General features: G+C 43.8%; 1 protein-coding gene and 1 pseudogene across 1 annotated transcript; one reads left to right on the top strand and one right to left on the bottom strand.

Annotated features, from left to right (window-relative positions):
* The first annotated feature begins 38,460 nt into the window (after positions 1-38,460).
* On the top strand, positions 38,461-38,578 carry LOC124790685 (annotated as a pseudogene).
* Positions 38,579-43,288: 4,710 nt separating this feature from the next.
* Positions 43,289-44,274, bottom strand: LOC124790062 (the record flags this gene model as incomplete). Its single annotated transcript, XM_047257626.1, has 2 exons — positions 43,527-44,274; positions 43,289-43,428 (listed from the first exon to the last, which is right to left on the bottom strand). Coding segments are annotated over exons 1-2 (888 nt in total), but the record flags the coding sequence as incomplete, so codon positions are not given.
* Positions 44,275-72,089: the final 27,815 nt, after the last annotated feature.

Here is a 72,089-nt window from a genome sequence, read left to right as displayed (position 1 = left end):
ACTAAAACCGGTGAGCAAGCAGCAAATGGAAAATTTGTGCTGTAGCTCTCAAGAATGCTTTGAAAGATGTTATCGCGTATTCCAGAAAAACCCTCCCCAGGGCAACAGAAACAATTCCTGGATAGCGCAGCGTCTAACTGTTGAGCAGTGTTTCTCACAGGTGGTACGATACTCTGGTGGTCTGTGAGCCGTCTGACTATTGTATGGGAATTATTGTTGACCAATACACGGTAGCTCTCCCCCCTCATCCACACAGCGGAGAGCACACAAGGACTCCCCAAGACACTTGCCTGCACAATCCCACCCCGTATTTACCCCTCGAGAGCAGAGTTAAGGTATGAATAATATGATAGTAACTACTGTAGTAAGTTTGATAGTATAAGGACATAAAATAACAAAGAAGTTCTTAAATTCTCATCACATTCATCTTCCGTTCATTCAGACTGATAAATCAAATGAAATAGAAAATTAAACGAAAGTTAATCTGTTTGCTAAAATCGCGTGTAAAAATGAAATAAAAAAGGGCTCTCAAGAATGGACTGCTGCCTCTCATCACCTCCCACATAGAAACAAAACTGGTGTCAGAAAAGGTTGCACTGAGAAATATAGCGTGACCTTTTCCAGTCCATTTTCAAAATTAAAAAAATATAAAAAGTTGAACGAACCGAAGAAGGATAGAATTTATCTGTTACTGGTATGCTTAAAAATCAATATTCGGTACTTGGAAACAACTGAAATACATTGAATAATATTTAAATTTGACTATCACAATTTAGAGAAACCTCTTCAGTTGTGCTAATTATTTATTCAAACCACGACGGGTTTCAGGCTTTAAAATCCATCTTCAGGTGAATGAAATTATTATATTTGGTAACATGTAACGTACGGTCGGGCCAGTCAATGCAAGACCTTCAATCACTGCATGTTGGCGGGAACTGTCAGCCACCAGGGCAGCCGCATAGTAGGTTCTGGCCCAGCCGAATGTTATGTGTTGCCCAATATAATAATTTTATGCACCTGAAGATGGAATCGTGGTTTGAATAAATAACTAATACAACCGAAACGGATCTCTCTAAATTAATTATCATACATCTGAGTTGCGGATGTCCTAAGAACCAAAACTTGTACCAAATATTAGACATGTCTGCAAATATTAAACTTAAAAGTGAAAGAAAATAATTAAAGTTACAACATGACAATCTGTATGTTGATAGTTCATGGCCGAAAACCAGTGTAACATAATTTGGATTTTCAAATGAACTTTTAGAAATATTAAAGGAAAATATTGAAGTGTTTGCAAACAAATGTTAATGAAATGAACAAAATCCACACATGATAACTCAAATTAACTTGACAAGAAATAGCCACTGTAAAATCATTTGTTTCTAGGTGAAGTTGATATAACAGTAAGAGACTTCTGAGACCATAGTACTGCATAAGATTCTTGGCCAACATATTTAACTTGCCTGTGTGGCCATGCGGTTCTAGGCGCTTCAGTCCGGAACCGCGCGACCGCTACGGTCGCAGGTTCGAATCCTGCCTCGGGCATGTGTGTGTGATCTCCTTAGGTTGGTTAGGTTTACGTAATTCTAAGTTCTAGGGGACTGATGACTTCAGATGTTAAGTCCCATAGTGCTCAGAGCCATTTGAACCATTGAACGTGCCCGGTGACAATTTAAGCGTCTCCCCAAAACAACAAATGTAGCTGTACACGGATAATGAAAGCAATAGTGAGTGAAGATAAATTATCATCAACTGACCCAAATAATTAAGGTAAGGACTGTTCATCATACTGCATTAAAATATCTGTACTAAACTTGGTATAAGAAATAACACAACTCATAAAAAGAACACATCAAAATACAACAGACAACGTAGAAAATTGCGTGAAGAAAATATCAGCGGATTCTTGTATGTGATCTTACTGAAAACCTTACAGCTTCCACATCAAAAGTATAAATGTTTCAATATCAATATGACTGAAATATCTGCTGGAAAGTGGCAGAAAAAGTTAGATAACATTGCTTCACAGTGAGGTCGTTGCCATAATTTTGTGGTTTTCTACACAAAACTGTGCACGTAAGTGCACGTGGGTTCTACACATGTTGTTTTACAATGAACTCACTACACACGATAGTCGTCTTGACAACGGTCTTTCCTGTGGTGGGTGTGGCGTAATTGAAAACCTGCATTGTTCGTGGGTGTGCTTGGCGGTAGAGGTGCCATCTCCAACACTATGACTGCTTTCTCAGTCATGGCAGGGCGTATTGTTGAGGCAAAATAGTGGGTGTTTATGAGTGTCAGTACTAACGGCTGTACACAGAAAATCTCGCTTATTTGTTAGACATTTGCATAAGGCATCTATCGATGAGTGTGCTTGGATGACATCACCTGAGACGTTTGGTTTCATACTTCGAGTACATATCAAGGGGTGATACATCGAGGATGCGTCAATGTCAACAAAATTCACCAACAGCCGTGTGACTTCAGATATTATTTTATTTTATTGTGTAGGCTACCAGTTTCAGCATTTCATTTTGCTATCTTCAGGTCCATGCATAATGAAAGAGTAAACGTGTAGTATATAAGGGTGTACAAAGCAAGCTTTCAGAAAGTGATGGGTAATCATAATTCCGCTTAAAGTTTAAAAATGAAAGTAGTGGCGCTAAACCATATACACTCCTGGAAATTGAAATAAGAACACCGTGAATTCATTGTCCCAGGAAGGGGAAACTTTATTGACACATTCCTGGGGTCAGATACATCACATGATCACACTGACAGAACCACAGGCACATAGACACAGGCAACAGAGCATGCACAATGTCGGCACTAGTACAGTGTATATCCACCTTTCGCAGCAATGCAGGCTGCTATTCTCCCATGGAGACGATCGTAGAGATGCTGGATGTAGTCCTGTGGAACGTCTTGCCATGCCATTTCCACCTGGCGCCTCAGTTGGACCAGCGTTCGTGCTGGACGTGCAGACCGCGTGAGACGACGCTTCATCCAGTCCCAAACATGCTCAATGGGGGACTGATCCGGAGATCTTTCTGGCCAGGGTAGTTGACTTACACCTTCTAGAGCACGTTGGGTGGCACGGGATACATGCGGACGTGCATTGTCCTGTTGGAACTGCAAGTTCCCTTGCCGGTCTAGGAATGGTAGAACGATGGGTTCGATGTCGGTTTGGATGTACCGTGCACTATTCAGTGTCCCCTCGACGATCACCAGTGGTGTACGGCCAGTGTAGGAGATCGCTCCCCACACCATGATGCCGGGTGTTGGCCCTGTGTGCCTCGGTCGTATGCAGTCCTGATTGTGGCGCTCACCTGCACGGCGCCAAACACGCATACGACCATCATTGGCACCAAGGCAGAAGCGACTCTCATCGCTGAAGACGACACGTCTCCATTCGTCCCTCCATTCACGCCTGTCGCGACACCACTGGAGGCGGGCTGCACGATGTTGGGGCGTGAGCGGAAGACGGCCTAACGGTGTGCGGGACCGTAGCCCAGCTTCATGGAGACGGTTGCGAATGGTCCTCGCCGATACCCCAGGAGCAACAGTGTCCCTAATTTGCTGGGAAGTGGTGGTGCGGTCCCCTACGGCACTGCGTAGGATCCTACAGTCTTGGAGTGCATCCGTGCGTCGCTGCGGTCCGGTCCCAGGTCGACGGGCACGTGCACCTTCCGCCGACCACTGGCGACAACATCGATGTACTGTGGAGACCTCACGCCCCACGTGTTGAGCAATTCGGCGGTACGTCCACCCGGCCTCCTGCATGCCCACTATACGCCCTCGCTCAAAGTCCGTCAACTGCACATACTGTTCACGTCCACGCTGTCGCGGCATGCTACCAGTGTTAAAGACTGCGATGGAGCTCCGTATGCCACGGCAAACTGGCTGACACTGACGGCGGCGGTGCACAAATGCTGCGCAGCTAGCGCCATTCGACGGCCAACACCGCGGTTCCTGGTGTGTCAGCTGGGCCGTGCGTGTGATCATTGCTTGTACAGCCCTCTCGCAGTGTCCGGAGCAAGTATGGTGGGTCTGACACACCGGTGTCAATGTGTTCTTTTTTCCATTTCCAGGAGTGTATCTGTGTACAATGCTCACAACAGAGTAAAACATGTGTATACATCTGTTAGTAATGAAACTCTTCAGCACCACAGACTTACAAGAGAACATGCAAATACATTAAAAAGTTCAGAGCTAGACAGTATGCAATCAAGGGCTCTGTTGAATCAAAGCTTGCCTATACATAAAAATATAAAATTCTTATAGGTAAGGAGCCCCTAGTATATATGAGGAAGAATCTTCATTTAAAGTAAAATGTCACGCAGTAATCTGTGAAGTGCAATAGTATGCAGTTTTACAGCCTAGGCACTATCACAGATGGTGATATAATTTGTTGTCACAGCATCAAAAAACAACTCGACGCAAAACTTAAGGGCAGTCGACACATTACGAGAAAAATAGTATGTATAGAGAACACTAAGAATATCCATCTATACCTTGTGGGCCTAGGTTATACAGCAAATCGAAATAAAAAGATATGATTTGGTTTCCTTTATATCACTTAACAGGTCGGCATGACCACAGTGAAACAAATCAACAAGAATCTCATATCCTACTTAACCACGGGAACTCCGGCAAGTTCTCAGCCGACAATGTCATACTACTTCACTAGGAGTGTAAGTTACTTCCCTACCGACCTATCTATAGATGACGAACCATCTAAATAATGAGTTTTATCAAGTTGTGTCGCGATAGGGAACGTGGGTATGGAAGAAGACAAAAAGTAAATGAGTGTGTGAAGACCACCATATCATCAAAGTTCAAGCCGACAAAGAGAGTAGTATCATCTATCTCCATTATCACCAAAACTCGTCTCTATCAAGAACATTATAGCATTCCCCCTAACCTGTATGAAGAAGTAAGGACAACGCTGACATGCTGATAAACGAACCGGGTCCTAATCATACTCATAATATGCAGTCAAGAAGTACCAAATTTGCGAACTGGGGAATGTGTCAATTTAGGATTTGAGATCCTCGTTGGTTTCACTGTGGTAATGCCGACCTGTTAAGTGTTATAAAGAAAACCAAATCATATCTTTTTATTTCGATTTGCTCTATAACCTAGGCCCACAAGGTACTTGTGAATATTTTTAGCGTTCTCTTTGCATGCTACTTTTCTCTGAATATGTCGACTGCCGTTGGGTTGTGCGTCAAGTTGTTTTTTGATACTGTGACAACTAATTATATCACCATCTGTGATAGTGCCTAGGCTGTTAAAATGCATACTCTTGTACTTCATAGATTACTGCGTGACATTTTACTTTAAATGAAAATAAGGAACGATAAGTCGCGATTGGGAAACCACAGTGAAAATCAAAACTGCTTTATTTGCAACGGCTAGCTACACCTTCCAGTTACTTCTCTAAACAGTCGCCGCTCAGACTTAGATATCTGTCGTAGCGTTGTACCAACTTTTCCATACCTTCGTTATACACTCCTGGAAATGGAAAAAAGAACACATTGACACCGGTGTGTCAGACCCACCATACTTGCTCCGGACACTGCGAGAGGGCTGTACAAGCAATGATCACACGCACGGCACAGCGGACACACCAGGAACCGCGGTGTTGGCCGTCGAATGGCGCTAGCTGCGCAGCATTTGTGCACCGCCGCCGTCAGTGTCAGCCAGTTTGCCGTGGCATACGGAGCTCCATCGCAGTCTTTAACACTGGTAGCATGCCGCGACAGCGTGGACGTGAACCGTATGTGCAGTTGACGGACTTTGAGCGAGGGCATATAGTGGGCATGCGGGAGGCCGGGTGGACGTACCGCCGAATTGCTCAACACGTGGGGCGTGAGGTCTCCACAGTACATCGATGTTGTCGCCAGTGGTCGGCGGAAGGTGCACGTGCCCGTCGACCTGGGACCGGACCGCAGCGACGCACGGATGCACGCCAAGACCGTAGGATCCTACGCAGTGCCGTAGGGGACCGCACCGCCACTTCCCAGCAAATTAGGGACACTGTTGCTCCTGAGGTATCGGCGAGGACCATTCGCAACCGTCTCCATGAAGCTGGGCTACGGTCCCGCACACAGTTAGGCCGTCTTCTGCTCACGCCCCAACATCGTGCAGCCCGCCTCCAGTGGTGTCGCGACAGGCGTGAATGGAGGGACGAATGGAGACGAGTCGTCTTCAGCGATGAGAGTCGCTTCTGCCTTGGTGCCAATGATGGTCGTATGCGTGTTTGGCGCCGTGGAGGTGAGCGCCACAATCAGGACTGCATACGACCGAGGCACACAGGGCCAACACCCGGTGATCGTCGAGGGGACACTGAATAGTGCACGGTACATCCAAACCGTCATCGAACCCATCGTTCTACCATTCCTAGACCGGCAAGGGAACTTCCTGTTCCAACAGGACAATGCACGTCCGCATGTATCCCGTGCCACCCAACGTGCTCTAGAAGGTGTAAGTCAACTACCCTGGCCAGCAAGATCTCCGGATCTGTCCCCCATTGAGCATGTTTGGGACTGGATGAAGTGTCGTCTCACGCGGTCTGCACGTCCAGCACGAACGCTGGTCCAACTGAGGCGCCAGGTGGAAATGGCATGGCAAGCCGTTCCACAGGACTACATCCAGCATCTCTACGATCGTCTCCATGGGAGAATAGCAGCCTGCATTGCTGCGAAAGGTGGATATACACTGTACTAGTGCCGACATTGTGCATGCTCTGTTGCCTGTGTCTATGTGCCTGTGGTTCTGTCAGTGTGATCATGTGATGTATCTGACCCCAGGAATGTGTCAATAAAGTTTCCCCTTCCTGGGACAATGAATTCACGGTGTTCTTATTTCAATTTCCAGGAGTGTAGAAGACAGCCGACAGTGCTTTTCGACAATTTTCTACTTTGCACTGCAGCTCGTTGTCTGTTTCAAAATATTGTCTTCATAGCCAGCGGTTCATTTGAGCAGAGATGGACCTCAGGGGTAGCCAGTCACGGGCTGTGTTGTGGGTGATCAAACACTAGCATCTTCATTGCCCCTGCACAGTGCGGCCGAGAATTGTCGTGTAGAACGAACTGCATGACAGTTATGTTATGTGGATTTCATAGCTTCGGGCGAAATATTTCAGTAGGCCCTCATAATAGGCTGGAGACGCTAATTTCTAGCCATCTTTACGTTCTCACTGTGAGCTCAGAACTGAAAAGAGCGACATGATGAGATCGAGGAGCGTACTAGACATAGTGCCCAATGCATCTGTGCATAGCTTCATCAGATGTTCACTGTATTTTCCATTTCACGACCGATCGTTCATTACTTTCCGAAAGCTTTGTTTCAATGGAGCCCTTGATTGTATACTGTCTAGTCCTGATCTTGTTAATGTATTTACATGTTCTTTTATAGGTCTGTGGTGCTAAATTGTTTTATGACTAACAAATATGTACACATGTTTTAGTCTATTGTGCTGGTTGTACACAAAAATGTGGTTTAATGCCACTACTTTCATTTTTAAGCTTTAAGCGGTATTGCGATTACTCGTCACTTTCTGTAAGATTTCTTTGTACACCATTATATACTACATGCATACTCTTTTATGATGCAGAGGCCTGAAGATGGCATAATGAATTGCTGCAACTGGTAGCCTTCACAATAAAAAAAAATAATAATAATATCTTAACTTACACAGCTGTTAGTGAATTTTGTTGACATTGACAATTACTTAACCAGTCGGTGTCACCTGTACATAATGGAGCAACTGAGGTCGGAAAAGGGTAGTTTCTCTAACGAGGAAGAGGTTCTGCTTGACCAGTGGCACGTTGGTCTTTCTCTGAAACGGAGAAGTAAAAAGGTGTTTCCTCTTGCCAAGCGCGATAGAAGCGCCTTACATCCTGGTTCCCCAATTGCTTCTATGCTGAGGTCAGCGGCTTGAGAAACCTGTGGACGGGAAGGTTGATTACTACCGGCTTGTCCTCGCTAGTCCCCCACACATTCTGCTCCTCCGGATTGTCGCCGCCGGCACGTCCTCCTCTCCCCCCCCCCCCCCCTCCACCCCGCTTTATCCCCCTTTTCCCCTTCCTCAGCCTCCTCTCCCCTCCCACCCCGGCTTACCAGCTTAAAACATACACCACAGCTGCATACGGCAGTATTCTGATGTGTAGTTCCGATAAAGAGACGGTGTGGGTTGCTGACGCAAGGATACGTACAATAGTTAACATCTTTCTTAAGGTAGCAGACCGTTCATATTTAGTTTAACTTGGCTTTTAGATTTTAAGATGACCCGCGGAAACTATTCATTAGTAAAAAACCGCGCAATTACGATTGGAAAATAGATGATATACACTCAGGAACATTGATACTAGCACACCCAGGCGGAAGAAACAAATGCGAAATTTTGCAAGTAAATGCAGTGAGAACCGATCTGAAAATCAACCAAGTTCAGTGCCAAGGTTGGATGCACATGTAGTAGCGCTTCAATCGGGCATGAGACCCTACTCAAATGGCGCGTAGTGGATGAGTCATACACGTAACAATTACATCCCCACTCTAGAGGGACGTTGGTAGGTCCAAAAGTGTCAGGTAGATGGGTTACACATTTCTCACACTTACGCCAGTTTGAGAGCGGCCTAATCATCGGCATGAAAACCGCAGGCTTGCCGAAACGCAGTGTGGCTCGCCAGGTCAGCTGTACGGAGTGTTCCGTCAGATGTTGTTGGGAGCATTGGACACGAGATGGCACCCACGTGCAAAACGACGAAGCTAGGGGAATGAAGGACTGTGCGGCATGCGATCAGGGATCCCATTGTGACGATCAGATGTACGAGTGCTAGTTGTTCCACAAAACGTTCCCAGGCGCCTTGCGGATGCAAATGTGCAACCCAGGCTCCCTTCTCATTTACTACCGTTAACACTGAGGCATCGGCTACTCCGTCTACAGTGGCTTCAAGCCAGGTCGACTTGGACTGCCACAGACTGACTAAAGAAGGTGAATAGTTCTGAACCCCTATTCGTTTTGGGGCTGGATGATAAGCGCATATGGGTGTGGTGGCAGCCTGGTGAACGGTACAGTTCCACCCACGCTGTCGCGCACCATACGTCCAGCACAGCCAGCACAATGACCTGGGGAGCCCTAGCCAGTTCCCTCTAATTGTGGTACGTGGAACCTTAACCGTCAAGCGTTATGCTGATGACACTGTGCATCCCCATGTGGGACCTTTCATACATGGTCTCCAAGGTGCACATTTTCAGCAAGACAATGCTCCTCCGCATACACCTCGAATTACTTAGTTCCTACACGTTCTGATCGTTCCATGGCCGGCCTGCTCCTCGGACTTGTCCCCTATAGAGCGTGTATGGGACCAGTTGAAAGGCTAGATGCCATGTTTCCATGATATGCAGGGCCCTGTTCAATAAAAGCACTCAGTCTTCAGGCGACAAGTAGCCCATCGGGACCATCCGACCGCCGTGTCATCCTCAGATGAGGATGCGGATAGGAGGGGCGTGTGGTCAGCACACCACTCTCCCGGTCGTTACGATGGTTGTCTGTGACCGGAGCCGCTACTATTCGGTCGAGTAGCTCCTCAATTGGCATCACGAGGCTGAGTGCAGCCCGAAAAACGGCAACAGCACATGGCGGCCGGGATGGTCACCCATCCAAGGGTTGGCCACGCCCGACAGCGCGTAACTTTGGTGATCTGACGGGAACCAGTGTATCCACTGCGGCAAGGCCGTTGCCCGCCTGTTCAATATTTGTCGGCCAATATGCCTAAGGGCATCTGACGTCTAACCAATTCGATTGCGGAGCGAGATACGGAATGTACACTACTGGCCATTAAAATTGCTACACCAAGAAGAAATGCAGATGATAAACGGGTATTCATTAGACAAATATATTATACTAGAACTGACATGTGATTATATTTTCAAGCAATTTGGGTCATAGATCCTGAGAAATCAGTACCCAGAACAACCACCTCTGGCCGTAATAACGGCCTTGATATGCCTGGGCATTGAATCAAACAGAGCTTGGATGGCGTGTACAGGTACAGCTGCCTGTGCAGCTTCAACACGATACCACAGTTCATGAAGTGTAGTGACTGGCGTATTGTGACGAGCCAGTTGCTCGGCCACCATTGACCAGGCGTTTACAGTTGGTGAGAGATCTGGAGAATGTGCTGGCCAGGGCAGCAGTCGAACATTTTCTGTATCCAGAAAGGCCCGTACAGGACCTGCAACATGCGGTCGTGCATTATCCCGCTGAAACGTAGGGCCACAGGGATCGAATGAAGGGTAGAGCCACGGGTCGTAACACACCTGAAATGTAACGTCCACTGTTCAAAGTGCCGTCAATGCGAACAAGAGGTGACAGAGACGTGTAACCAATGGTACCCTATACCATCACGCCGGGTGATACGCCAGTATGGCAATGACAAATACACGGATGCGACCATCATGATGCTGTAAACAGAACATGGATTCATCCGAAGTTTTGCCATTCGTGCACCCAGGTTCGTCGTTGAGTACACCATCGCAGGCGTTCCTATCTGTGATGCAGCGTCAAGGGTAACCGCAGCCATGATCTCCGAGCTGGCAGTAAATGATGCTGCAAACGTCGTCGAACTGTTCGTGCAGATGGTTGTTATCTTGCAAACGTCCCCATCTGTTGACTCAGGATCGAGACGTGGCTGCACGATCCGTTACGGCCATGTCGATAAGATGCCTGTCATCTCGACTGCTAGTGATACGAGGCCGCTGGGATCCAGCACGGCGTTCCGTATTACCCTCCTGAACCCACCGATTCCATATACTGCTAACAGTCATTGGATCTCGACCAAGGCGAGCAGCAATGTCGCGGTACGATAAACCGCATTCGCGATAGGCTACAATCCGACCTTTATCAAAGTCGTAAACGTGATGGTACGCATTTCTCCTCCTTACACGAGGCATCACAACAACGTTTCACCAGGCAACGCCGGTCAACTGCTGTTTGTGTATGAGAAATCGGTTGGAAACTTTCCTCATGTCAGCACGTTGTAGGTGTCGCCACCGGCGCCAGCCTTGTGTGAATGCTCTGAAAAGCTAATCATTTGCATATCAGAGCATCTCCTTCCTGTCGGTTAAATTTCGCGTCTGTGGTACGTCATCTTCGTGGTGTAGCAATTTTAATGGCCAAGAGTGTATTGCAACAAAAGGTGGACCAATATGTGAGTGTTGTCGCACTGTATATGTTTTATTTGTTTACTCGTCCTGATTTTGGGGTCATGTGAATCTCACATCTCTATCATTATGTCTAATAAATTTCATTTCGAATCGATGCTCACTTCTTTGTGCGCTGTTTCCAATGTTCTTGAGCATATGAAGACATTTTTCATTGCGCTGCGATCCCTCTCAACACGAAAAAAGATAGTACTGGCACGTAAAGGCTGAATTAGAGTGCTGAATTGTTCAACCCCATGTACGGTTCGCCTTTGCAGGATGAAATCACTTTTCAGGCAAGCCTCTTTATTTAATTTCTTGATGCAATAATTTACCAACAGCCGTACGTATTGTACTCCGTCTTCAGGCCACGAGTGGTCTACCGGGACCATCGGACCGCCGTGTCATCCACAGTGGAGGATGCGGATAGGAGGGGCGTGGGGTCAGCACACCGCTCTCCCGGTCATTATGACGGCATTCTTGACCCAAGGCGCTACTATTCGGTCGAGTAGCTCCTCAATTGGCATCACAAGGCTGAGTGCACCCCGGATGTATTGTAGAAATTTATTTTCTTTTATGAACTTATATGTGCTGCCAGTTTCGGCATTACATTGATGCCATCTTCAGGCCCCACTCGTCATAGTCGTAAAATCGCTATACACGGAAGGAGCCATATAACTGGATCTCTCAGTCTGTGTCGCCTGGACACCAAGAGCTGTTGCAGGACGATTGATTCGCGAATCCAGCTATATGGCTCTGGGGCCTGAAGATGGCATCAATGTAATGCCGAAACTGGTAGCACATAGAAGTTCATAAAATAACTTTGTGCAATACTTACGGCTGTTGGTAAATTATTGCATCAAGAAGTTCAAGCCAGCCGTCGTCCCACGATCCATAATGGATCAACGAAGGTCTTTATTTAATGTCCTCATTAAACTCGCCGTATGTAAAAGTGCGGAAACTTTTTCCTATGACAATTCCGTCGCCAACAGCACCGCGGACATGCCGCCGTCTCCCTCGCTTTGCGGTGCCGCCCCTACGCAGCCCGCAGGGCGAGCCAACTTAGTTCCAGCCAACTGGCCATCAACTCGCCGGCGCCTCCCGGCTAGCCGCAACTTGGCAGCCGCGGGCGCCCTGTCCCGAGCCGCGCTATCGGCGAGTTAGGGCCAAACAGTTAACGACGTGGCGCAGCGACGGCCGGACCACGCCGAAGTTTTTTTCGGGCGAGGCTGGGCGAGGCGGAGCACTGTCTGCTGATAGGCCTGCCTGATAGCCCGCCGTGCAAGCTCAGCTCGGAGCGCGTCCGCCATTTCCATGCAAATGGACGTCCGCCCGCGCCATCGAGGGGGTGGGTCGGGCCGCCAGGGGGAAGAATCGGCCTGTCGTCGGCCGTTTCCAAAGACTGTCCTCCATTTTCAATGCATGTTGATGACTCCGCCCGTGACGTTTTGTCTCGTAGTGCAGAGTAGAGAGCCACACAATACGTCCCCGGCGTGAGACTACGAGCGCGACACAGTTTTGATAAAGCAAATTTAGTTGACAAAGCTGCTCTGGCAGAGTTACGAACATTTTTCTGGAACGTGTTCGGCTTGTTTGTTTGTTTCGATAGCGTCACAGGAATAGATAAACCGCACTGTCCGAAGCTGGGAACAGCGCGCTAGACAGGAATGCGACAGCGGCGGTGGGAACGTGTGACATTTTCATGAATGCTATTACATCACCATTATAACTGTGGCGACTTGTAGATGATTGAGTTGCGTAAACAAAACTGCCTGACAAAAAAGTGAACCACCCAGAAGACGTGGTTGCATATCAATGTACCTTCGTATACCTACATACCATCGGCAGGTATGTGATTGATTACATGAATGATTTGAGAAAATCAGCTAGCTAGTTGTACATATAAAGGCTTGTTAACAATCCTTGACTATACTTTCAACAACAGTAAAAGCGCATTCTTGAGGACTGCATGGACCTACTAAGGAAATGTTATACATCACAGTTAAAAAGAATTATTAAGGCGTAAAAGATGTACAAAACCAGTGGATGAAATATACACTGCTGGCCATTAAAATTGCTACACCACGAAGATGACGTGCTAAAGACGCGAAATTTAACAGACAGGAAGACGATGCTGTGATATGCAAATTATTACCTTTTCAGAGCATTCACACAAGGTTGACGCCGGTGGCGACACCTACAACGTGATGATATGAGGAAAGTTTCCAACCGATTTCTCACACACAAACAGCAGTTGACCGGCGTTGCCTGGTGAAACCTTGTTGTGATGCCTCGTGTAAGAAGGAGAAATGCGTACCATCACGTTTCCGACTTTGATGAATGTCGGATAGTACCATATCGCGATTGCGGTTTATCGTATCGCGACATTGCTGCTCGCGTTGATAGAGATCCAATGACTGTTAGCAGAATATGGAATCGGTGGGTTCAGGAGGGTAATGCGGAACGCCGTGCTGGATCCCAACGGCCTCGTATCACTAGCAGTCGAGATGACAGGCATCTTATCCGCATGGCTGTAACGGATCGTGCAGCCACGTCTCGACCCCTGAGTCAACAGATGGCGACGTTTGCAAGACAATAACCATCTGAACGAACAGTTCGACGACGTTTGCAGCAGCATGGACTATCAGCTCGGAGACCGTGGCTGCGGTTACCCTTGACGCTGCATCCCAGACAGGTGCGCCCGCGATGGTGTACTCAACGACGAATCTGGGTGCACGAATGGCAAAACGCCATTTTTTCGGATGAATCCAGGTTCTGTTTACAGCATCATGATGGTCGCATCAGTGTTTGGCGACATCGCGGTGAACGCACATTGGAAGCGTGTATTCGTCATCACCATATTGGCGTATCACCCGGCGTGATGGTATCGGGTGCCATTGGTTACACGCCGCGGTCACCTCTTGTTCACATTGATGGCACTTTGAGCAGTAGACGTTACATTTCAGACGTGTTACGACCCGTGTCTCTACGCTCCATTCGATCCCTGCGAAACCCTACATTTCAGCAGGATAATGCACGACCTCGTGTTACAGGTCCTGTACGAGCCTTTCTGGATACAGAAAATGTTCGACTGCTGCCCTGGCCAGATCTCTCACCAATTGAAAACGTGTGGTCAATGGTGGCCGAGCAACTGGCTCGTCACAATACGCCAGTCACTACTCTTGATAAACTGTGGTATCATGTTGAAACTGCATGGGCAGCTGTACCTGTACACGCCATCCAAGCTCTGTTTGACTCAGTGCCCAGGCGTATGAAGGCCGTTATTACGGCCAGTGGTGGTTGTTTTGGGTACTGATTTCTCAGGATCTTTGCACCCAAATTGCGTGAAAATGTAATCACATGTCAGTTCTAGTATAATATATTTGTCCAATGTATACCCGTTTATCATCTGCATTTCTTCTTGGTGTAGCAACTTTAATGGCCAGTAGTGTAATAAAGAAAAATTACGTACACGCAAAATGATGTATTGGCGACGGCACATTTTAAAGCAAAGAAGCTCATTTCAGGTAACATGGTATGTGCTATCGTCAGTAATACCAAATAAAATCCTCTAAAAACAGTCCCATTGGAGCTGGGCTAAGTGTAAAAGTCTTCACAATAAAATGTACATGGAATTAAAAGGCAGTGAAACGGTCCATAAGTGGCTGGTACAATGCGGCGATTGACGAAGTTGTCGCAGTAGACGAAATAGGAAAGATCAGCAGGTGGCGTGCGTTAGCTGAAAAATATGCACATAGCCAACAGATAAATCGTAAACTATCAACCATCACGTTATATCGAAACGGGACTGAGAAAAATGGTGGAACATGAGGGGTAAGGAGGAGAAGGAGGAGGAGGAGGAGGAGGGGGAGGGGAATCTTTAAAACTGAATGATAACAATAAAAAAGAGGATAAATAGAAAGAGAGAGAATATTTTACAAGAAAAATATAAATATGACGAGAACGAATGACAAGTGGACGCCACTAGTGAACTGTAACTTCAATTTCCGCTCTGGAATACCAGCTTAAAATCTTCAAGAAATTGTTAACTAGCAAGCTGGAGCTGGTAATTTAACATGTTACCATTCCCACTGAGTGTGTGTTTAAAAATTTCGACTCCTTCACACAAGCCTAATTTCCATCCTTTAACCTCCTTACGCAAAATTGCGGTTTCACCCAGAGCGTTAGGGGAATTAACGTTCTAGTCTTCCACATCTGATCACAAAGACGGGAGGATCGCCGTATTGTGCACCAAACACATGGTAACCGCTTCAAGCCTACGCCTACCATCCGAGAATCTAATTGATTCCCTGCTGCATTCTGCGTCGTCCCGCACCATTAGTCGGAAAGTAGCTGCAGCCTGACTAGGGAACTGATATCCCATGCGTAAGCTGCTGTTAACACCTCAACACAGACAGTCGTGTTCGAGTGATGCCGTGACCTGGAAGCATGGACTGCTGATGAATGGCGTCCCATTCTGCACAACTCCAAATGGCCATCGTGGGCGTGTATGGCGGCAATAGGAAAAATCCCATTCTTTGGAGATGCACAGTGGGGAGCCATCAGTTATGACTTCAGATCACGGCTGATAGCGATGTGGCTGTGTTACAGGCACGCTGCGTCCTAGTGTATTACCTCTCAAGCGACAGTATCATTGTGCTTTCTTCACGATGACAATGCTCGTCCACATATGTGTGTGAGAAGTATATATATGAAATTACTGCGTGATGTTGAGGTTCTCCCATGGCCAGTAAGATCCCCAGATCTGTTCTTAAACCAGCTCGAACGTCAATTTCGTCCCAGTGCTAGTATCTGGGAAAGAAAGTACCAATTACAAAAGATGTGCGCCTGTTAGCCTCAGAAGAGAATATAAAGGCTATGACTTCTAGTATGATAAAAAAAATTATTGCTATTAAATATATCTCAATTCTTTCAATTTAAATCTGTATTTCATACTAGAATGCCGTGTTCCCAGTTTGGCACAGCTTTGCCACAGGACACACGAAAGCGGTCGAAGACGTCCGTCTTCTGGTCGGCTCCTGATCGTTCTCAGAAGGAGGCTAGTTTCTGATTACGCAAAGACTTCTATTATTTGGAAAAGAACAACCCGGATTTCTTTACGTAATCAGTATGAATTTTATAATTACCTAAGGGACTTTTAACAATGAATAGTAAAAAAATTGCTTTTGCAAATGAAATCATTAATAAATGGGGCAGCTATGAGTTGTATAGAAGACAAGGAGCGGCCTTCTGTCTATGACCAGGATGCCGCAGTATTCTCTGCTGTAGTAAAGGCTGTTTGACATTTATAAAAATAATATGGCACGGAGGATAAAAAACTATAAAGGAAAAGAACAGAATAAGAAGTCTGGTAAACACTAAATATATTCAGACAATTCTCACTAGCAAATTAGGACTTATTTATAATCAATACAACTTACATAATTACTTTTCTAACACTATGGTGCGGTCAGATTTCAGCCTGTCCTGTGCTGTCTCCTTGGTTCACGTTTTTTTTGTCACAAATTATACTCACTACTTTCCTCCTTTCGTTGAAGACAATTCTTGCACTGTTCAACACCTCTGATAACAATAACTTGCTGATTTACAGTTTCGAACATGAATTACTTTAATTTTATTAATCAATAATGTTGTCTGCACGCTAGCAAGACCGCTCACTTTTTTAACTTAAAGTCGACCTCATTTACGTTTTCACATAACAAGCAGAAGCACATTAAAATCTGAAGATCTACAAAAGTTTTCTACCGTCATCTTTTATTTAGATCGAAGCGGAACGACAGTTCAGCTTCTGTTAAAATGTTTCTTTGACTGCGCAATCGATGTATTAGCGTCCGCGGTAGATGCGCATCTTTACAGTTATGTAAATTATACAAAACAAATGTCTTTCAAAGGGTACTCAAAGCTTTCGTAGGACGGAAATACCAATAATATTACAGACTGTCTTCCAACCAAATCATTGCATGCATCCAGGACGGAGGGTGTGAAATATCATACTGATAAGCAAGCTCGTACTACCATGCCCTATGTAAATTTCACTCGATATTATAAATTACTTGACCAACACTACATACCCTCTCAACCCATGAAGTTTCGTTTCCTCCTCCCTTTCTACGCGCTTAACTTTTTTTGTCCGGCAGTGTAAATAGGGTGTTTCAGAAGTGAGCAAAGATGCGAGCTGGCGCCAGTGCCATAGAGACTCGCCAGTTGCGCGAGTTCCACCAGAGCCACGGGTGGCACTGAGAATGAAGATATCGACTTCGCCTCGGCCAGTTTCCGGCCGAGTACGATCCGCAATTACCGGACGACAGCGGACAGAAGCCTACTCGGAAGATAGAAGGGCAGCTCTCGTCCAGTTGGTTATAGACCGGGGTCCAGGGAACGTCGTTTAGTGAACTATTAGAAGTCAACACACAGAAAGACAGTTGTTGTAAATTGTATTTGCTATGTGCTGTGAAGATTACATACGATTATTTGCACTTAGCCAATGGGGGCCTTTCTGCGTGTTATATTACAATCAGTGTTGCAGACTTCTTTATTCATCAAGTCACAAAGATAAATAAACCTTTCTAACTCATTTGTGTGAGTTCGTTACTAATTTGTTGGAGTGTTGTAGAACTTTCGTTCTCCTATCCTGTTACCTGACCCTGGAAGATAGCTGTGTAATAGTGGCAGGGAGAAATTGTCTTAGCGGTGTACTGCACCAGAAGCCGTTTCACAATCTCAGATACTTGGACTAGTGTAATAACAGTAGCAATTCGGCCAGCACAGCAGGAGCGACGAGGCCTTTGAAAAACTGGCGACGAGGGTTTACAAAAGGAATGATCATTCGAAAGAAGAGTCAAGTAAACATGGGCTCTGTAACGCATATCTTAAGAGTTACGAGCAATTCTTGATCTTCCGTACTGTGACACAAATCTCTTCTACTGCAAGTTCGGTAAACATCCAGCTTTCGCTACCATTTTTCTCTTTCTTACCGGTGTTGTACATAAAAAATAAAACAAACTGGAAGCCCGTAACGGCGGACAGTGAAACGCAACAGGAATGACAACGGAGTCACACGCCTGTCCTGCTAGAAAAGGGATAATGTTACTCAGCTGTCTGAAATGCAGTACAACCAGTCGCATTAACTGTTTCTAAAGGGCGCCTCAAGTTTTTCTAGTATCAGGTTAATTGAGCTATGAAAAGATATAGTTTGTGAGTGAAAACTTTAATATGCTGTAGTTGGTATGATGCAAAAACACTGCAAAGCCTCCTGATAATCTTAGCTTACACCTTAGATACAAACACACGATCAGCCAGCTTATAGTATCTAACCGAACCACTTACCAAAAACATTACAAAACGTAATTTTCTGTCACACAATGCTCGGTCAAATATTTCATAAATTGACCCATCAAACGTTCAGTACGTGGTCACAACATGCATAACACGCCACGTGGATTTTCGTTCATCCAAATATCACAGTTTACAAACAAAAATAGGAATTCTGCGCATTCGTCTTTCTCACTTGTTCGCGTTTGCTTTGTCGAACTCCGGGTCAAGTTTTACTCATAATTCCGCAAAATTATCACATTTATTCAGAGATCCTTATAGACGCGTCCGACCATGGTGAAGTACTGAATTTACATTTCACGAAGCAATTCTGTAGTCCACAAAATACGTCGAACGTAATGTCGTCTGATTAGGCGATATACTACATCACAGACAGTTCAATAAGAGCATTAAACCGCACATTCCTGCATCTTTTACATTTTACCAAATCATAACTTAGAAGTTTTTATAAGCAGTTTATTAAACGAACAAATTTATAAAACCCAAAAATATCGAAATAACTATCTCTTTAAATAACTGAATTATCGTAAAATATTTCTTGTTTTTTCAGTACCATAACCTGGCAAATTATACTTTACAATTTTCCCCTCAAAGTATGATTCACTCTCCCTGAAATCCAGTTGTCATACTAACTTATACATAGTTAACAGACATGATTATATTCATTTATACTACTACAAGAGTCGTTTCGATAGTAGTGCCTCCTATTTTTATTCATAGAAACTTCAGAAGATACATAAATCACAACAGCAGAGCTAAAGAGACCAATATTTCGACTACAGACTGCCATTTATCCATATAGTCACCACCATTCGTTACGCCCTTTTGCCAACGATGAACTAGAGCCTGCATACCGCACTCGATCTACGAACGATGGCGGTGCGCGCATTTCGGGGCACAGACGGGGATTGCATTGTTGAAGACTCCAAGCGACAGTTGCGGTACGCGCATGCGTTTGCTTTCCGCTTGAAGAAAGCGTATATCCTGCATATTATGTCTCTTGCTTGCTTATGCAGAAATTATCACTTACCACCAAAATCAGCGATGACATTTCGCAAAAAATAGAAACGAAGTTCACTAAACAACTGGCAGCGACCACGTTTAATGCTCTCATTAGCTACGGCATTCATAGCAGAGCGCCCAAACACTACTAAACGGTCATTGGCTCTCAGAGAATACGTGACGTAGGTGCGCAGAACAGGCCTAAACTTGACTGCCACTGTGACTCCAGCTGTAGTGTAGAGTATACGCGCAGCTGTTACGAGTTAGCATTGCGTAAAGTTATAGATTCGTATAGCGCAAAAACGCGTTTAGCGGAAACGTTCATTCTGACGTCATTGTGGAGAACTTGCAGAGCACTACTAGAACCCCAAGTGATGCCCGAAGTCGGCGTTCTGGCAGTGCACTCACCGCCTCAGCGAACTCATTAAAGCTATGTAAATGGTCAAATCTTGCTAATTTATCGTATCTGATCCTGAGTGGCGATAGAATACCTCCAAGAAGCGCATCGATTACAAGGATATACCGCCTGCTGCGCTGAAATTAAATTCCTGAAACCATCAGGCACCCTTACTGTTAAAAAATTCGTGCAATCAATTTATAGGGTAATTTAACTGCTAAATAAATGTTGCATGAGGTAATATTTTTAGTTCAAATACTAACTAGATAAATCAGAAAAGTTCATGAGCAGATTGGGAACTAAAGAGCTTTTGAAATACAGGTCTCTTTAACAAGATGTATACTGAGGAATAAATTACAAAGGCTTCCCACCAACATTACACACGGCAAGTCAAACGAAATGGTCGCCACAAAACAATTTACACAGACACATATAACTACACTCCTGGAAATTGAAATAAGAACACCGTGAATTCATTGTCCCAGGAAGGGGAAACTTTATTGACACATTCCTGGGGTCAGATACATCACATGATCACACTGACAGAACCACAGGCACATAGACACAGGCAACAGAGCATGCACAATGTCGGTACTAGTACAGTGTATATCCACCTTTCGCAGCAATGCAGGCTGCTATTCTCCCATGGAGACGATCGTAGAGATGCTGGATGTAGTCCTGTGGAACGGCTTGCCATGCCATTTCCACCTGGCGCCTCAGTTGGACCAGCGTTCGTGCTGGACGTGCAGACCGCGTGAGACGACGCTTCATCCAGTCCCAAACATGCTCAATGGGGGACAGATCCGGAGATCTTGCTGGCCAGGGTAGTTGACTTACACCTTCTAGAGCACGTTGGGTGGCACGGGATACATGCGGACGTGCATTGTCCTGTTGGAACAGCAAGTTCCCTTGCCGGTCTAGGAATGGTAGAACGATGGGTTCGATGACGGTTTGGATGTACCGTGCACTATTCAGTGTCCCCTCGACGATCACCAGTGGTGTACGGCCAGCGTAGGAGATCGCTCCCCACACCATGATGCCGGGTGTTGGCCCTGTGTGCCTCGGTCGTATGCAGTCCTGATTGTGGCGCTCACCTGCACGGCGCCAAACACGCATACGACCATCATTGGCACCAAGCCAGAAGCGACTCTCATCGCTGAAGACGACACGTCTCCATTCGTCCCTCCATTCACGCCTGTCGCGACACCACTGGAGGCGGGCTGCACGATGTTGGGGCGTGAGCGGAAGACGGCCTAACGGTGTGCGGGACCGTAGCCCAGCTTCATGGAGACGGTTGCGAATGGTCCTCGCCGATACCCCAGGAGCAACAGTGTCCCTAATTTGCTGGGAAGTGGCGGTGCGGTCCCCTACGGCACTGCGTAGGATCCTACGGTCTTGGCGTGCATCCGTGCGTCGCTGCGGTCCGGTCCCAGGTCGACGGGCACGTGCACCCTCCGCCGACCACTGGCGACAACATCGATGTACTGTGGAGACCTCACGCCCCACGTGTTGAGCAATTCGGCGGTACGTCCACCCGGCCTCCCGCATGCCCACTATACGCCCTCGCTCAAAGTCCGTCAACTACACATACGGTTCACGTCCACGCTGTCGCGGCATGCTACCAGTGTTAAAGACTGCGATGGAGCTCCGTATGCCACGGCAAACTGGCTGACACTGACGGCGGCTGTGCACAAATGCTGCGCAGCTAGCGCCATTCGACGGCCAACACCGCGGTTCCTGGTGTGTCCGCTGTGCCGTGCGTGTGATCATTGCTTGTACAGCCCTCTCGCAGTGTCCGGAGCAAGTATGGTGGGTCTGACACACCGGTGTCAATGTGTTCTTTTTTCCATTTCCAGGAGTGTATTTCAAAATGGTTCAAATGGCTCTGAGCACTATGGGACTTAACATCTGAGGTCATCAGTCGCCTAGAACTTAGAACTACTTAAACCTAACTAACCTAAGGACATCACACACATCCATGCCCGAGGCAGGATTCGAACCTGCGACCGTAGCGGTCGCGCGGTTCCAGACTGAAGCGCCTAGAACCGCTCGGTCACAGCTGCCGGCCAGAGAAGCGTGTGCCTAGCAAAAATATAGGGGAGGGAAAGGATCCACCTTGGTATAACAAACATGTTAAGAAGTTGCTGAGAAAGCAGAGAATTTTGCGCAATCATTTTAAAAGTAGTCACTGCCCCACCGACAAACAGAAAATATGCGAAACGAAAGCAGCTGACGGAAGGACAATGAGAGATTCCTTTAACGAATTTGAAAGCAATATTTTATCTGCAGATTCTAAAAATAACCCCAAAAAATTTTGGTAGTACGTAAAATCCATGAACGCTACAAATAATTCAATACCTTCTCTTGCTGACAGTACGGTAATGTAACTGATGATGGTAAACAGCAGGCCGAAATTCGAAACCTAGCTTCCAAAAACTCGTTTACGGTAGAGGCCTGCAGCACCATTCCCCCTTTCAACTATCGAACAAACGCAAGGATGGCTGACATAGTGTTTAGTGTATCCGGGATTGTAAAACAGTTAAGATTCTTAGACGCCAAGAAGTCATCTGGCCCAGACGGTATCTCCGTAAGATTATATGCTGAGTATGCTACAAATATAGCACCATTCTTATCCACCACCTATCAGAAATCATTGGAACAGCGGAAAGTTCCACGGGACTGGAAGAAGGCCCAGGTCATAGCAATCTACAAAAAGGGTAGAAAATTGGATGCACATAATTACCGGCCAATTTCACTGACATCGATTTGTTGTAGAATCATGGAACATATTTTGTGTTCAGACATAATGGCCTTTCTAGATTCTGAGAAGTCGGCTAACTAGTTCAACCACAACAGAAAAGAATCAGATTAGCATGACTTCAACAGCTAAATGAAACTAGGAAATTAAAGCGTTAAAAAAAATCATCTGAATAGTCGCGAGACCTACAACTGATAGCAGCGCCAATTAATCCATTCATGAATGGCTAGCGATTGAAAATCCCCAAGAAAGGGGAAGTTGCCTTGTAGGAAAAACATGAATGACTTCCTGTAATTCAAACAGTGCCTCAGAAACATTGAGTTGTATAGCGAGGTTACGCCTCACTTTCTTCACGCTATAGTGTAACTTGAAATTGGAAACGTGCGTCCCAGTTTGCTGTCTTACAGTGGCCAGTTACCGTAGCCGAAGGCGGTGGCGCTGGAGCCGGCCGCTGTGGCCGAGCGGTTCTGGGTGCTTCAGTCCGAAACCACGCGGCTGCTGCGGTCGCAGGTTCGAATCCTGCCTCGGGCATGGATGTGTGTGATGTCCTTAGGTTAGTTAGGTTCAAGTAGTTCTAAGTTCTAGGGGACTGATGACCTCTGATGTTAAGTCCCATAGTGCTTAGAGCCATTTGAACCATTTTTTGGTGTCGCCGGCCACCGAGTGGTGCTGCCGTTGGTTGCAGAGGGTCGCCTGCACGAAGCTGAAAACATTATCTCGTTGATACCGACGCAGTTAAATAATTTCAAAGTCGGGAAAAGTTAAAGTATAGCTTCGGAATGGCAGAGGGCTGAAGATCAACCAACTCCTTTACTTTACTAACTAACAGCCGTAATTACTCTCCGTTTTACTAGCCACCAACTGCCCACTCTGGCGCGCAAGACGTTCCTCCTCTCTCGCAACTGCATCAGCAAAAATCCCTCTGCAATCAGTCAGCAAAAGGATCTAAGTGTCCTGCCTATTCCAGACCTGCAAGTCAGTTATCTCTCTCCCACCATGTAATTTAACTAGCATCAGCCGATGAAAACCATAGTTTCACTACCCGGCAGGGACGGGGGCAGAGATTGTCATGGCCCGTTCTTCACGAGGGGAAATTCTGCAAATTTTAGGAAGGCTACCAGAAATTACAATTCGGTTTTCAAAGAGTACTCTACGGCATTGTCCCCTTACTTAGCTTGCGTTTATTGCGAATCTCTCGCTCAGTGCAAGGTCCCAAGCGACTGAAAAACTGCGCAGGTGATTCCTGTGTATAAGAAGGGCAAAAGTACGGACCCGCGGAACTACACACCAATATACCTAACAACGATTTGCTGTAGAATCATTGAACATAGTCTCATTTCGAATACAATAAATTGAGATCGAGAAGCATATGTCCACGAATCAGCACGGTTTTACAAAGCATCGCTAGTACGAAACTCAGCTGGCCCTTTTACCAAGTGATTCACTGCAGAGTATGGATGAAGAGCAATAAACTGATTTCCGGATAGCATTCGCCGCGGTGCTTCATTGCAGAGTGTTAAGAAAGATATGAGCATATGGAAAAGGTTCCCGGCGGAGTCAGGGATTTTCTCTGCCTCGTGATGACTGGGTGTTGTGTGCTGTCCTTAGGTTAGTTAGGTTTAAGTAGTTCTAAGTTCTAGGGGACTGATGACCATAGATGTTAAGTCCCATAGTGCTCAGAGCCATTTGAAAAGGTTCCTAAGTAAGTGCTTCATGGAAGTGTGATACGACCTTTATTATTCTCCACATACATAAATGATTTGTCGGACAGGGTGGCCAGCAATCTGGCGTTGTCTACTAAAGATGCTGTGGTGTGCGGTAGGGTGTCTAAGTTGCGTTACAAAAGGAGGATACAGGATGTCTTAGACAAAATTTCTGGTTGGTGTGATGAACGGCAGCTAGGACTAAATGTAGCAAAAATGCGGATGAATAGGAAAAACAAACTCGCAATGTTCGGTTACGGCTTAATAGTGTCATGATTGACACGGTCATGTCGTTTAAATATCTGGGCGTAACGTTACATGAAATGGAACGAGCATTTGAGGATTGTGGTAGGGAAAGCGAATGGTCGACTTCGGTTTATTGGAAGAATTCTAGGAAAGCGTGCTTCATCTGCAAAGGAGACCGCATATAGGTCGCTAGTGCGACCTGTTGTTGAAGTTCATAAATACTCCTCGAGTGTTTGGGATCCGTACCAGACCAGATTAAAGGAAGACGTCGGAGCAATTCAGAGACGGGCTGCTAGATCTGTTACTGGTAGGTTTGATCAACATCCGAGCGTTACGGAAACGCTTAGTGGCTCAAATCGTAATCCGCTGTGGGAATGCGACTTCTTGTCGAGGAAAACTTTTGAGAAAATTTAGAGACCCGGCATTTGAAGTTGATTGCAGAATACACAGCGTGTAAAGACCGTGAAGGCAAGTTAGAGAAATTAGGACTCATCCGGAGTCATGTAGATAGTCGTTTTTCACTCGTTCTGTTTGCAAGTGGAACAGGAAAGGAATGACTAGTGGTGATACAGGGAACCCTCCGGCACATGCCGTACGGCGCATTGCGGAACATCGATGCAGGTCTAAATGTAGAGAGAACGATGTGAAGGTTTACGAAGGACACGGGTAGCAATACTTTGGTCGTAACAAGACAGCTCCCCGAGAGCAATCCTAGCAAGCAGTTTCACCACGCAAGGCCAAAACCGCCCTTGGACGGCTATAATGAGGGCCGGATCTCCACCTGGCCACCCTGGGGTGCTGGTTGTCGCAGTACACAAAGCTTGCCTGAGCGCTTTTGGGTCCATTTCCTATTGGCCAGACACAGCTAGCTAATAATCTCTGGGCCGTCGCACACCACAGTGCCATTCTCTCGGGAATCCTGGTAATAGCAGAGTGTGGGGAGGATGCTGGTCCACAGTTACGGGAAATCCCGATTGTCGAGCCAAGATATGAACAAAGAAATCTCAATATCACCAGAAGTGAGCTTGATACCAAAATGCAGTGCGATCACCCATCTGCATTACCAGCAACTACGTCTTAACCACTCGTTTGTTATAGCTGTAAAACTTTGAGAAACGCGCGTTAATCACAGAATGATTCGGAAAGCAAAATGAAGAACAGGAAGTTTGATATGCGAATTGCAGATGCAAAGCAGGATAATATGTAAGATAAGACCTGGAACAGGCCGTCGTCTCACAGTGAAACAACAGAAATATTTACTGGACTATAAGTGGAAGACGATATACAATTGAAAATTACAAAATAATCAAAGATGTCTTCTCATACAAATCTTATTTATGTCCGGAATTATAGAAAATGCTTGTCAGAGGAAACCTCGCATCAAAAGGAATCGCCGGCCTGTGTGGCCGAGCGGTTCTAGGCGCTTCAGTCTGGAACCGCGCGACCGCTACGGTTGCAGGTTCGAATCCTGCCTCGGGCATGGATGTGTGTGATGTCCTTACGTTACTTAGGTTTAAATAGTTCTAGGTTCTAGGGGACTGATGAGCTCAGATGTTAAGTTCCATAGTGCTCAGAGCCATTTGAACCATTTTTTCAAAAGGAATCCTAAAAGCTTAAAACTTTCAGTGTCGAGCGAATGCGAAATCTACAGCAGCGTCGGAAAGGTAATGACAAAACTGCGCTAAGCGACTGCGCAGCTGTCCCGTGGGACATACAGCGGTTCAAATGGTTCAAATGGCTCTGAGCACTATGGCACTTAACATCTGTGGTCATCAGTCCCCTAGAACTTAGAACTACTTAAACCTAACTAACCTAAGGACATCACACACATCAATGCCCGAGGCAGGATTCGAACCTGCGACCGTAGCGGTCACGCGGTTCAGACTGAAGCGCCTAGAACCGCACGGCCACACCGGCCGGCCATACAGCAGTCAACGACTGTGCAAACTTGTAATTTATCTATAATCTAACAATTATACCACTCTGTGAACTATTGATTAAAGAGATTGATAATTAAATTACATATTTATACGAAACACTTATTAGGATTTTATCCCGACTTTGTCATGAAAAGTCTACGGCGGTTTTTTTGTTTTTTGTTTTTTTTTTTTTTTTGTTTTTGTTTTTTCGTTGCTATGTATGTGGTATTGATCTTTAAATGTGCCTTTTACACGAGCAGACAACTTCCTTTTCGGATGCCCCTATAATTTGGTGACAGGGTGATAAAATTCTCATAATTTTCACTATACAGTGAAATACAAGCGAATGTATTAAATTAGATTGTTCTGGTATAAATTAGTTATCCTGAGATGGGAAGAGGGTTTGCTCAGACGGAACTGCGTGTAGTTTTTCAGGTAGTATCTATTTGACCAAGAAGATAGTGGAGGACACTTTCCCGCTAAACCCACCATTGAACAAACGGAAGCGGGCGTGGAGTAACCGGAAAGGGAGGGTAGCATCAAAGGAGGCAGAACGGAGACTATTTTTAGCTCGAGCGAGTGTGAGTGCTGGTGTTCTGCTCCAGTGGTGCGGGCTGGCCGCAGAGATGGTGGGAGGGGGGGGGGGGGGGGAGGAACAGACAGGTAGCGTGGAGTGGAAAGCGGCTTATAGCGGCAGCCCTTTTCAACAACGGCCGGCGTTTTCCCAGTGCGAGCAGACGTTAGTAGCTACGTCATGTTCAGCAAATGGACTGTGCTCAATGGTGTCCCAGTTGAGCAGCGAAGAGGACGAATAAAAATACGGTGTAATTCACAGGAGTAAAACTCGAGTAAGGACTTCAGGTAACACGAGTTGGTTCGCTGCCAGACCACTTGGAGCGCTGCAAGTTTACCGATCCATCACATCGCTTTCTTACTTGCTGACTTTTAGTCTTCCCTGTTTGTTTTCGTTTCGTAATCAATAGAAACTAGATACGGCACATTGTGGATCTGATTACTAATTCTCATGTGTATTGCACTCTTTTAATTGCATTCTAAATATGTTTCTCGTATTCTGATTGAGTTTTTTTTTTCTTTATTGTTATTTTTATACCTGTCACAGGAAGGCCATCAGCGGCATAGTACGCCGCTCTTCGCCCAACGAGAAAACGAAAGATACAAATGAAGACAATCATACAAATAAACATGGTGGACATATAGACGGAGATATATACTTTTAAAAATACACAGAGCCTTTCACGGGCATAGAGTCCAAGATAAAATTGTTCAGGTACGCGGACACACACAGACGATAATTGTCACACGCGAAGGTTGGACCACAAAACGAAAACCACTGCAACACTTGAGGACGAACGACATCACACACAGAAACACGAGGCTATGATCTCCGGGCTGATTGAGTTGTACTCTCATCCTTAATATTGGGTGGGGTCAATGATTCCATATGTGGTTTTGTTTCATACAAAACAGAAGTTGGTTTGTCATATGGTGTTCTGGTGACTTCTGCGTATTTGTTATTGCTTACGAATCTGTATTTGACTGCCCGATTTAAATGCATTGCTCGCATATTGCTTTTATTCTACTTTATTTTTGATTGCACCCGTTTTCCGTACTTTCTCGCATATAATGGGGAATTCTTTTAACATGTTTTGACATGGTTGGTATTCAGCTTCATTACATCTTGCTGGAATGAGAATATAATTCTGCTTTGAACGATGTTGCTTCTTGCCACCGACTGGTATGCATTTCACGAGTGGCTTGCAGAGTATTGATGTAGATGAATAAGCTTTTAAAGTCTTGATTACAAGAGCATTCCTCCTTGCAAATGCTAAAAATACAACAGTTGTCACGCAAATCTTCTCACGAGTTATTAAGAGGTACAACAAACAGTACATTTTAGCAGAAGTCAATGAACATTTTGATCCCCTCCGTTAAATTCGAGAGTACAAAAATCAGATGGGACCAAAAGTAATGTAGAATATGAGCAATATTCTTGAAATGCATTTAAAGCTTGCCGTTCACACACGGATTCGGAAGTAGCAACAACTTACGTGTTGGATGGCGTCTGAAATCTTGGTTGTGGTGACAGACTGATCTGTAGCGCAGCTGGAGGTCTAGGTTACGTTGAAGGCGACTGTTTGCTTGCGAGTTGACGAAGCCAACAATTGTCGAGGCAGAAAATCCTATTTGGTAACAAATTGGCTGGTAGTGAATCCTAATTTTTACGTCCCTGCAGTACTGAAAAATGCAAGCGGGGACAGGGGGGTCTAATGCGTATACTTTACCCAAATAGATATTAGTTCACAGAGTACCATGTGACGAAATCAGCTTCTGTTTATATGAAACAAAAACAAATATGAAGTTTTGTACCCCACCCAGTATTACGGATGAGCGCGAAAACTGAGCAGAATGAGAACAACACATTTTCAATGCAATTCAAAAAGTGCAGCACACGAAAGAAGGTCGTTAGTGATGACGAAGATGGTGCCATTATGCTGCCAGCAACTTATATCTCTCTTAGGGATCACGAGAAAAACATGAAAGGCATACAGACGGTCATTTTTCCCTCGCTCACTGCGCGAATGGAGTAGAAAAGAAAACTGATAATATTTCCGGAATTGTGCCACTGTCTGGTAGAAGAGCGGCTGTGCTAACAGTTAACACCACAGACTTAATTTCGACTTGTAACAGCCACACGGTCTAAATAGCAATATTGGCTTTTGCACTTTACCACCAGACCACAAGACCCACACTATAGCGTAAATGAAAAATAATATCGTCTAGTACTTGTATTTCGCAAAGGAAAAATACAGATTATCGCTCCATGTTTTCCCAAATTCGAAGTTCACTGCCAGGCCACTCGGAGTGCTACTGTCGATTTCCGTTTCCGTATCGTAACCTGGGCCTTGCGCTTCTGATATTTTGGTGTTCTGTGGTGTAAGTGCTAGCGCAGCCCCTCTCCTACCAGACCATGGCACAATTCCGGAAATCTGTATGCCTTTTATGTTATTCTCGTGATCCCTAAGAGAGATATAAGTGGCTGGCAGCACAATGGCACCATCTTCATCGAATATAAAATTTAACCAACAGGTTGTCACGAGACCTTCGTGGTCTTTTTTTTTTTTTTCAAGGATTCTCATTTATAGCTCCCCAAGTATCGCCGTTACACTTTCGTATGGGCTATGCCTATCTGTTACGATCCTGGCAGCGCATCTCTGATTTCGTCCGATATCTGTGTTCATACCTGCTTCATAAGGACTCCAAACACTGGAACAGTACTTACAAATGTCTCGTAAGCGATTTGAATTACAGATGCATCACACTTTCCCAGAACCCTTGCAACAAATCTATATCTTCCATTCGCCTCCCCTCATAATGATTTTACGTGATTGTTGCAATTCGCACCGCTACATGATATTAGCCCCAAATACTTATACGATATGAATTGCTCAAGACGTTGAACGCTAATCTTGCAATCAGATATTATACGGTTGTTTCTCTTCGCAATAGACATCTAAACGCCCTCAACTGACACTTTTGGAAAAAGTCCCCAATTTCTGCTTCCTATAGGAAGTTTCTCAGCGCCACTACGCTCACTGAACTTTCTCATACTCTAGCTTCAATTTAAAGAAAAAAAGGTGCCAATAATAGTTTACATATACGGTCAGGTACCTAACATATCTAAATACTTTTCCCTCATTAAACGTATTTCAGATCTCTTCATCTAGATGCATTGTGGCCAGGGACTCTTGAAACAAAGACGCACACTTTTGCAACTCCATTAATTACCGAGATACAGCCATCAATTTTGTTACATTAAAACTTGATTTTTCACGCAATAATGGCATATTTGTATATCGGTGGATTTTCATTCATCTCAATCTCTCTTTTTGTGTTATTCATTAGAGTGATCTTTTATTCATGAGTGTGCTTATGCCATTCAGCGTAGTCTCAGAAGTGTGTTTACACTTCGCGGCGTGTGGTTGCAGCTAAAGAAAATGGTTTAAATGGCTCTGAGCACTATGGGACTTAACCTCTAAGGTCATCAGTCCCGTAGAACTTAGAATTACTTAAACCTAACTAACCTAAGGACATCACACACACCCATGCCCGAGGCAGGATTCGAACCTGCGACTGTAGCGGTCGCGCTGCTCCAGACCGTAGCGCCTAAAACAGCTCGGCCACCCTGGCCGGCGTGGTTGCAGCTGTAGCGGTTCTTAGATTAAGTTTTGACAAAGTTGTTTGTGCACTGTTATTCATTTATTAAATTTGGTATTTTAAATTGCGTCTCGTGCTGTTTCTGGCGAAATAACGGTTTAATAAACTTTGGGAAACTTTCGCCCACTGTGTGTTTTAGTTGTTTGTGTGTTGAAGTCATTCGTTAAATTTTGTACAGTAGTTTCCAGCTGTAGAGTAGTTTCCAGTGAAATATTTCAGTAAAATTTTCGTTCACTGTGATTAATTTCGTTGAGTGTTCCAGTGGTCGCTTGAATTATTCGTTTTAAATACAAAATTGTGTGAAGTTGTTATGGTATTGGTATTAATTGTGGTTTAGTAGTATTAATAAAAGTAGTTGCTTTCTTAGTAGAGAGCGAAACTCGAGGTCACTATTGAGTTCTTTAAATAGTTCTACTGTTGTAATTGAACTTAAGTAACGTAGATGTTTAGTCTTTTTAGTAACTGTTATAATTTTACCATGAGTGAGAAGTGTGGACCTTGTCGTAGGTTTGTGAGTGTGGGTTACAGTATGAGATTTGTTCATTCAAAGTATTTTCACTGGGGGGGGGGGGGATGCTGTGGGGAAGCCAGTGGGTATTCTAGCGAGATCGTCTCGCGGTAAAGCAGAATTTGTAGCAGAAATAAGTTGATAGATCTGTGCCCTTTAGGTGCAGTTACAAGACGCAAAGGGGGGGGGGGGGGGAAGTAGATAGGTTGAGGAGGTTGAAGGGCGCTAGGGAATGGGAACTGACAGTTGGTAAGAATGCAGCTAGGAGGAGGAGATATTCAGACAGTTGTACTTCGCGTACTGATTTGATTAACTATCAGAGTTGAGTGGGAGGGGTCTCTAGCTGTAGGTGTAGGAAGCATGCAGCAGTCCTCAGCAGTTAGGGAGCCTAAGTCAGTTGCAAATTATAACAGAAAGAGGAAGGTTCTGCTGTTAGGTAGTTCGCGTAATAGAGATGTGGGCCAGCAGTAGCCGTAATTGCTGGGGAGCGAGTACCAGGTCACTAGCATTGTGATGTCTACTGCATTGTTGTCTCAAGTGACTGTTAACATAGGGGAGCGATGTAGGAATTTTACGAAAGAGGATCAGGTAGTGATTGTGGGTGGAGCTGGGAATAGTCTTGATAGGGACGGGGTGCATGATGTAGGTGGTGACCTGGTAAAGATAGCTACTCAGGCTGTTGGCATTAATGTGCATTTCGTGCAACTGTTTAACGTCACGTTCGGCCTCATCTTAAGGCTACTGTTAGGTGTGTTAATGACGACGGAGGGCACGGCTCACATTGCAGTGGTGCCAGTTGAATCTACCAACAGATCGGGTTTCACTAGACATGGCCTCCACCTCAACAGGTATGGGGAGTCTGGCAAAGCTTATAGGCGACAGTGTAGTGGGCGGTGGTGGGATCATTCATGGGAAAATTCCTGTAGCAGCTGGTGTTAGATCTCTACCTGTTTTACACTGAAGTGAGCTGATAGATATCCCTGCTTAAAGGAAGCCCCTCTAACAAAGTAACCACCTTCAGAGTAGGTCAGGTACCAAGTAGTGAAGGAATTAGCATATTTCATCCAAATATAAAAGGTATTAGAGGTAAAGTTAGTGAGCTGCTTATAGATGTTGACTCTGACGTTATTGGTATATCGGAGCACCACTTAAATATTTGTAATTTGACAATTCAGAGGCTTCCTTTACCAGGATACAAATCAGCCGGCTGTTTTTCTAGGAATTCTTTGCGGAGTGGGGAAGTGGCTGTGTACGTAAACAACAGTACACGATTTAAGTCCGTAGACGTATCACTGCACTGAACAGGTATTTGAATGTTGTGCAGGGGCAGATGAATTTAGTGAAACAAAACTTCTAATTGTTATTGTTTATTGGTCCCCTAACTCTGACTTCAGATAATTTGTGCTGAAACTATAGGGGGTTCTTGCTTCACTTCATAGGAAGTACCGAAAATTAGTTTAATTAGTTATATGTGGTTCAACGTTAATTTTGTATGTGACTGTGCCAGCAAAACGTTGTTGAAAGATCTACTAGCTTCATATGATCTGATGCAGACTGTGTTGTTTTTCCAACCAGCGTGCAGGGGAACAATAGCACAGCCATAGACAATATTTATATTTATTATTTATAACTAGATGGGCATTCTGTTAGCAAATGTGAATGGCCTTTCAGACTATAATGCATAAATTTTAACACTTAAAGATTTTAGTATTCAAACAAATGTTATATATAATTACAAACTATGCATAAAAGATAATCCAACAACAATAGAGAGTTTTTTAATCCTAGTTACGGAACAAGAATGGAAGGATGTTTATAGTGCCGATAACATAGAGGACAAATATAATGCTTTCCTTAAAACATTTCTCATGCTCTTTGAGAGTTGCTTTCCATTGGAATGTTCTAAACGGCGTACTAGAAGTAAAAGGCAGCCTGAGGTAAGCATACCATGGAACAAGGTGGGAATTATATCAAAATGTTAAAAGTAGTCATAATCAAGGTACAGCAGCTCATTACAAACAGTATTGTAAGGTGCTTAAAAATGTTATTAGAAACACAAAAAGAGTCTTCGGTACGCAAATAGACCAGCTAATTCATAGGATAAAATTAAACTATATGGTCAGTCGCGAAGGAAGTGTCTGGTAAGCAGCGCAAGGTCGATGATACCACGTCAGTTCGTAGCAAAAATATTTCTGTTACTGATAAGTCGGATATATGTACAGTATTTAACAATCACTTTCTGAGCATTGCTGGTGAATTAAATAAAAACCTGGTTTTCTACAGCGAATCATATAACCCTCTTGGAAAATGCCTTTCAGAGATTGATATCTGCAATCCTCCTCTGTGATACTGACAAGGGGAAGATTGCGTCAATAATTAAATCACTGAAGACTAAGTACCCTCATGGATATGATGGAGTGCCTTGCAGAAGATTAAAGAACTGTAATGAGCCATATCTGTAATTTTTCCTTGAAGAATGCTCTGTTTCCTGAACGATTAAAGTACACAGTAGTAAAGCCGCTTTACAAAAACTGAAAAAGGGATAATGCAGACAATTGTAGACCTATTCATATGCCATAATGTTTGCTAAAGGTATTGATAAGCCTGAGTATGTAAGGATAATTGATCATTTTAGTTCACATAATTTGATATCAAATGTACAGTTCGGTTTCAGAAGTGGTTTAACAACTGAAAATTCTATATCCTCTTTTCTCTGTGAGATACTGGACTGATTAAACAAAAAGTTTCGAACGCTAGGCATCTTTTTTTTTTTGTTTAACTAAGGCATTTGATTGTGTTTATTACAAAATATTGCTCCAGAAGTTGGACCATCATGGAATATGGGGAGAACCTCACAATAGGTTCACCTCTTAATTTAACAACAGACACACAGTGTTGAGAATGGCTATGATACGGGGTCTGAGAGGGATACAGCCAAAAGGGGTGGGTGGGGGGGTTGCCCCAGAGATCAGTGCTTGGGCCACTGCTGTACAATATTTATATAAATTATATGCCTTCTAGTATTACAGGTGATCCTAAAATGTTCCTGTTTTCTCATGAGACTAGGTTGGTAGTAAAGAGTGTTGTGTGCAACATTAGCCAGATTTCAAAGAGTGCAGTTCATGACATAAGTTCATGGCTTGTAGAAAATAAACTAACGCTAAATCGCAGTAAGACTCGGGTTTTTTTACAGTTTCTAATACACAATTGAACAAAAATCGACGTTATAATTTCACAGAATGGGCATATGATTAGTGAAACTGAACAGTTAAAACTTATAAGTGTGCAGAAAGATAGTTGAGGGTTGGGTTGTTCGGGGGAAGAGACCAAACAGCGACGTCATCCGTGTCATCGGATTAGGGAAGGATGGGTAAGGAAGTCGGCCGTGCCCTTTCAAAGGAACCGTCAAGGCATTTGCCTGGAACGATGTAGGCTAAATCACGGAAAGCCTAAGTCAGGATGGCGGGACGCAGATTGAACCGATGTTCTCCCGAATGCGAGTCCAGTGTGCTAACCACTGAGAAATATAGTAAACTGTCGTGGAAATCCCACGTTCAGGATCCTGTTAAAAGACTTAATGCTACCATTTTTGCTATTCTAACGGTATCGGAAGTAAGAATCGTTCAACACGAAAGGTAGTCTACTTTGCTTATTTTCATTCGCTTATGTCCTATGGTATTATATTTTGGGGTAACTCTTCCCAGTCTAAAAGGATATTTTTGGCTCAAAAACGGGCCGTTCGGGCAATAAGTGGTGTAATTTCACGAACCCTGTCTACGAGTCTGGGTATTTTGACATTGGCCTCGCAATATATACATTCGTTACTGTCATTTCTTGTTAACAATACTAGCTGATTCCCAAGAATAAGCAGCTTTCACCCAGTTAATACTGGGCAGAAATCCAATCTCCATGTGGATCGCACTTCCTCGACCCTTGTGCAGAAAGGTGTGCAATATACTGCTGCATCCATTTTCAATAAGCTACCACAAGAATTCAGAAATCTTAGCAGTAATCCACTTGCTTTCAAATCGAAACTGAAGACTTTCCTCATGGGTCACTGGTTCTATTTTGTCGACGAGTTCAATGGAAAATTAAGCTGATTCCTGTGTTATATAGTTGATTGCGTTTACATAATCTAATTCCTTGACTTTTTTTGGATTCTTAAGCATTTTATTTTACCTGTTATTACCTTTATGTTGTAATTTCATGTACTGATACGTTCCATGACCTTGGAGATTTGCTCCCAATTTTGTCCTACGGAACCAGAGGTGTAAAATAAAAAAAAGTACAAAGACAGCCTGGCTCAAAGTACTTCCCACGACTTTTTGAGTCCGTGCCACGTCATGCTGCTCCACTACTCCGGGCAAAAGGAGTTCCGACACGATTAGGAGGTATCGCATGACCTGGTCACCTCAGTGTATGAATGGAAGTCTAACACATGTTTAATGTAATCAATACTATTTTATGCACTCAGTCTTCAGGCCACGAGTGGCCTACCGGGATCATCCGACCGCCGTATCATCCTCAGTGGAGGATGCGGATAGGAGGGGCGTGGGGTCAGCACACCGCTCTCCCGGTCGTTATGATGGTATTCTTGACCGAAGACGCTACTATTCGGCCGAGTAGCTCCTCAAGTGGCATCACGAGGCTGAGTGCACCCCCAAAAATGGCAACAACGCATGGCGGCCTGGATGGTCACCCATCCAAGTGCCGACCACGCCCGACAGCGCTTAACGTCGGTGATCTCACGGGAAGTGTATCCACTGCGGCAAGGCCGTTGCCAGTCAATACTATTTACGAAGAGATAAAGTCATATTGTGCAAGCAGTATGTCGATACGTAGGTCCTAATTTCTCTGTATAGCGCTGAATTTTCTTCTTATTTTGGTGTCAACTCGCGTTATTAAGTTCGTTTTATTGTTCTTTAGAAATAGACATTCTGCACTCTTCAAAGAATCGGGGCCTATTTATCACTACCTATGAGAGATTTCTGAAAGTCTTTTCAAACGCCACTAAGACTGACCTCTGTATATTTCTGTCAGAGAAGCCGGTGCTGCAGCCTAGTAAAGAGTCTCGGTGAAGCTTGCAAGCTCCGAAGGGAAACGTCGAGTCGGTTGGTGGGATGCGCACGGATAAACCATTTTGTACCTCTCTGCCAGTGAAAGTCAGCAATCCGGGTAGGACCACTATTCAACGCGAATATAGAATAGCATTTCTGGAAACTATCCTTGTAGCAACAACCATATTCTCCCTCTTTCAAAGCTCTCATCTGACTATATATTTTTTTCCATTACATAATTCATGGGTAATTGTAAAACTATTGCTTACTGGAACTGAACCTAGTTTTTTCAGCTCCTTGTTAGAAGGAAGCTGCGCTCCTGCTGAAAAGAATCCAAATACAATTTGATGTCGAAATAATTCCTGTCGCAACTTCCACATACACAGGGCGGTCAGACACAGTCTGAGAAGCTTGTAAAGGTATTGCAGTGCAGGCTGTGCTGCGAAATTACCGTTAAGAAAAATTCGATACTTTGTGCAGTTTCCTAGCTAATTAACATTGAAGTTAGGTAATCAGGGCGTTGTGCGCGCAAATTCAAGCGGCCCGCCAGAGACGGTGTCGCCAAAGGTGTTCTTCGTTTGGTTTGCTAAACCGAACAAGAGAGGGATACAAAAATTGGACATGGTACGATAGTAAGGATTCGACCCGAGCCAAAGCTGAGCAGTCTCGTTAGCTATCATCTACGCTGTGAATACAACTCACAATAAATATCAACGAGGACATGTCCGAAAGAACAGATACCATCTTCATATAGATAAGGCTTACCGGCCAATGATCTTCTTCAATGCGGATGCACTCACATTGCCCGAACTCTTACAGGAATTGGTAGATTGACTGCCACAAGTAAAGAGTATAAGGGGCAGGGGCACTACAAATATAGTGTGTGGACCGTAAGTTGGAAGTATCGGTCTCACGGGGAGCGTGCCAGAGACAAGTCCCTGCGGTCGCACTATCCTCGGTGTCCCCGATGACTCAGTCGGATAGAGCGTCTGCCATGTAAGCAGGAGATGCCGGGTTCGAGTCCCGGTCGGGGCACACATTTTCATCTCTCACCATTGGTATTTATCAACGCCTGTAAGCAGCTAAAAGGTCTGGATTTCACTGTAATTTCATTCTTCGAGAGGTGCAAGATCACCAATGGAATCTGTTCTTTCGGACATATTCGAAAGAACAGATACCATGTTTTACGTATAATTGTATATGACGGGTCATTTGAATATGCGCGCGCAACGGCCTGATTGGCTAACTACAATGTTAACTGCATCGGAAACAGCCCAACGTAGCGAATATTTTTCTTAACAATTATTTCTCACCACAACCTATCCTGCAATACTCTTACAAGGTTTCCAGACTATTTCTGACCAACCTGTACATAAATGCATAGAAGCCATCCAAGAAGAAACCAGACTACGTAAAGCACAAGTGAGGTATACCTGTTAAATCCAGCCTACTCGTCAAATACAGGGTGTCTAGGAAACCTGCTTTCTCGGATCGCTAGACAACATTCAAACAAATCGTATTAATGAGTATTATTAAAAATGGAAAAGATTACAATACTTAACGTTGTGATTACACAGATGTTTCGCAAGCAAACAGCGACCTACGAAATAAACAAGCTTCTTCAGTGTAAATGGCTGCTATACAAGTGCCTGATCATGAAGCTGCTATTTGATTGAAGTGGGCCGCGACCAGTCTGGCGCGGCGCTTATGTCCCCTTCACATAGGGACCACTGCTGTCGCGTTGTCGTCCTGGAGGGAGGTCGTCAGCGTGCGATTGGCTGACTTCTTATTACAGCGTTCTCTGTTCTGTCGTTCCCGACTGGCGTGCCGGGGCTTGTCTTTACGCCGTACCCATACCGACAAAAGAAGTGGCACTTTACAACTTCTTCACCCTTTGGGACTGCCCATAAGTCTATTGTGATGGAGAAAGAAAATAAGTACCAGTACTTACGAAAACCTCACATGGACAGTAAAATAACATTCAGAGTGAAATGCCAAATTGGTCTCACAGAAGTGGAAGAGTCCGTGTGAGTCGATATTCGTTTATTGATCCTTATAATTAAGACAGGCAACAGCCTTGCCGCGGTGAATACACCGGTTCCCGTGAGATCACCGAAGTTAAGCGCTGTCGGGCGTGGTCGGCACTTGGATGGGTGACCATCCAGGCCACCATGCGCTGTTGCCATTTTTCGGGGTGCATTCAGCCTCGTGACGCCAATTGAGGAGCTACTCAACCGATTAGTACTAGGTTAGGTTAGGTTAGGTTAGGTTAGGTCAAGAATACCATCATAACGACCAGGAGAGCGGTGTGCTGACCCCACGCCCCTCCTATCCGCATCCTCCACTGAGGATGACACGGCGGTCGGATGGTCCCGGCAGGCCACTCGAGGCCTGTGACGGAGTGCTTTTTATAATTAAGAAAGTAAACTGCGTTTATTATAATGGTAAAGAGCATTAATAGTACAGAAATTGTGAGAAACCGGTCTACGGCTTACAATTTTCTAGTTCAGTAAAACCAACTTGTCTGGAATTCAAAAAATTGATTAAAACGATAATTTAAAGGATAACTATTTCTTCCGTTTTTACCATAACTAAACAGCAATTAATTTGCTTGCCGCATAATTAATATTTCACACAAAAGCTACACAGTTAAAGAAGACACAATGCAAGATATGCCGCAAACCATTCTCGCTTAATCTTCGTTGATCCATTATGGACCGTGGGACGACGGCTGGCATGAACTTCTTCATGCAATAATTTACCAACAGCCGTAAGCATTGTAGAAATTTATTTTATTTTATGAACTTCTATGTGCTACCAGTTTCGGCATTATATTGATGCCTTCTTCAGGCCCCACTCGTCATAGTCGTGAAACCGCTATACACGGAAGGAGCCATATAACTGGATCCGTGAATCAATTCGTCCTGCAACAGCTCTTGGTGGCCAGGCGACACAGATTGGGGCGATTTTTCTCATTTAAGCACAACTGTGTAGAACTAACGAGTTCAATGGTAACCCCACTTCTGACGTATCCGAGCAGAAGTGGAACTAATAACAAGCACCGTCAGTGGCAAGAGTTAACATGTGTACAGCTTGATCTACAGCATATATCAGGGTGGCCGACCTTCCACATCGGTGAAATACTCCGGTGCATTCCCGACGCGAGCAATCCCAGCTCATCGAACGCCGCCTTACAGATTCCACACAGAAGACGTAGCGGGCCACCATCTTATCGCTGGCCACTGATGTAACACCACCGCATTCCAATCTCTGTCTTCCTCTACAGCTTTTACCCTCTACAGCTCCGTCTAGTACCATGGAAATTATTCCCTGGTGTCTTTACAGATTTCCTATCATCCTCTCCTTTCTTTTTGTCAGTGTTTCCTTTCCTCACCGATTCTGCGGAGAACCTCCTCATTTCTTACCTTATCAGCCCACATAATTCTCAACATTCTTCTGTAGCACCACATCTCTGTTCCAGCTTTCCCACAGCCCATGTTTTACTACCATATAATGCTGTGCCCCAAACGTGCACTCTCAGAAATGTATTCTTCAAATTAAGGCCTGTGTGTCATACTAGTATACTTCCCTTGGCCAGCAGTACTCTTTTTCCCTGCTTTTGATGTCATCCTTGCTCCGTCCGTCATGGGTTATTTTGCTACCTAGGTAGGAGAATTCTCCTACCTAGGTAGGAGAACTAACTTCAGCTACTTCGTGATCACCAGATCTCATGTTAAGTTTCTCGCTGTTCTTATTTCTGCTACTTGTTATTACTTTCGTCTTTTTTCGATTTACTCTCAGTTCATATTCTGTGTTCATTAGATTGTTCATTCCATTCTGCACACTTTAAAGCACTCCGTCTTCAGGCCACGAGTGGCCTACCGGGACCATCCGACCGCCGTGTCATCCTCAGATGAGGATGCGGATAGGAGGGGCGTGGGGTCAGCACACCACTCTCCCGGTCGTTATGATGGTATTCTCGACCGAAGCCGCTACTATTCGGTCCAGTAGCTCCTCAATTGGCATCAAGAGGCTGAGTGCACCCCGAAAAACGGCAACAGTGCATGGCGGCCTGGATAGTCACAAATCCAAGTGCCGACAGCCCCTAACTTCGGTGATCTCACGGGAACCGGTGTATCCACCGCGGCAAGGTCGTTGCCTCATTCCATTCTGCACATGCTGTAATTCTTATGACTTTCACTGACGACAGTGATGTTATCAGCGAATCGTATCATTGATGTCATTTCACTTTGAATTTTAACACCACTCTTGAAACTTTCTTTTATTTCCGTCACTGATTCTTCGATGTATCGATTGAACAAGAGGGATGAAAGACTACATCTCTGCCTTACATACTTTTTAATCCGAGCCCTTTGTTCTTAGTCTTCCACTCTTATTGTTCCCTCTTGCTTCTTGTACATATTGTACATTACCCATCATTCCCATAGAATATCTCTACTTTTCTCAGAATTCGAACATCTCGCACCATTTTACATTGTCGAACGCTATTTCTATGGACGTATCTTGATTTTTCTTCAGTCTTGCTTCCATTATCAACCGGAACGTCAGAGCTGCTTCTCTGATGCCTTTAACTTTTCTACAGCCAAAATGATCGTCATTTAACTGATCCTCAATTTCCTTTTCCATTCTTCTGTATGTTATAGATCGCATTCAGCGCATTTAGGAAAAGTCCCCTATTCTTAAAGGAGGTAACTCTATAAAGAAAACTTAACATATGAGTTATTCTACGTTACAATTGTGATCTGTTTGTTGATACTGTGCGACGTGTGCAATGTGGTTACCTCTCATTCTCACACATCCTTCAGCCATCCTTCTCAATGACTCACAAACTCCTGCAAATACATCTGACTCTCACGGGTTTGGGAACATGTACGGGACACATGACCCTACGACGTGTGGATGTAATCGACTAATGAGGAGTGCACGAACCTCTTTAAACATCATCATAACCAGTAATCTAAGTGATTGAGGCTTCGCTACTGGACCTCGCTTATTAATCGTCTGTATTAACTAATGTGTAGCCAACGGCCTTGCCGCAGTCGTAACACCGGTTCCCGTCAGATCACCGAAGTTATGCGCTGTCGGGCTGGGCTAGCACTTGGATGGTTGATCATCCGGTCTGCCGAGCGCTGTTATAAAAAACTGAAGAGCGAGCAAGCGAGTCCCCACTCTGCCTACCCTGCTACGTCACAGGGCGCTTCTACAGGCTGTTTCACAACGTAGTACCGGCCCTGCGGCGGAGCACGCTTCATATCTGTGGCGACGCCGCGTACAGATACGTCCCGGCTGTGTTTATTTTTAGACAAATGCATTAAGAGTATAAGGAAAACAAAAGACGATAGCTTCTTCGAAACAAAACATTATAGAGTAAATAATATTAACATAAGAACGGAAGTCAGTATTCTACTACAAACATAGAACCGAATGCCTCTTCATGTGAATGTATGTTCCTCTATTCGTAAGACGAACCAGATATAGTGCAATCAACCTGTAGAATTTAAGGCTTGTTCTTACTAAAATGTAGAAGTTTTCTTTAAAGGGTCTGCATTGGAACTTAACAATTCTTGCAACACGAAGAGTGTTTAAAAAGTAAGCAGAAATTTATAATTCCGTGTTTTGTATTAGTTCTGTTTGCACTGCTTTTTTGCCACTCTCTTCGTAAACATGTCTGAAAAGTATCTGTGCAATGTTTTGCATATTGGGTATTTACCCAGTTCTCAGTTGTCAAATGGTTCAAATGGCTCTGAGCACTATGGGACTCAACATCTTAGGTCATAAGTCCCCTAGAACTTAGAACCACTTAAACCTAACTAACCTAAGGACATCACACACACCCATGCCCGAGGCAGGATTCGAACCTGCGACCGTAGCAGTCCCGCGGTTCCGAACTGCAGCGCCAGAACCGCTAGACCACCGCGGCCGGCTCTCAGTTGTCAAAAAAGTTATATGTGTTTTGGTAGCATCAACTATTATTTGTTTTGTATAAAAATAGATTAGAGAATCTGTACTAAATTTTGTTATAAGAATGGAATAAAGTGTATCAAATTTTTAGGAATGTTAAATATTGCTTTTGGTGAGTCTCTTATGAGTAAACCCAGAACACACAAGTGGTATAAACATTTCAAAGCAGGCCTTAAAGGACAGCAGTTTTACAAGAATGGGTGAGATTAAAAATGCAGTCAAAAGGCCTATGAACTATCCCGAGGAAATAATTCCTAAAGTGTTTTGGGAATTGGAAAAAGAACTGGCATAAGTGTATAGCATGTACTGGGGAATATTTTGAATAGGATAACATTGTTGTAGATTAACAAGTAAAGTTCTTACCAAAAAATAAAAATTAATATGTGAACGCACCTTGTATGTCAAGCTTTTTACATAGAAGTCCAGAATCGGTATACGTGTCTCGAAAGAAATTTCAGTAGTGTTTAGATTAGCTATTGCACACATGTTTTAAGCAATATTCCTTAGAATCATGTGAATAGTAACCGAGATAGAGTTTTAGTGACAGAGTATATTCAAATGCTGCTGTTCTCTAGGCATTAAATGTATTACGTGATTGAATCACGTTCTGCTAGCGAAACGTTAATTGATTTTACCATGAAGCTCTCAAGTTATTCCTGGTTTTGTACAACAAGTGATAATGGTATTTATTGCTTTGGACAACATTTGACTGTATTTATCTTGGAAAATCTTTTACTACCATGTACTACATTTCTACCAAAAGAAATTTCATAGTGTATGAGCAGAGTCAGGCTTGAAAGAACACACAACATATTTTTCAAAAAAATATTCATTGCCTGTTTACATACATCGTATTTTAGAGGTCATCATCAACATTGTCACTATCATTACTGTCGTCGTCGTCGTCGTCCTCGTCGTCATCACTTTCTAAATTAATAACTATAGCGTCTATTACGTCTTCCATAACCCCATCCTTAACCCAATATTCTCTTTCAAGTTTCTCCACATGGAGGCAGTATGCACTCCAGTCATCTTGACTTATCGTTTCAAAACCTGTAACAATTGGGACAAGTTTTTGTATACGCTCTCTTTCGGTTACGGCAAAATTTAGTTCGGAATAAAACATGGAAGCTCAGAAAATGTCTACATACCTTCTTTCACCAACTGCAGCAACTTCGTCATGCAAATATCTCCAAGAATATTTCTTCCTCTGACGAAATTCTTGAGCTTTGCCCACGCCATTTCAATTGGATTTAAGTCACAGTTGTATGGTGGAAGTCGCAGCACAGTGTGTCCATGGGCTTCAAGTATTTTATTAATTTCAAATACTTTGTCTTCCGGCTTATGTTGTTTAATTAAATCAAATAATTTTGTTTTTCTCATTGTCAACTCAGCTTCCACCTTATTTTTTAATAACCATTCAATCATTTCGCTTTTATTCGAGGACCTAGTTGGAGCTTTGTTGTGTTCCTTGTTGTGATATGAAGCGTTGTCCATAACAATAACACAGTTCGGTGGCAGATTCGGAATCACTTTATTCGATATCCAATTAGAAAAATTTTCGTAGTTCATTTGCCCATGGTAGTCTCCTGTTGCACAACCCGCTTTATAAACCAACTGTGCGTTGGGTAAGAACCCATCTTTTGATCCAATATTCACCACTATAATCCTATTGCTTCCGCTAACATTGTCCATAATGCCCTCAACGCCAGGGCCCTGCCAACATTTTCTGTAAGTAATGTTATTGTCCACCCAAGTTTCATCAATATAAAAGAATTTTCTGCCTAGCTCCCTTAATTTCCTCACTTGGATCAGATACTTACATCGCCAGTCAATTATATCCGTTCTTTCTACGAGAATCTTTCGTTTACTTACAGATCTTTTCCAGGTAAATCCCATTTCACGCAATGTCTTGTGTAAAACATCTTTCTGCCAAGGAAAATGTATTTTTTGTTTCACGGCATTAAGCAATTTCCGTAATGTCGGCACTATTTTTTGGTTTATGTAAAAGTCCTCGATCGTTTGTCGAATGACTGATTTTGTGAAACTGTCTATGACGATGGGTTTCCTCCCTAAATTATCAGTTTTCCTTCGCGGCGATTCCATTAAACCATGCGGCTTGTTTTCACGTTCCTTCCTTATGCGTCCTATAGTGGCGAGGCTGACGTTTGCATAAACTGCAGCCCTTTGATTGGGGCTGTTAATGTTAACCAACAGTTCTTTTTGTGTTGCCTCCTTAACACACGCTGTAATAACGTTAGAGACGATCGAACGCTCGTTACTCCGCAAATACCTCCTCTTCTTCGTATTCCGCACATTTTCTTGCAATGCAGGGCGATTATCCATCACTTCGGGATACTGAAGTATATCAGTGAGTACACAAAGTCAACTGACTGACGCTGGCAACAAAGATTCCACAAACAGAAACGACGTATATCAGTATATCACTGCACGCTGAACTACACCGCTAGACGGGTAACAGGGCAACTGATTTTGGGTGGCCCTGTAGGCCAGTGGCAGCGTTCTTCCGGGAAAGGCCACTTCCCCCACCAAAGGCGCTGCTCGCTCTTCAGTTTACAGACAGACTATAGCGAGCGGAGTGCACTCAGCCCTTGTGGGGCAAACTGAGGAGCGACTTGAGTGAGAAGTAGCGGCTCCGGTCTCGTAAACTGACATTGGCCCAGGAGAGTGGTGTGCTGATCTCCACATCCGCATCCACTGACGCATGTGAGCTAAGGATGACACGGCGGCCGGTCGGTACCGTTGAGCCTTCTAGCCTGTTCGGGCGGCGTTAAGTTTATAGAAAATAGGGTAGTGCCCCACTGGCAATAACCACATCAGTTTTCTTTAGGAGAGACATAGGTGGTAAACAGCGCCTGTCATTTGTTTCTAAAGTTATAGCGCCAGGCACCTGTGGCCCACAGTTCCTGTTCACATATAGATAGTAAAGCGAGCATCATTTGTATTTACCCGCACGTGATTAATGTGACACATTACTATCCGATTTTTTATTAATCCCGTCACATCCCTAAATAAATTGCACTCTGTGAAATGCGGATCTTCAGCCCCGTCTTAGAATCTAGTCTGGCCTGAGAGCTTGCACATGAACGACATAAGTGTACGTGCAGTGCGCAGAAGTGTATTTCAGGCCTTTAGGTGCTCCTGTACGCCGTACACTTGGTTCGGGATCATCGTTCGCTCATCGCTATTCTAGTTCTTCAGTACACGGCGCGCGAACCGTGATAGTTCTACCGCAATCCCTTGTGCTTCTCACGAATGTTCCCTTGGCCACAGGTCGCTGGAACAACCTGCTGAATGTATTTTAAAATGGGCTGCGACACTGAGGATGCCGTTCGATATTTATAACACTCGACTGTCGATTAACGTCGTTGACTAAACCTCAACAAAATACAACGTCTACCATTTTGCACGCGGAATAATTTCTCTGTTTACATTCTTCATGCTCCACAGTATCACTAACGTTGTTCTGATGCCAATACAATCTCACACCAACACGTTCAGTATGGGTGATGTAGGAGACAGTTGTAAACACTATGTTTCACCACAGTCAAAGGTAAACACAAACGGTAATAAATGATGAGCGAACATCACAGAAAGACAGCCTTCACCACAGAGCTCCCGCTGTTGTTGACACTTGTAAGGTATTTGTAAATGTGCGTCTTATGTACCTGTGTGTACACAATGTTTAACGTTGATACTTGTATCGGAGTCCTTTTAATGGTGTGGTGAAGAGGAATTGAAATCTCTAAAAAAGACAATGACAGAAGTTGGAGGGAAAAACATAGGTAATTGCGAAGAAACCATAGATAACAGATGAAATATTTGAATTGATTGAAGAAAGAAGCAATTACGAAACCGTTCAGAGATATTTAGGGATACGGAAATATAAACTTAGGAATGAAGTAAATAGGAAGTGCAGGGAAGCTAAGGCAAAGTGCTGCACGAAAAGTGTGAAGAAATCTAAAAAGAAATGATTCTCGGAAGGAATGACAGCATGTAAAAAAGTCAAAATAACCTTCGGTGAAATTAAAAGCGAGGGTGGTAACATTAAGAGTGCAATAGTAATTCCAATTTCCATTATTAAGAGCAGAGAAAAGAGCGGATAGGTGCAAAGAGTACAAGAGCGGATAGGTGGAAACAGTACATTGAAGGCGTCTCTGATGACGTAATAGAAAAAGAAACAGAAATCAGTATAGAAGAGATAGGGGATACAGAATTAGACCCAGAATTGAAAAGAGCTTTGTAAGAAGGATTAGATAACATTCCATCAGCATTTCTGAAATAACTTGAGAAGGTAGCATCAAAACGACGATTCACGTTGGTGTAGAATGTATGAGCCTTTGGGAAAAACATCATCCACACAATATCGAATATTGCAAGAACCGACAAGTGCGAGAATTATCGCACAGTCAGCTTAACAGCTGTTGCGTCGAAGTTGTTGGCAGTAATAATACACAGAGGAATGGAAAAGATAACTGAAGATCTCTTGGATGACAATCAGTTTCGCATTAGGAAACGTAGAGACACTAGAGAGGCAGTTCTGGCGTTGCAACTGATAATGGAAGCTCATGGTATTTGTAGACCTGGAAAAGCGTTCGACAGTGCAAATTGGTGCTTGATGTTGGAAACTCTGAGGAAAATAGGGGCAAGCTATAGGGAATTATGGGTAATATACAGTACGTACAGGAACCAAGAGAGAACAATAAGAGTGGAAGACCAAGAACAAAATGCTCGGATTAAAAAGGGCGTAAGACAGGGATGTAGCCTCTCACTCCTCTTGTTCAACAGATACATCGAAGAAGCTACGACGAAAACAAAAGAAAGGTTCAAAATTGGTGTTAAAATTCAAGGTGAAAGGATATCAATGATAAGATTCGCTGATAACATTATTGTCCTCAGTGAAAGGGAAGAAGAATTACAGGATCTGTTTGATGGAAAGAATATTGTAATGAATACAGAATACGCTCTGAGATTAAATCGAAGAAAGACGAAAGTAATGAGAAGTAGTAGCAATTAGTACAGGGAGGAACTTGACATGACAATTGGTGATCACGAAGCTGACGAAGTTAAGGAATTCCGCTATCTTGGTAGCAAAATAACCAATGACGGCAAGAGCAAGGAGGACATAAAAAAACAGACTAGCACTGACAAAAAGGCCATTACTGGCTAAGAGAGGTCTAATAGTATCAAACACAGGCCTTAATTAGAGGACGAAATTTCTGAGACATGGCCAGTGGGTAAATGGGTAAGTCGTAACAGAAGAGAATCGAAGTTTTTGAGATATAGTGCTATAGAAAATGTTGAAGATAGGTGGACTGATTAAGGAATGTGGAAGTCCTCCGTAGAATCGGTGAGGAAAGGAATATGAGGAAAAACTGACAATAAGAAGGTACAGGAAGGTATAACATCTGTTGAGACATCAGGGAATGACTTCCATGGTCCTAGGGGGGGGGGGGGGGGGGAACTGCAGAGGGTCAAAACTATAGAGAAAGACAGAGATTGGAATACATCCAGCAAAACACAGGTCTGTGACATAAAAATTGTTTCAAATTTATTAAGTGATTTTTATAGTGTTGTCAACGCTGATTTCGGGAAAAATAGTGAAAAAATTCCATCACGTACAGTTATTTCACGAACTGCTTGTCTCATTTTAGCTTTTTTCTATATTTCAGCACTCTAATGAGTTTGAATTTCGGTTTTTAGGATCTCCACAAACTGTTATTTTGCCGTTTTTATACTGGACATACGTAAAATAAAGATTAATTAGGAGAAACCACCAGTATTTTCATGTCAGTGCCTGTCCGTCGCGCTACCACTTCCCCCGCCATCACCAAGAAGTGACCTTGTGCTATTGTCCTTCAGTTCACAGTACCTCTTCACTCTATGCTGTTCACGTGTTGTTGTTACTAGTCCTTTAAAGTAGTGACTGTTTTCTTGTGTTGTTAAGTTGTTTTATGGACAATGGCTACCAGAGGATGTATAAACTTGCCAAATTACTTCTACTACATTTGTTGTAACTGGACCGTTAAAAAGCAACGAAGAAACACTTCTGATTTTACATCTTCAACTTTTGTGGTCCTGTCCTCCTCAGTTGCGCGTAATACTACGGTATATTGATAATTTTCACTTATGGACCGTCTGACAGCAACTGAATAAAACACAATTTTAGTGCCATACGCGTTTCGCCTTTATTTTCTGCAAGGCATCATCAGTGGCCTGGAATATGTACATATGTTAGCTATTTTATTTACATTTTTGTCACTGTGCCTATAGGTTATAAACAGTTCTGGTGGTTGGTATTTCCTATTAAGTAGTGATGTTTTGAACTGTACTTACAGGTTGCGTAGACAGGTTCTTACATATTACGCTCCTGTTGCATTTTTGGTGTTGTTCTTCTTCCTATGAGCGCCAATTTGCTGTTTTTTCCGCATTCCACAGCACTATGCACTGAACGCTTGTTTTAATGCAATGTTTTGGTTTCTGTTGCCGACTGTCAAATGTTTTTGCCAAAGATCGAATATTACTGCCAAATTTATGAGTGTAACTATTGAAGTATCTGTGGTCTGTTCGTGTATGCATTTGTGTGTGTGTGTGTGTGTGTGTGTGTGTGTGTGTGTGTGTGTGTTTTGGTGTCGTATTAATTTAATTTTATTTTATTTTATTGTATTTATTTATTTTTGTTTTTGTCCTGTGTATGTGTGTGTGCATGTGTGTGTTTTGGTGTGATATATATTTTTTCTGTGCTGTGTGTGTGTGTGTGTCTGTATTTTGGTGTTATACATATATATTTATATTTATGTTATCATTTACTTTATAAGTGTAGTAGGGAGGCTGTGCTGATGTGTGTTTGTTCATTTATCACATGTTTGTTTTCTGCTATGGCTTTCTGGATGTGGAAGTTTTCTTGCATTTGTATAAGATGTTTGTCATGGTTGCTTATTCTCATTATTTTCATTTCTTGTTCCATGTTTGTAGGATGATGGTTGTAGTGTTTTAAATGCTCTGCAAATGTGGAATGGTTTGTTTCATACTTCCAACATCTGATATGTTCTTTGTATCTTGTTTCAAAATTCCTGCATGTCATGCCTATGTATACTGCATCACAACTTTGACATTCAAGTTTATATATTCCTGATTGTTGGAATTTGTCCCTCTTGGTAGCTGGCTGGCTTAGGTGTGATTGAAGGGTTTGCCCAGGCTTATATGCTATTTTGAAGCCCTGTCTCTTTAGGATGTTTGCAACTCTGTGTGTTAGTTTATGTGTGTAGGTCATGGTGTACCATCTGGTTCTTTTCTGTGTGGTGTTGTCATTGTGTGTGTTTGTTGAGTGTGTTTGTAAGTTTTCAGCTTGTGAGTTCTTTTGTATTGTGGAAATGTTGTGTTTGTTTTTTATTTGTGTTTTTATTTTTTGATTGAGCCTGTGTACCACATGTGTGTCATACCCGTTGTTCCTAGCTATTTGTATGATCGTGTTCATTTCTTGTTCACAGTTTCTCTTACTGAGTGGGATTCTGTTTAATCTATGTAACATGTGTCTTAGTGCTGCAAGTTTCTGGCTTTGGGGGTGGTTGGATGTGGAATGTATTATTGTGTCCGTGGCTGTTGGTTTTCTAAAGATGTTAATTGTATGTTTTCCATTTTCTTTTTTAATTGTAATGTCAAGAAAATTTATTTGATTTTCTTTTTCTTTTTCAAGTGTGAATTTTATGTTCTTATGAGCTTTGTTTATTTCTGAATGGAGTTAATCTATTTTTTCACTTGGCTCGTCTACCAGACAAATAATGTCATCCACGTATCTGTACCAATATATGATTTTGAAACTTTCATTTGTGGTTATCTTATCAAATATCTGATTTTCAAGGTGACTGATGAAAATGTTTGCTAGTGTTCCTGAAATTGGGGATCCCATGGGCAGTCCATCAGTTTGTAGATAATATTCTTCCTCAAACTGAAAGTAGTTTTGTTCCGTAGTCAGTCTGAGCATATCTGTTATTTCTTTTATTGCGTCTGTGGTGAGGTTGCTGTGGGATGAGAGATTTTGTTCTATGATTTCTATTGTTTCTGTGATAGGGATGGAGGTATACATATTTTCTATATCGAATGAAATCAGTGATGCTGTGTGTGGTACCTGTATGTTCTGTATGTTTTCTATTAGGTTTCCTGTGTTTATCACTGTTCTGTTGTTTTCTACTTTATAGTGTTTTGTAACTAACTTTTGGAGGTGTTTGGCTATGCGGTATGTTGGGGCTTTCTTGAAGTTGATAACAGGTCTCATTGGCATTCCGTCTTTATGTACTTTCGGTTGACTGCGGAGTGTTGGTGCTTGTGGGTTTTTCTGTGTTAAGTAGTATTTCTGTTTGTCTGTGAGTGTGTGTTCAATGTTTTTCAGTGTTCGCTTCACATTTGCCTGGAATCGTGTAGTTGGATCTGACTTCAGTTTTTGTATTGCGTTGGTGTTTATGTATTCCTTGGTTTTTGTGATGTATTGCTCTTTATCCATGAGTACTGTTACATTTCCCTTGTCTGCTCTTGTTATTAATACGTTGTTGTTTGTTAACTTTTGTTTTAACCTTTTCATAGTAGCTGCTTCTGTTTGGTTGTTCTTATTGTGTGTCTGCTGTGTTTGTTTTATTATGCCTTTTATTTCTTCTTTTACTAGTTCTCTTGTCAGTCCTATGTTTATTTCACAATTGTTTTGTTGTTCTTCACGTGATTTTGTTGAAAAAGTATATTTCGCCTATTTTGGTATAACGTTAGGCGATCAAGATAAGCCTTGTGCCCCACACAAAGTTTGTTCAGTGTGTGTTGAACAACTGAGGCAATGGTTTCAGCGTAAAAAGCAGTCCTTACGTTTTGGAATACCAGTGGTTTGGAGGGAGCAAAAAACATAGTGTTGACTGCTATTTTTGTTCTTGCAACGTACTTGGTTTCAATCTGAAAAACAAAAAGGATATTTCTTACTCTAACATTCAATCAGCTATTCGCCCTGTTCCTCATGGACCTGAAGTACCAATACCCTCTCCTCCAGATTCTTTGGATGATATAGATGATCACGAACCACTGGCTCAGCAAGGTGATAGTGAAGAAGACAGAGATTGCTACGATCTGGCACAACCGATCCCATTCCATTCTCACAATCCGAACTGAACGGTTTAGTTAGAGACCTAGGCCTTTCTAAAGACTCGGCAGAGGTTTTAGGATCTAGATTGAAACATAAACATATTTTGGCTCCGGGTACATCCTTTCCTTGGCATCGATCGAGGGAAAAGGAATCTGTATCTTTCTTCTCTCTTCTTTCCTAGGAAACAAAAGAGATCCAAACTACAAGAAAATCGTCGCAGACATGCGCGACAACTTTAAGAAGCTGGGCTGAGTATTAAAGTTCATTTCCTCTATTCACATCTTGACTACTTCCCGGCAAACCTTGGTGATGAAGTGAAGAGCAGGGCGAAAGACTCCACCAAGACATCAAAGAAATGGAAAGAAGATACCAAGGAAGATGGAACTTCAACATGATAACGGACTGTTGCTGGATGATAAAAAGAGATGATCCTCAGCGAGTCCACAGCCGGAAAAGCAATTAAAGAAGCTTCGACAGAACGCGAAAGCGTTATTATAAGGACTTATGAGCTAAAAGAGAAATGGAAGTGTACTGGAAATGTAGTTTAGAACATGATTTATAAATAAAGTTTTTATAACGTTGGAAAAATGTGATAAATTGCTTAAATTTTGTCATTTTACCCAAAAATACTTCCTTTTTTGTGAGAAAACTTGACGTGATCGAAAAAAATGGATTGCATTTTTAAAGTCAGCTCTGAAAAGTACATAAAAGTCAGTTATCAAATTTCAAACAACTTTCAAAAAATATTTTTTTGCAGATCTCTGTAATTGAGGACGTGGGTTGCTACTCTGAGATGAAGAGGCTGGTACAGGAAAGGAATTTTTGGCGGGCTGCATCAGACCAGGCAGAAGGCTGACGGCTCAAAAAAAAATTAAAATAAAATAAAAAAGGGAGAGAGAGAGAGAGAGAGAGAGAGAGAGAGAGAGAGAGAAGAGGGAGACAGATGGCAGTAGTCCAAAACCTGTCGTGAATTGTATAGCGTATGTGATAAAGAAGGAAATTTATGAATAAAGAACCACCCATGATGGCGGATTCGCTTCCAGACTTCATGTCTTCAAATTATACCAGTCAATGTCTCGAAAATTATTTGTTTATGGACACATGTTTGTTAGACTTTAATTGTAGTTTTGATCAATATTATCTCCTGTAAGAATATGCGGCATTTTTAGACACCGTCATTTTTATTAACATCCTTCATCTATACTCATATTCATATTTTCTCTAGAGGATGGCGGTTCAAATCCCCACCCAGTCGTGAAGATTTAAGTTTACTGTTATTTCTCGAAGTCATTCAAGAGAAATGAAGGGATGGTCAATTAGAAAAGAACAGGATGAATTTACTTCCCCCATCATCTTTACGTTGGTCTGTTCCACATACTGCATTGAAAGAAACTCTTACAACTTGTATTTCTTCTATATCTCTCCTTTTTCTCTTAGTTGGCTCCACTTTACTAATAGTGGGGCACCATTGATCCTCCTGGTAGGGACCATCTAGACTAAGCCTTCTTCACATCGCCTTCGATATTAGGCAGCTGGTTTGTGGTCTTCCTTCCCTCTTCTCTTTGTAGCCATCGACGGGCACTTTTTCACAACATGGTCATCTGGTCTTCGTATTATGCCACCGTACAGCCTCAGCCAAGTTGCTGAGAGTTCTCAATTAGTGGGACGATTTTAAAACTTCCTCTTAAGAATTCATTGTGCACATTGTCTTTCAATGTTACTCCTCCTCTGACCATAGTAGGATGCGCATTTTTGTTGTAAGGAGCTTCAGTTTGTGAGTCTCTCTGATGCTCAAGTTTCACTGCTACCTGATAGCATTGGTCTTACATGCATTTTATAAATTTTGCCTCTGGTAGCAGTGGGCATATTGCATTGCACAGATATTCATAATGCATATACCATCTCTTCTAACCAGTTGTTACTCAATACGATATGTCTACTTAGATTGATCCGTCCTCTAATATTATTGATCCCAGACACAAAAAATTTTTAATTCTTGAAAGCCTTATCTTATCAAGGTGCACATCATGATCTCAGTCTTTGTTCTACTGATGCATAAACCATTTGATTCAAGTGTCTTCCTATACTCCCAAAGGGTCTCTTTAATTTCCAGAATGTTATCAGACATAATAGCTACATCAGTTAGACAACAGCCGCCGGCCGAGAAACAGCAGCAAAAGAGGAATAACTGATTTTGTGACATTTTACGAGTCCCAAAGTAAACCGATTTATATAGAGTCACCTGTGTGCTTTCATAGTTTAGTTTGATATTTAACAGACACAGTTCTCGCATTTTCGTTTGTGTCGGAAAGTAAACCAATTTTGTGACATTTTACAAGTTCCAAACTTAGGAACAAGTCAGCGAGTTATTTAATCTCACCTATTTGCTTCGTAGTCTAACTTTTGAATCTCTGGGTGTTAATTTGGTTCAAATGGCTGTGAGCACTATGGGACTTAACATCTGAGCTCATCAGTCCCCTAGAACTTAGAACTACTTACACCTAACTAACCTAAGGACATCACACACATCCATTCCCGAGGCAGGATTCGAACCTGCGACCGTAGCGGTCGCGCGGTTCCAGACTGAAGCGCCTAGAACCGCACGGCCACTTCGGCCGGCCATGAAGAGCACAGAGTGTAGCCAACTGCAGGTGGTGGCTCACATCAGTACCGGCTTTACACCAGAAGAGGTTCTCTCTGGCTTCGAGCAATCATCTGAAGTGGCAAAGGCTGCTGGTCTTGCAGAGCTCACCATTTACAGCATAGTCGAGACGACCGCTCGTAGACCTCTGGTACAGATCCGAGTGGAGGATCTGGTCAGAGGCTTATACAAATTTGTGACCGTGTGGGCTGCACATTCCTCGACTTGCGCCATGGGTTCCGCTGAAAAGGTCAGGAGTGCGTCACACACAGGAGGCAGCTACATGGGTCGTGGATACTGTTAGGCGTGGAGTGGGCGGCTTTTTTAGAGGGTCTCGGTGAAACATAAAAAGAGTTTCAGTCTCAAAGGGTGCGCTGTCCGAGAGTATAATAATGGAGAATTGTTATAAAGGTATTTCGATGAATCCTCTGCCAGGCACTTAAGTGTGATTTGCATAGTAGCCATGCACATGTACATGTTCATAACCATCAGCGTACAATACATTCCATTGTGTTTGTATTTGTATCTTTGCGGTTAGATAATTCATTACAATTCTTCAGATTGATGTTTTAGGTTATTCGTAATCAGCGTTAGCACTGTAATACCATAATATTGCTTAACGAACAACCATTTCATTGTATTACACTTAAATCTTATCTCATTGCAGAGACCCAACTTCGCGGGATCCATGAAATATTACAATTATATATCAAACCTGATATTAAACATTAACGCGATAAGGATGTAATTAAACAGGTGCTCATATTTTCTTGTTAGAGACAATAAATTTTAAAGTATCCAGCATACCTGCATCTATTCTTCTGTTATGCCTTCACACAATTCGCTGCATTTTCACCAAGGTGTAGAAGTTCCGGTAGATAAAGTAAAACAATGTCGACTGTTCTTATATACTATTTCAGGTGAGAGGACGGGAGTGGAGAAGGTAGTGTTGGCAGACAGCTTACTACGGAGTATTTTGTTTCAAACAAGAGGGTGCAGTACTTACTGAACCTTTATAGTTTCCATCCGTCCCAGACGCGCGGCTATTCAACGTATAATCCGATGTGCACCAAAGAGAAGTGAGAGTCGAGTGGACGAGCTCAGTAAGTTACCTCTGGAAACTTCATCTGGTAGAAGCGGTGAGACTATTCTGGCCGTTTCCTTTCAAAGGAGCTAATTAATGAACAGGCGCGTAACATCGCCTTCCTTAATACATCGCTCTTCACTTTTCTCTTGCAGGCTACAATCTAGATGAAATTAAACACCGGTATCTCATGACGCACAAACAAGACGTGAATACCGTGCTTTACCTTTGAGAAAACAAACGGAACTTTAATTAGAAAGAGAATATCTTTGAAAATTTAATTCTATGTAAATAAGTTTGAAGAAAACAGCAGGTTCCTGTGCTTCGAAATAAATTGGGAAAAAATACGTTACCTAGCAGGTTTAAAATAAGGCTGCTTGCAGTATGTAGATTTCTGCACATAGATACTGACGTGACGCAGTTTCCATTGCAGCCATTATTGCTGTGGCAGTCGAAATGAACAATTCAGTTCAACAGCTCTTAAGTTATACAGCTGCAGATATTGGCAAATTGTGTTAAAAAAGAAAACAACTCCATGTGTTTAATCTCGACGACGAGCCAATATACGAAGTGTAGACCGCAAGCAGATTGGAATTCGCTTCAAAAAAAAATGGTTCAAATGGCTCTGAGCACTATGGGACTTAACTTCTGAGGTCATCAGTCCCCTAGAACTTAGAACTACTTAAACCTAACTAACCTAAGGACATCACACACATCCATGCCCGAGGCAGGATTCGAACCTGTGACCGTAGCGGTCGCGCGGTTCCAGACTGAAGCGCCTAGAACATCTCGGCCACCCCGGCCGGCTTGGAACTCGGGAAACGCTGTTGTTTATATACTGAAAGCAAAGACAATGTAATTCTTTTTCTCAAGAATCCGAAATATGTCCCCGAGAAACTTCAATACTCATTAGATAATGCGATAAAATGCCTCTAAAATGGGTTTATGACGTGTGCCTAAGCACAATAGCCGGCCGCTCTGGCCGATGGGTTCTAGGAGCTTCAGTCCGGAACCACGCGGCTGCTACGGTCGCAGGTTCGAATCCTACCTCGGGCTTGGATGTGTGTGATGTCCTTAGGTTAGTTAGATTTAAGTAGTTCTAAGTCTAGGGGACTGATGATCTCAGATGTTAAGTACCATAGTGATTAGAACCATTTCAACCATTTAAGCACAATATTATACACTTGAAAATGACTCCAATATCATAACTGCAGTCATGATGGTTGTATATAAAGCTAACAGTCAAAGGTGAAAATATTATGTGTCAGTTTACCAGCTGTACTCCATGGACAAGACTCAGTTAAGTCGAAATGTTTGTTTTCGCAAATGTTGTATCGCATGTTGCGGTGTTTCGCAGTTGTGTACGTTACAGTTCAATGTTTCTCACATCTAGGTTTTGTGAAATCTTACAACAAGCGACGAGATTTGGATCACAATAACAATTATTTACAAAACGTGATACTACCACGTCGTTCTGTCCTGTCCACAACTGGGAAAAGTGCCAATTTCAGAAGCTAGAGCAAGTGCGTTGTGTCTGAAGACATGTTTTCAACATCGTTGTATGATAGCTGTGGTGGCGAATGCCTTAGGCAAATTCAGATTCGTAGGCCGATAAATCGTTTTATAGCAGGCACAAACTTGACGAGGTTTCTGTGGTGTCACCGCCAGACACACCTTTAAATCGGCCGCGGTCCGTTAGTATACGTCGGACCCGCGTGTCGCCACTATAAGTGATTGCAGACCGAGCGCCGCCACACGGCAGGTCTAGAGAGACTTCCTAGCACTCGACCCCAGTTGTACAACCGACTTTGCTAGCGATCGTTCACCGACAAAATACGCTCTCATTTGCCGAGACGATAGTTAGCATAGCCTTCAGCTACGTCATTTGCTACGACCTAGCAAGGCGCCATTATCAGTTGCTATTGATCTTGTAATTCATGTACCGTCAGACCGACGTTCACCATTAATGGATTAAAGTTAAGTATTCCACCAGCTACGTCCGTTTTTTTTTTTTTTTTTTAAGTCTAAATTCCTTGTCCTGTTCCAGACCTCACGCCAGCCTGCGTGAGCTAAAACGCGTGCCTTTCGGCTTCCTCTACTATTCCTGGGTTGGCTCTCCGGCCAATCCACAACAGTTTCAACTGGAATTCAGAGTTTATTTTGGTCACTTGTCCATAGATCTTTTTCTTCTGACTGATTTCATGCGGCACACCACAACTTCCTCTTCTTTGGCAATAGCACTTAATCTTAACATCCGGGATTAGTTGTTGGACATATTCGAATATCTGTCTTCCTCCACAATCTTACCAGTCCACTTACGTGTTCGACAAGGCGTCTGTTTGTATTTATTTTAACGATGAAATCTCTCTTTTTACCTGTGTTAGTGAGATTCTTATATCGTCTCTGTTTCGCCCGCCATGGATTATTATACTCCTAGCCAGCAAGATCGCTTTACTTCGTCCACAAAATTGTTCGCAGTTTCAATGTTAAGTTTTCGCTAATCTCATTTCTGCTACTCCTAATTACTTTTGTGTTCCTTTGTTCTAATCTTAGTCCATATTCTGTGCTTACATTCAATAGATCATGTAATTTTCTCGTATTTTCATTGATGATAGCAATGTCATTGGCTTTCATTCTCAGTTTTAATCCCACTTTTGAACCTTGCCTCTATTTCCGTTATTACTTCTTCGATGAAGAGCTTGCACAGTAGGTGAGAAAACTGCATGCATGTCTTACGCCATTTTTAATACGAGTGCGTCTCTCTCTTAGTCTTCAATTCTTATCGCTATAAAAATGCTTCAAATGGCTCTGAGCACTATGGTACTCAACGTCTGGGGTCATCAATCCCCTATAACTTAGAACTACTTAAACCTAACTAACCTAAGGACATCACACACACCCATGCCTGAGGCAGGATTCGAACCTGCGACCGTAACGGTCTCGCGGTTCCAGACTGCAGCGCCTAGAACCGCACGGCTACTTCGGCCGGCCTTATCGGTACTTCATCGTTTTTGTACTTAATGTACGAATATGTTACTCATCTTTTCCTACTCCTTGTTTTCTTGATGATTCCAAACATGTTGCACCGCTTTATGTTGCTGAACTCGTTTTCTAGTTTGATAAATCCGACTTACGTGTCTTGATTTTTCTTTGATCTTACCTTCATTATCGAGCGCAAAGTCAGAAGTGACTGGTGCTTTTGCCTTTTTTAGAGCGACACTGATCATTAATTTATTTTTCAATTCTTCTGTATTACTTCTGCAGATAAGCAAAATAACAATTCATTGTTTCTCTGCTCTAGATACAATGATGTTTAAAAACACTGAAAGCTATCCCCATCTATGCAGTAGCGTACTAAACAGCTCCGTTGAAATTTCATTGACATTACAAGTGAATATGCTGAGGTCAACTGTGACTCACTTGTTTGCCCGTGTTACACAGTTTGCTATGCGATTCTGCAAACGTTTCAGCCTGTGATCACATGTCACCTGCACGCCCAAAAGCACACAAATTCCGTAATTACCCTGTTGCGGCACGAGAATTCCCAAGCAGCTTCTTTCTCTTCCGCTGATCATTATCGACGCAAGCATAATTAGAGACTGGGTTGGGTTGTTTTGGGGAAGGAGACCAGACAGCGAGGTCATCGGTCTCATCGGATTAGGGAAGGAAGTCGGCCGTGCCCTTTGAAAGGAACCATCCCGGCATTTGCCTGGAGCGATTTCGGGAAATCACAATTAGAGACTGATGACAAACCATACATGGATAGCAAGTTCCAGTCCTTTAAAGTGAATATTTGAATCCAATTACCTTCATAGGGAAGCTGATCCTGTTTCGTACAGCCATCATGTTGGAAATGGTGTTAGACCATCAACTGCTACGTCACTTGGCTTTACAGAGAAAATGAAATGCTGCTATGATCACTTAAGAAAATTTTATTCAGGTTTACACAATAATTGTGAAATTAGTGTTGTTTTGAATGCACACACAGGCTGAGTGAAACAGTTTCATGACATTAGAGTGGAACACTCTGCTGATGGAGTTAGTAATTCTTATCAAATCCCGCACAATTTGGAACCACTCACTGTGACATGAAAACCATAAATATTTATGCTGTCATTTAATAAACTTTTATTTATAGATTAGAACCGTTACTCTGTTGGTGAAGTGATGTTTTATAAAAATTTAAATTTTTTGGTAAATGGTAATAGACAAGTTTCGGCCTTAGAGCTCTTTTTCGAGTTATATCAAGGAGTTGTCGAATGTCATAGTCTTGGGGAACGTGACACATACTGTGTCCAACATGTTTAATAAAATCATCAAGTGATTTTTGATACTCTATCATCAGCCGTGTTTGTAGGGTCTATAATGTTAATCTGGTGCCAACAACTAAGTTTTTTAGAGTCCAGAATTGTTTGAGCCTTTGTGCCATCAAAAGTTCCTACAAAACCAGACATTATGGAGAATGTGGGATTGTTGTTTCTCTTCACCTCTGCATAGCTACTGCAACCTACTCGTACATCTATAGTGCGCAACAAAATTGAAGGGTCCGCAGCACGTGGTCGTGCGGTAGCGTTCTCGCTTCCCGCGCCCGGGTTCCCGGGTTCGATTCCCGGTGGGGTCAGGGATTTTCTCTGCCTCGTGATGACTGGGTGTTGTGTGATGTCCTTAGGTTAGTTAGGTTTAAGTAGTTCTAAGTCCTAGGGGACTGATGACCATAGATGTTAAGTCCCATAGTGCTCAGAGCCATTTTTTTGAAAATTGATGGGACACTTTTTCGAGTCCCGTAATTGCCACCCATTGCGATGCTAAAATCCGAAATTTGACTCAAGGCTGGGTATAGCCTTCCTCTGCAACGGTGCAAAAGCGTGGCGCCCTGCAACGTCACTGAGGCCTCCGTAATTTTTCCTGTCTTATCTTTGTGGTCCTGAACGAAGTGTACTTTGGCGGCAGTAGAACCGTTCAGCAGTCAGCGTCAAATGACTGTTCTCCATAACCTCTCAATAATGTTATTTCAAAAGAACATTGTCTTTCCTCCAGTGATTTCCAGCCGAGTTCCCGAAGCAGCTCCGTAGTGCTCGCCTGTTGACCGAACCTACCGGTAACGAATCTAGTAGGGCGCCCTTGAATTGCTTCAATGCGACCGGATGGGAATTCCAAACATTCGAGCAGTACTCAATAATGGCTCACACTAGCATTCTGTACGAGTTGTCCTTTACACATGAATCACACTCTCCTAAAATTCTTGCATTAACCGAAATCAACTATTCGCCTTCCCTACTACGAGTACAACCATTACATCCTCATTCCATTCCACATCGCTTTCCAAAGCTACGCTCATATATTTGATCGACATTACTGTTTCAAGCAACACACTACTAATGCTGTTCGAACATTACGGGTTTGTTTTCCTACTCTTCTGCATTAACTTACAGTCTTATACATTTAGAGCTCGCTGCTATTCATCACACCAACTACAAATTTTGTCTAATTAATCTTGTAGCCTCCTGCAGTCACTCAAACCTGCAGCTCAGCGTCATCAGCAAAAAACAGCGGACTGCTGCCCAATCTGTCCGCCTAATCATTTATGTACATAGAAAATAACAGCTGCCCAACCATACTTCCCTGTGGCATTCCTGGCAAAAGCCCGTCGCCATCGAGGACAGTATTCTGGGTTCTGTTACTTAAGGAGTCGTTGAGCTGCTCACATTTCTGGGAATCTATTCCATATGAGGGACCGATGACCGTTGCAGTCTGGTCCCTTTAATCCCACAAACCAACCAATCTATTCCGTATGCTAGTACCTTCGTTGGCAGTCTGCTGTGGACCATCACGTAAACTGTTTTGAAATCTACGAACATGGGAAGTGCTTGTTTCCCTTCATCCATGGTTCACAGTATATCATGCGAAAAGGGCTCAGTTTCGCACGAGCGATGGCGCAGAGGTTAGTACAATGGACTCGCATTCGGGAGGACGGCGGTTCAAACACGCCTCCTGCCATCCTGATTTAGGTTTTCTGTGATTTCCCCACACCGCTTCAGACCAATGCCGGGATGGTACCTCTGAAAGGACACAGTGAACTTCCTTCCCTGTCCTTCCGTAACCCCATGGTACCGTTGGCCTCGCTGTTTGGTCCCTTCCCCCAAATCAGCTAATCAACCAGCCTTAAGCGATTTAGGGAAATTTCCCATGATCGAATAGTTATTTGAACTGCCATTCTTCCGAATACGAATCCAGAGCAAGAATGGCTCTTAGCTAAATGCTCCGAGGCGGAGCTGCTTCAAAATACATATTAAATTATATTTTTCAGTTGCCCAATTTAAAATATCAGGACGCATTTGAATATTTCCCACACGGATTGAAATAATGGCAACCAACTTCTTTTGAACTTGTTGGTATCGAATAATGTTTTTCAGACAGGTAGTAGCTAATCTTAAGGCTGGCCCTTAAAAGGCCGGTTAGTGCCATGCAGCGGAGGTTTGGGGGAGTGGTTTCTACGGACGACAACTCTTGTGGGACTCCAGAAGGCAGATCGTTCAGCCTAAGGGTGACCAATCAATCCCCATATCGCTTTCAGCTTCCTCTCGTTACAACGGAAGAGAATCATCGGAGCAGTTGAATCTCCCCCATCAAATTCCTGTCTCTGAACACGTCTTTAATACTTTTATGCGTCATTAATCGGAGTGCAATATTAATTTTGTAACAGTGCTGAAAATAGTTGCTTTTTTGTATCTGCCACCGGAATTCTGCCTGCTGCAGGAAAGGCGTGGTTAGTTTGTGAATATCTCGCTAGAGAGCGCTAGAATACTGTAACGCAAGTGGCACCACCTATCGCGAGTTTCACGAGCAATTAAAGGAAACAAGCGCGCGAAATGTGCCCCATTAGCTTTAGCTGCTAAAAATTTCTTTGCTTGTTGACGGCGTTTGCAGTAAAAAGCGCGTTATTACCAACTTTTTTTGAGAGTGTATTGTGCCTGAGTTTTGGGAGTTTTGTTTTACTGTGACTAACAGCGCCTTGCCACGAGTCTGGAAAGAACAGAATATGAATTGAATGAGCAGTTTATTAGCAATAATTTGAAATATGACCTTAGGGTGAAAGTGAAGGGACTTGGTGCCCAATGTAATCGCTGCACAGTACAGTCCATTTCCCCAACTGCTGTGATTACGTGAGTGCACAACATGCAGTGCGATCATAAGAGACACCGCTGGACGACTTGGTTTCTGTACGCACCGCGCATATTCACGGAAGACTAGCTGCAGTGTGCGGAGGGCGCGTACCGTCAGTAAAAAGTGCTCTCCCAGCTCGACAACAGTCGTCACCATAGTAATCGGAAAGTCAGAACTGCCATCGACAAAATGGGGTTCCGGATTCCGCCACATTTACCGTATTTTGCTGGCTTAACCCCTTCAACGTCTGTAGGTTCTCCTACAACCACTCTTGTGGAGTCTGTCGCACCCGCAGCACAACAGCTGCTCGTATTTCCTGGAAGACTGTGGAATGATGGCCGCGCAAAGATTTATTCAAATAGTTCAAATGGCCCTGAGCACTATGGGACTTAACATCTGAGGTCATGAGTCCCCTAGACTTAGAACTACTTAAACCTAACTAACCTAAGGACATCACACACATCCATGCCCGAGGCAGGATTCGAACCTGCGACCGTAGCAGCTTCGCGGTTCCGGACTGAAGCGCCTAGAACCACTGGGCCACAAAGGCAGGCAAAAGATTTATTCACAGCCTCGAATAGACAGTAATCACAAGAGGCTAAGTCAGGAGACTACGGTGGGCCCTCAAGTTGGGAAAATGGACAGTACTGTGCAGGGATTACAACAGTGATTGTGCCACCATCTACGGTTACACCAGGTACTACATACTTGCAGCTGATGAGTCAAATGGCGCACCGTGAATGATGGGGAAAAAATAAAGTATAAATCAAAATGGAACACCCCCACGATCATAAGTTCAGGACAGCAATGTACCTGTATGGTAACATGTTTAGCCACGGGTAGTGCATTTCCCAACACCTTATCGCAACAAATCGTACGAAAGATACGCATTTTGCAGAGATCTTTAATGCGGTTTGTCATTGAACCAGCACATTTTACAACACGCAAATGTAAATACGAAAATGAACAAAAATGGGATGCTATCATTGCAAACAGTAAAATCAGCGTGGGATCTACTCGGTTTGCTTTTGTCACCCAAATACAACACAGGACGCGTGATGTCGGGAACATCGCTACTTCGTTGTGCGAACTCATAAACACCGCAGACCGAACACACACGAAAACCGTTACACGCCTCCAGTTCGGAATTTAAAACATGAAAAAGTTTAAGCATGAAGGAAGTTAACAAAAACCGCATTAAAGCTCTATCCGAAATGTGTCATTTCCAGTGCTGTTTGTTGTGATAAAGTACGAGGAAAGGTGGCGTCGGTGGCTAAATATGCTACCTATAGTACATGGCGATTCACGAAGAACGCCCCTTTTCAGCTGCTTACGAATTCTTTACTAACACAAGTTTTAATGATTTATAAATGCATACATGTTATTGAGTCTTTGGAGTTTCATGCGGTGTGTAGCAGTCCGTAGATGAGCAATGTACACAACTGGCCATTAAAATTGCTACACCACAAAGATGACGTGCTACAGACGCGAGATTTAACCAATAGGAAGAAGATGCCGTGATATGCAAATTATTAGCTTTTCAGAGCATTCACACATGGTTGGCACCGGTGGCGACACCTACAACGTGCTGACACGAGGAAAGTTTCCAACCGATTTCTCATACACAAACAGCAGTTGACCGGCGTTGCCTGGTGAAACGTTGTTGTGAGGCCTCGAGTAAGGAGGAGAAATGCGTACCATCACGTTTTCGACTTTGATAAAGGTCGGATTGTAGCCTATCGCGATTGCGGTTTATCGTATCGCGACATTGCTGCTCGCGTTGGTCGAGATCCAATGACTGTTAGCAGAATATGGAATCTGTGGGTTCAGGAGGGTAATACGGAACGCCGTGCTGGATTCCAACGGCCTCGTATCACTAGCAGTCGAGATGACAGGCATCTTATCCGCATGGCTGTAACGGACCGTGCAGCCACGACTCGATCCCTGGGGCAACAGATGGGGGCGTTTGCAAGACAACAACCATCTACACGAACAGTTCGACGACGTTTGCAGCAGTATGGACTATCAGCTCGCTGACTATGGCTGCGGTTACCCTTGACGCTGCATCACAGACAGGAGCGCCTGCGATGGTGTACTCAACGACGAACCTGAGTGCACGAATGGCAAAACGTCATTTTTCGGATGAATCCAGGTTCTGTTTACAGCATCATGATGGTCGCAACCGTGTTTGGCAACATCGCGGTGAACGCACATTGGAAGCGTGTATTTGTCATTGCCATACTGGCGTATCATCCGGCGTGATGGTATGGGGTGCCATTGGTTACACGTCTCGGTCACCTCTTGTTCGCATTGACGGCACTTCGAACAGTGGACGTTACATTTCAGATGTGTTACGACCCGTGGCTCTACCCTTCATTCGATCCATGCGAAACCCTACATTTCAGCAGGATAAAGCACGACCGCATGTTGCAGGTCCTGTACGGGCCTTTCTGGATACAGAAAATGTTCGACTGCTGCCCTGTCCACTACATTCTCCAGATCTCTGACCAATTGAAAACGTCTGGTCAATGGTGGCCGAACAACTGGCTCGTCACAATACGCCAGTCACTACTCTTGATGAACTGTGATATCGTGTTGAAGCTGCATGGGCAGCTGTACCTATACACGCCATCCAAGCTCCGTTTGACTCAATGCGCAGGCGCATCAAGGCCGTTATTACGGCGAGAGGTGGTTGTTCTGGGTACTGATTGCTCAGGACCTATGCACCCAAATTGCGTGAAAATGTACTCACATGTCAGTTCTAGTATAATATATTTGTCCAATGAATACCCGTTTGTCATCTGCATTTCTTCTTGGTGTAGCAATTTTAATGGCCAGTAGTGTAGTTGCTACACAAAGTATTCGCCAGTACAGCAACAAAGATACCGGCGATTACTTTAAAGTTGTTCGCATCCAGCGCCAAGAAGTTTGCAGGGTGAACACTCTGGACTTACGGTTACCCAAGAGGAAGATATCGGGAGCCGTCAGATTGGGTGAACGCGCCGGCCAAGTCACGTCACCGAATCGGGAGAAGAGACGTCCTGGAAACGGTTCACGCAATTGACAGACGGGCAGTGTGTGTAGTTCACCGTCCTTGAGTGGAGTGGGATGCCGTTGTAGTGCAGGGACGACAAAATTCCGGATCATGGCTACATACCACTCTATCACATAAATACGGTCTCGCACACTCCACTTCTCAATCGCAACTGAATTTGCCACTCCTTTGCAATGCTGCTAGCTTGTCACCGACTTGTGCGCGTGCACGCGCAGTCAAGACAGCCAGTTGAAAAGGGAGGGTTCATTCTGACTCGCACTGTGTACTACCTTGGAGTTACCATTTGGCACTATTTAGTTGTTGAATTGTTGTTGTTGTGGTCTCCAGTCCAGAGACTGGTTTGATGCAGCTCTCGATGCTATTCTATCCTGTGCAAACTTCTTCATCTCCCAGTACCTACTGCAACCTACATCCTTCTGAATCTGCTTGATCTCTTGGTCTCCCTCTACGATTTTTACCCTCCACGCTGCCCTCCAATACTAAATTGGTGATCCCTTGATGTCTCAGAACATGTCCTACCAACCGATCCCTTCTTCCAGTCAACTTGTACCACAAATTTCTCTTCTCCCCAATTCTGTTCAATACCTCCTCATTAGTTATGTGATCTACCCATCTAATCTTCAGCATTCTTCTGTAGCACTACATTTCGAGAACTTGTATTCTCTTCTTGCCTGCACTATTTATCGTCGACGTTTCTCTTTCATACATGGTTTCACTCCATACAAATACGTTAAGAAACGACGTCCTGACATTTAAATCTATACTCGATGTTAACAAATTTTTCTTCTTCAGAAACGCTTTCCTTGCCATTGCCAGTCCACATTTTATATCCTCTCTACTTCGACCATCATCAGCTATTTTGCTCCCCAAATAGCAAAACTCCTTTACTACTTGAAGTGTCTCATTTCCTAATCTAATTTCCTCAGCGTCACCCGACTTAATTCGACTACATTCCATTATCCTCGTTTTCCTTTTGTTGCTGTTCATCTTATATCCTCATTTCAAGACACTGTCCATTCCGTTCAGCTGCTCTTCCAGGTCCTTTGCTGTCTCTGACAGAATTACAGTGTCATCGGCGAACCTCAAAGTTTTTCTTCTCTATGGATTTAAACTGGCCGGCCGAAGTGGCCGAGCGGTTCTAGGCGCTTCAGTCTGGAACCGCGCGACCGCTACGGTCGGAGGTTCGAATCCTGTCTCGGGCTTGGATGTGTGTGATGTCGTTAGGTTAGTTAGGTTTAAGTTTTAGGGGACTGATGACCTTAGAAGTTAAGTCCCATAGTGCTCAGAGCCGTTTGAACCATTTTGAACAAATCGTAAATAGCCTTTCACTCCCCGTATTTTACCCCTGCCACCTTCAGAATTTGAAACAGAAAAGGAATAGAGAGATAGTCTGTAAACTTTTTAAACTGGCATCATAGTTCCGATCCGTAAATGTCGCAGCCTCCCCCCGTTTGGACCAGTCGCGGCTCCTGTTTTGCAGAGTCGTACAACAGCTACACCTCGCTCGGTATTAGCCGAAGAACACCCTGTAGTATGAAGACATGTCAGCCTTCTCCATGTGGGACTGGGCTGGCGCTTGGAGGGTCCGCAAAAATCCAGTGCGAGGTAAGCATAGGAATGGAAGAGCGGAGAGCCGCGTATTTCCGAGGCGAAAGGTGGTATGGCACGGCGGGTGCAGCGGCGCGGCGTATTTCGAGGGCCGTGACTGATGGCCCAGGAAACGACGGCCCCCGCTACCCACCAGCTCCCACCGGCGGCTTTACGCGCGCCCTGGCGTGCTGTAAGCGGGCGGAGCCCCGTCACCCGCCGTGTATTTTGGTGCACATCTTTTCTGACGGCGTTACTGTCGAAACACCTGCCTGTCTTGTGCTCTTTCTGCGCTGTGTGCGCTTTTCATCTTCCGATGCTGTGTTTGGCAAGAGAAGTGTCTTGACGTAAACGTCACATATAAGCCCAGACCGCGTTTTATCTTTCCGTTGTAGTAAACGCCTATTTCATCTCGTTCCAAGTGGCCTTCACTTTGCTCCACTCCTGTCAAACGTTTGCTGTCTCTGCACAACTGTTACAGCAATTTCCCGCTGCTATGCATGCTGTATGTTACAGTTGTCGTCTCTCCAGTAATCTTTCCATATGTTGCTCTTCTTATTTAATATAATCTGTCGCGTTTGTCTCAACATTCATTACAAGCTTCACATTGTAAACCTGAGACTTTTTGGCGGTGTTTCTCACACTTACGCAGAGGTCTTACAAATAGAGGGTACCTAATTATTATGTTAATGATAAATGCAGTCACAAATTCATGGAGGAGGTAAAATTAAACATCTGATGGCCGAAAGCACAAGTCGTCTGCGTGAATATTTATGAAGTCAATAAAGTTAACACGTAAAGTTCCACTAAAATATCAGCTTTTCTCGGTACTGCTGATCCGATAATGTGTTGCTGATAAATATAACTTGATTATCAGATGGTGAAGTCAGAATAATTTTGACATCTATCAATCATATTGATTAAGAAAGTCACAAGATGGCGTGTACGCTCGAAGAAAAGAGACGTTTAGTCCAAGCTGATATTTCAGAGTCGCTAATGCAGAGGAAGGCCTTTTTTGTGGGGAGGGGGGGGGGGGCGAGTGGCACCACCACATAATAGCCAACCTAACACTCCGGCTAAAAAGCACAGAAGTGGTCAGTGCAGCCTTCCCGATACTATTGGCTGTACAAACTATTTTTCACCTGTCGAGACATCTCCCTGTGAGTCCCATAGTGCTTAGAGCCTATTGAACCATTTTCATCTTCCTCTCATATGGGTTCCCATGTTTTACTAGTCAGGGCTCACTAGGGGCTAGACAAATATACCTTTCTTGTTCGACAATTTTTCTATTGTGCCCTTTAATTCGCTGTAAAGACTGGCAGTACGACGAGTAATCTGGAATTATGGATCGGTGTCGTCCCATTTCGTGAAGGCAACCTCGTATTTTCTTGTGGTTTACTGGTCAGTACATAAATATCCAATTACTTTGCTACCTTTGTGTTACGTTTCTGTGCCCTTTTCCCTTTCCCTTATCCTATAATTTCGTACGTCTGAAGCACCTGCTTTAGGTTTGGCCTCCAATGCTGCCACGACCCAGGTGACAGATGATTTACGGTAAGATAGCTTTTATCTGGAGACAGAGAAGTACTAACAGCCACAGCAGTAGGTTCATTTAGTACATTATTCAATGTTATCACCTCTTTAAATGCTTCATCTGAGTCTGATCGCGCACCGTTTAGTACTCATCTGTATTTTACGTGACATAATCACACCACTTTTTTCCCTTTTGCTGTTAAGGGTTTTCTAAACATTTTCATCCTCGCTTTTCCCATTTAGCACGTTTACGTTTCCTGGTTTATATCTCAGCTTTATGTTTAATATTCTACCGCAGCACATTAGAACCGAGCATTTTCCATGGTTAAAATATTGTCTTAGGAAGCCGTAATCAACATTGACACTAGTGAAATGAGCTTCCTATGGCAATACCCGTACAATCTGTTAACACTCTTTGTTCACTTTCTACGATGATAATGTACTGTTCAGAGCCACTTAAGACGCTGCGTTTTAACTGCGGACATTTAACAAGATGTCATTAACTACACCTACACCTAGCGGCGTCGTAACAGCATGCTGTGTATATGTTGTCTCCGATTTGCCAGAACTTATCAGTTCCAGATCCTTGTATGCCTTCTAGGAGTTCAGATGCGGGGTTTTGTTCGTTAGATTTAAAGTAACGACACTTCCGTGTTTCCGACCATGAGAGCGAGGATTCCCCATAGTTTCGAGTTTGCATACCGTCACTTGATGCTGCCTCACAGTTGCCACTGTCGAGGCGGTCTCCGCATTATGCATAGTGGTAACGATCCAATACATAGTGACCGATACCTGGGGTGCTGAAATTAGCAGAATCAACCTTCTTAAAATCTCCATCGAACACGGCGGCGGTTGTGAAAAGGGTTACGACTTTATTCCGGCATGGGAGTTCCAGTAACTGTCAAATACGACGTTGTTACACTCATAACTAAACAGCACCAAGCCATTTACTCAATAAGTTACATCTCCCATTTCCGTATGCTTCCTGGTAGCGAAATTCGAAAGCGAGTATCTTTGCACCAGTTCTAACTTAAGACTCTAACAGATGTATCACTTCTCACCGCTTTATTTAGAAGGAAAGGAGAATTAACGCTAGAACTACGCATATGGACGTCCCCGGTGGCAGCAGCAGCGACAGCAGTATTCGGAAGTTAGCTGCTACCGTCCCACGTCTCAAGTTGGAGCTCCATTAGAGGATGTAGTCACCAGACTGCGCGTAAGCCGCTTGTCGGGTAATAGTGCGAATCTGTGTCACGTGCCGGAATTACGACAGTCTCTACCGAGGGGCAGCTTCATTTGAGAACTTCACTCCAGAGAGCAGTAGTGCTTGACTCTCGTCTACTTAGAGGTGATTACCGCAAACAAAGGAAGCGTCTACATTGTGGCGCACAACCTGTTTCTACGGCAGAAACACTGTTTATTCGCGCGTACTAGCTCCCTTGTGTTATTGTAGCGATAAGCAGTCACATCTAGCTTGCCCTATACTCACATAATATCCTGCGAACTATGGATGAAGAGCAAGAGGCGAATTCCATAGTCGTAAGATTTCCGCAAAGCGTTTGACACGGTGTCTCACTGTTGACTGTTAAAACAGTAAAAGCATACGGAATAGGTTCCCAGATGTGTGAATGGCTCAGAGACTTTTAAAGCAACAGAATCGAGTATGTCGTGCTCACCGGCGAGTGTTCATCAGAGACAAGGGTATCATCTGGAGTGCCCCAGAGCAGTGTGACAGTGAGCACTATTATTTTCTAGATACATAAATGATTTGGCGGAGAGGGTAATCAGCAGTCTGAGGCTGTTTTCTGATGATGCTGTGAGGTGCTGGAAGGCGTCGTCGTTGATCGACTATAGGAGGATACAAGATGATGGTTCAAATAGTTCTGAGCACTATGGGACTTAACTTCTGATGTCATCAGTCCCCTAGAACTTAGAACTACTTAAACCTAACTAACCTAAGGACATCACACACATCCATGCCCAAGGCAGGATTCGAACCTGCGACCGTAGCGGTCGCGCGGTTCCAGACTATAGCGCCTAGAACCGCTCGGCCACTCCGGCCGACGATACAAGATGACTTCGAGAAAATTTCTGGCTGGTGTGTTGAATGGCAGCTAGCTCTAAATGTGGAAAAATGTTCGAGGGTGAGTCAGATGAAAACCTTAAATATTTTTAAATTATTATTTATTGTGCAGAAGTGGTACAAAGCTTTATCACTATTAAATATAATCTCCCCCAAGCTCAATGCAATTCCTCTAGCATAAATTCCTTTAGAAAAAATTCTTTTGATAGTCCGCGCAACAACTCATGCACCGCGTGGTGTACCTCTTCATCAGAATGGAATTTCTTTCCTCCCATTGCGTCTTTGAGTGGTTAAAACATATGGAAATCACTTGGGACAAGGTCTGGTGAGTATGGTGGATGAGGAAGACACTCAAAATGCAGGTCTGTGATTGTTGCAGCTGTTGTACGGGCAGTGTGGGGCCTTGCATTGTCATGTTGCAGAAGGACACCTGCTGACAGCAATCCATGTAGCTTTGACTTCATTGCAGGCCGCAGATGATTGTTTAGGAGATCTGTGTATGATGCACTGGTGACAGTGGCTCCCCTAGGCATGTAATGCCCAAAATGACGCCTCTTTCGTCCCAAAAGAGAGTCAGCATAACCTTCCCTGCTGATGGTTCTGTTCGAAAATTCGTTGGTTTTGGTGATGAGGAATGGCGCCATTCCTTGCTCGCTCTCTTCGTTTCTGGTTGGTGGAAGTGAACCCAGGTTTCGTCCCCAGTAACGATTCTTGCAAGAAAGCCATCACCTTCTGGTTCAAAGCGCCGAAGAAGTTCTTCACAAGCATCAACACATCGTTCTCTCATTTCAGGAGTCGGCTACTGTGGCACCCATCTTGCAGATACTTTATGAAACTGGAGCACATTATGCACAATGTGGTGTGCTGACCCATGACTAATCTGTAAACATGCTGCAATGTCATTCAGTGTCACTCGGCGGTTTTCCTTCACTATGGCTTCAACTGCTGCAATGTTCTGTTGAGTCACAACTCGTTGTGCCTGACCTGGACGAGGAGCATCTTCCACTGAAGTCACACCATTTGCGAACTTCCAACTACATTCGTAGACTTGCTGCTGTGACAAACATGCATCACCGTACTGAACCTTCATTCGTCGATGAATTTCAATAGGTTTCACACCTTCACTACGCAAAAATCGAATAACAGAACGCTGTTCTTCCCTGGTGCAAGTCGCGAGTGGGGCGGCCATCTTTATACTGATACTGCGACGGTATGTGTGCATCTCCACTATGTTGCCACCTACAGGCCATTCTGCACCCTATTTGTAGCACGCTTACCAACTTACAGGATAACGGCGCGAAATTTCGATTTGTTATTACAAATTTAAGGTTTTCATTTGACTCACCCTCGTAAGTTAACGTGGATGACTACGAAACACAAACACATAAGGTTCGGATAGTACAGCATTAGTAATGTCCCGCTTGA

This window comes from Schistocerca piceifrons, chromosome 3, assembly GCF_021461385.2.
Source record: "Schistocerca piceifrons isolate TAMUIC-IGC-003096 chromosome 3, iqSchPice1.1, whole genome shotgun sequence".
Taxonomy (NCBI): domain Eukaryota; kingdom Metazoa; phylum Arthropoda; class Insecta; order Orthoptera; family Acrididae; genus Schistocerca; species Schistocerca piceifrons.
This window is presented reverse-complemented; position numbering and strand designations above follow the sequence as displayed.